Here is a 72,089-nt window from a genome sequence, read left to right as displayed (position 1 = left end):
ACTTTTTACTTCGAATAAATGACTGCAATAATACAGAACAAAATATTATTTAAAACCGTTGCTTTCAAGATTAGATAAGTTGCACATTATATTCAACAATAGCATAAAGCAATATCATGTAACGATCTAGGTTCATGATGATACTATTATTTAAAAACAAATTTGTTATACTTTTCAAGTTAATGAACAAATTGAATGTTAATAATAAAACTACCTGGTATCATTAACACAGAAACTTTTCCTTTTCGCCTGCACACAGAGCATGGTACCTCTTTATCGTACAAACTTGTAGGTAAACCAGATGTTTTCGTTTTTGAATCTATCTCGTACTCGGCACCATATAATTCATCATTAGCATATGAGTATGCTTCGCCATTTTCAGGATCACTTGGTAAACAGAGGTAGTTAGAACCTCCTCCTTTATTGCCATAATAGTTACCTCCAACCTGTCCTGAATAAGTTTAAGGTATTATTACAATACAAATGGTGTTTTCAGATTATCTTTATGTATTTAACAATGATAAATATAAACATGTATATGAATTGAGAAGATAAACTCGACTTTTTAATATGTGTGGTAGATTGCTACGCAAGCATTATCATTTTTTTGTTTTTTTGAAAGGATCTTTTTAAATAACGTCGACCTTTATTCGTAGCCTAGTCATATCGTTTAGATTTAACTTAAATATTATACATACAAAAAAGTGATTTTCATCGAATACCAGGCTTACTCTAATTGAAGTAGATTATTTGTGTAATGGAATTTGAGGTAGTTGTTGATAAGAAAGCGACTGATAAGATAACTTACAAGATTTTTAATATATCTAACTAATGAATACAAATAGGTAAAACAGGTTTTTTACCAGCACTGACCTAAATATTTATTTTGTATTTATCAAAGAAGAAAAAACAATAGAAAGCGGGGTAAACTGTCTTTTACTGTCTAGCGCGTTCGTCTATCTGTAGGAACTTATCAAACTATTTTTTGATTGGCATGATAATAATAATGTAAAAAATTATACCTGTATACACAATGTCCGATTTTTCGGGACATGTTTTCTTGCCCCATCTGACATATGTCACACCAATATCTAAAATTTAGAAAGATAATCGTTAATTAACAGTATGATACCTTATTAAAGATAATTTACAACATGCCTATTCCGACGTTAAAATATGTCGGTGAAAATACTTGACACATTACTTTAAACGTGTACGTCATTTGATTCCGTTTACAATTATGTGTTATGTGCCAATACAATTTGTACAAAACGTTTTAGTGTGGGTAAAAAACAAAATTATAATACTCATTTGCATTGATAAAATACATTTGTTTTAAGAAAAATATACATAAGTTAAGAAAAAAAGTTATATGATAATACCGAGTAGGTTCATTTGACACAAAGACATGCTTTCGCTGTTTTTGCATTCTACTACAGTTTTCTGATCTGTGATATTAATGATAGTGACTTTTCCCATTTATGACATTTTGACTGAGCATGAATTTGTATAATGAGTGATGCATACATAACAGGAGAGTCTTAACTTGTCGACACATAATGAATATCCGAATATCTGTTTTTCCATTGTTCCGTAATTGAATTTTGGTTGGACTCTGAAGTCGATTTTTCGTTATAATTTTTTGTTTTGTTACCTTGATTCGTATATTTTCTACTTTTTTCTTACCCTGGTGTGAATGTGTTTCAGGGCAGTCAGCCTTCCTTGAGGTGTGCAAGTAATGCTTCATCATATCAATAAGAGATTGGTCTGATGGTGTCAGGTTGTATTTTGTACAATCATTTCCATAAGTACTGACTACCAAGGCAACAATGACAGTGGTAAAGCTGAATGGAGACATTCTGAAAATGAAGTACTCGTCATCATATGATAGAATAAAATATAACAAATCAAATTAACAACAGTTTGAACAAAAGAACATAAACACATTTTACTTTTTACCTTACTGACTTTCAGGAATTCGTCTTATCGTTTATGCAGTACCTTCATTTCATCTTATATCATGGATTGATCAATATTTGTTTAATGTGAATATAGCGTGTAGAATAAATACGATAGCGTAACAAGATATTTTGATATTTCAAATCAAATTGCATTTCTCTTAATTCTATAAATTTCAAAGAATAAGTATATTATTTCAACCGTGACTTTTATATATTTTATTCAAAGCACCATTGATTTTCTATGTTAAGTTCTGCAAAGTAATGGCTATTTTGTCTTAAGTTGAAATACAGTGGCAGTAATTTTATGTCAAAACTATACCTTAGCATGACGTCTATTTTCCCTGAACTAGTATACATTTTTGTGTAGGGACTAGTTGAAGAACGCCTCCGGGTGCGGGAGTTTCTCGCTGCATTGTTGGCCTTCGGGTAATGTCTGCTCTTTGGTCGGGTTGTTGTCAATTTAAATTTTTATTTATCCTGACTTGTTCTGAAAATTCAACATACATGAAATGGTCTTTACTTTTTGGGTCAGTCGTAAAAAAATCGTATGGTGCAATTTTTGTAAAAATTGAATTAAAATCGAGAAATAATTCCAAATTGAAAAATGGTCAACAGTGTTGAAGAGAGAAAAATTAACATGTAGCTTCATTTTCTTTTGTCAAAATGCAAAACTTATGTACGTTTAATACTTTTCAAAAATAAAAGAAGTAATTTTGCGAGAAAAAAAAAGATTTTTTTAACAATTTTGGAATTTTTTATAAAAATGGTGCCAATTTTCATATTTTTTCTTCATTTTTTAGATATTTTTGGCTTGAAACCCAAGTTAATGATGTTCGTTTTATTAAAAAAATAACTTGTTGAATACATATCTTTATCACTTTATTATTCTGGATTTTATACATTTTTACACACTCCCCCTTTTCAATCAAATTTCCGAAATCGCTTTCTCTGTTAATTATCATTAAGTTAACGGACCTAAACGCTTCGAAAAAGAGTTTGAATAACCACGAAGGCATTGTTTTTGGTACAAAAATTACGATAGTTTAAAAAAAATTAAAAAGACCATAGAAGCTGAGATGTCAACGTTTTTTCTTGGTAGAAAACCAATATCTTATTGTTCTTCGTCAATTTGCACTCTCAAAAAGCATAGATCAGGAATAACTATTAAAAAATAACTTTAATACTCATTTGCATTGATTAAATACTTTTTTTTTTTAATAAAAATATACAACAATTAAGAAAAACAGTTATATGATAATACCGAGCAGTTTCATTTGACACAAATACATGTTTTCGCGGTTTTTGCATACTTCTATAGTTTTCCAATCTGTGATATTAATGATTGTGACTTTTTCCAATTATGACATTTTGACTGAGTATGAATTTGTACTATGGGTGATGAATACATAACAGGAAAGTCTTAACTTGTTGACACATAATGAATCTCCGAATCTCTGTTTAATCGATATATCAGTTGCTTTTCAATTGTTCCGTAATTTGATTTTGATTTGACTCCGAGTTCGATTTTTCGTTATAAGTTTTGCTGTGTTACCTTGATTTGTATATTTTTCTAATTTTTTATTACCTTGTTGTGAAGGTGTTACCGGACAGTCCGCCTTCCGTGAGGTATGCAAGTAATGCTTCATCATATCAATAAGAGATTGGTCTGATGGTGTCAGTCTTTATTTTGTACAATCATGTCCATAAACACTGACTACAATGGCAACAATAACAGTGGCACAGCTGAATGTAGACATTCTGAAAATGGATTACTAGTAATCATACAATAGAATAGAAAATAAAAAAATAAAAATAACAAAAGTTGGAACAAAAGAGCATAAATTTTTTTTAATTTTTTTTACCATTACTGACTTCCAGGAATTCGTCTTAGCGTTTTTTTTTGTTTTTTTTTAATCCCTATATCTTTGATCTATTGTCTGAGTATAATTGATGTCTTTCTTTAGCTAGAGTCAATTTGTAGTTCTTTTACGTTGTCGTCCATTTTTATCCTTCCGTTTGGTGCATGTGTGATTTTTTTTGTGTTAAGATTAGTTTTTATTGTATTTCTTTTTAATTTCCACTTATTCACACTTTACAAATGTGTTCAATCGTAAAGGTTACTAATAAACGCTTATCGTATGAAAGACCCAGATCATGTGAGTATACAGTGTATTTACGCACATGGTCATGACTATACTAGCGGAGTTAGTTGTTATCATATGATAGAACAAAATATAACAAATCAAAAATTATCTGACATAACCTATTTCAATCAACAACGCATGCATATGACGTAAAGGTTAACTTTTATTATTCGATAATTGCAGTGTCTTTTGACTTGTATCACATTAAGTCATGATGAGGCCTTTTAAATGCTCCAAAATACTCGTGTCTGCGAATTCATACATTCCGCAGTGTGGTTAAAAATATGAGATACGAAATTTGTAGCTAAAATTATGCAAACAAGCCTGTAAAATGTCTCTATAAATTTATATATTTCCAAGGATTACCTATCAAAGCGTGTCTTTTTATTTTCAATTGTATCCTGTAAATGTATAACACTTGTTGGTAATAAAAAATAATGCAGCAGAGCCATGAGCATATGATACGCCTGTCACTTTTTTACAAAAATAATGTTCCGTATTAAACTCCACAATGCCATTACAGATATTAAATATAAAAAGGGAATAACGAAGTGATTTCTGGTCACTTTATTGCAAAAGTTTGATTTACAGTATGAGTAATTTGTTTAGCTTATGAAATCAAAAAATATGTTGTGATAAATTGTGTTTCTTTTAAAAATAAAATCGAGATACATATATCCAAAATCAATCCATCGGCTATTTTCTGAAAAAGTCATGTAAAAGATGGGCGAAAGATACCAGAGGGACAGTCAAACTCATAGATAGAAAATAAACTGACAAAATTATAAGGGATAGAAGTAGATTATTTTGATCAAATAATCACATTAGTTTTGAACTAGTGATTGATGTATTTACAACTTTGACATTTGATTAGAGACTTTCCGTTTTGAGTATTCCTCATAGTTCAGTGGTGTTTTTTTTTAATTTAAATTTTTACTAAGCCCGTAGTTTAAAAACGTTACAACCCTACAACGTCACACTCATTCAGAACTTTTTTTTGATTTATTCAAGGAATGACTGTAATTTAAATTATGTCTATTGTGCCATTACATTAATTACGGCGGTGCACATTGTATAATTCGCGTACTTAAATTATGTCTATGAGCCATAACAGTAATTACGGCGGTACAAATTATACCCAATGTGCACTGCCGTAATTACAATGTAATGTTATGGATCAATAGACATCATTTAAATTACAGTCATCACTTATAAATAAATTAAATACAACTTTTTAAACACAAAATTTTTATTCAAACGTAAACGTTTACTAAATTCAATACATTGACGTCACATGACGTCGCGGAGTAATTTACGTCAGTACAGTAATCGCAGCTATGTGGCTGCTTCAATTTTGTCCGGAGAATTGCAAAACACGATTATTCAATGACGAGTTGAAAATAAATCCTGATAACATGAAGTTGCTTGATGAGAGAGACATTAGCATTGTACGATTGTTAACTTGTGCATTCTCTGATGATGTTTGTAACGAAGAAGGGACTGATGTAACATTTGAAGTAACATTGGCATTTTCAGCTGTTGACACGGTTAGTACTGGTGCTGGAGTAGATTTTTGTGGAGACACGTCATAGTCTGAAGAGATAGACGATATAGTTTCACTCAAGCTTTCCTTTTGAATTACAGAACATCCACTGCTATAACTTCTGACAGAGCTCATGTTTTTGTGCCCGCTCATGTAAATTATATGCCTGAGCTCAAACCCGGCATAATTCAAAGCTTGAATGACAGTCTCGCAGAGACAATGTGCTGTGTATAGTCTAGAGAAGCCCGCATTCCTAGATATATCATCCATAAATCTTGAAAACTGGTACTGCTTAACCGACTTCATTGAAAACCATATATTTTGTTCATATGGTGAGAGATTTGCATCTTTATCACAGTGATTAAAGAGTTATTCTACTTTAGGATCTGTTTTATCAATCAGTAGCTGCAGATCATTCACAGGACATTTGTCAGATTTTGTTTCGTACATCTTTTTGTCAGCAGAAGCTTCTGAATTACCAAGTCCACCTTGCCAATTTTTTTGACGTGTTTCATGTGATAGTGTAACATACTTCCTGTCATTTTCATCTTTTTGGAATGTGAAAGATGCAAGATTCAATTGATGGTGGAATTCTAGACCCCGTGAGACAAAATGCATAGCTAACTTGTACCAAACATTATAGCGAAAAAGGACTGGTTTTCCAGCAGAATACAGGTATGTACTAATTTTATGGAGATCTGACAGCGAAATAACTTCTTTGTGCTTTGTAGGTCATGTAGACTTTGATTTCTCATCCAAAATGTCATTTGACATCCTGAATTCTTTGTCCCGGACAATTTCAATATCCCTATTTAGATCTCTAAGAAACCTATTGATGCTTGCCCTTATACTTTTAAACGAATTCTTGTGGTATTCGTATGCCTGAGCTGACGCCATTTTTTGTTCTCTTTTTTTCTGCAAAATAAAGGGTGGCCTCTGCATAAAATTTGCTCAATATAATGTTTAAATCTTCAGATGGTGCCATAATAACATGTGATAATTATCAAAATAATTATTTTATCTTAGAAAATACAATCTTTTTGTACAGAAATTAGGCTATATAATTAGTTTTCTAGTTTGAAGTGTAAAATATTTTCTTTTCGATGATTTTTATACGTGATTGTGGTATGGAGTTTGCTCATTGTTGAAGGCCGTACGATGACCCCTACTAGTTGTTAATGTCTGTCATTCTGTCTTCTTATATTTTATATTAATCTAACGAAAGTACATGTAAATACATTGTACATTTACATTGTACTGATATGTGGAATTATAGATTCAGATAGCTCAAAGTAGAGCATTCAATTTAAAATTAAAAGGTTCCAGGTTCAAATCCTGGTCTGACTATTTATCACACATAAAATACAATCACAATTTACATGTACAGTATGTCATTTATGATTATTTTGTTGAATTTGTGTTATATAACTATACCATTCGTACCTTGCAAGATGTTTACTGACCATTTTGTATTTCTTTTTGTTGATTCTGATTGCCTGCTCTTTTTTAAATTAAGCCATAATTTCTTCATCAGACACTCTTTAGAACCTTTTTTGTGGTTTTTGATCTGGAATATGTACTGTTGAAAATATTTATGTACTAGTGAATACTTCTACGGAAGGCATTGGTGCAGGCACTTCTTCCAGCTCAATCTCATTATCAAATAAGGCTTTAAAATATAAAAATGGATCGCCGAGATCAAAATCTGACATCTCTGTATCTCCCATGATTATATAATGGCAGAAGAAACATTAATCACGTGAAAATCGCCGAATTATGATTCACGCGAAAATTGCCGAATTATGATTCACGCGAAAATTGCCGTAATTTATTGTAATTTATTCCAAAACATGTAAGTAAAATTATGTACATACCAGGAAGAACTAACATATTTTTGTTTAATTCACAGCAGTAAAACTTGTTTGTTTACTTTTGTTTTTTAAATACCGATGTCCCTTTATAAAGTTTAACTGTTTTAAACCTGTTCATTGTTATTGTAGAAAAAAAGTTCAGGTAATGTGGGTGTAACTCCATATTAAAAGTTACATTAATGGGCTTATAGAAAAATAAAATCAACGTATCAAAATGCTCCAACTTTGTCAAATTTATTTATTAAAGCATATTTCTTCCCAAGACCTCGTCTATTTTATGAATAATGTATGCCACAACGATGAAGTTTGTGATGCTATATAGATTATTTTAATCCATTAGAGCAAGTAACAACATCTTAATTTGTAAACATAATCTTCTGACTTGCTTTGAATGAATGAAAATTGATGGATAATTTTGAAATGCTTTTTCTATTTTTTTTTAAATTTCTTGACATCAAATGTGCACTTTTTAAAGAATTTTCATTCAATTTGATTCTTCAATTATAAAAAAAACCAGTTGGTAAACATTGTCTGCAAAATATTATAATTCATATTGCTCATTTTTTGCCCCTTTACTTGATTTTTAAAGATACAAATTTACACCAAACAACGGGCATTTAGGTTTGAGAAAGATTAGAATTGATGCATTTATAATGTTAATGTTCAAGACAATAATCACGAGAACAATACATCCTACATTAAAAATTAATTCAATATTACTGAAATGTTTGCAACAGAAGAATACTTCTTTATAACGGATACTGTTTAACAACCCCTCAGAAACCAGCATTTTTGTGTTGACATAAATGATCATTAATATGGTCATTATGATTATTTACAAAAACTACTTTTTCAAAATACTAGTTCTTTAATAGGGTTTTTATTGTATCAATGGATTTATCTGTGGCTCTCAATACAACCACTTGGACCATGCCATTGTTGGTGGAGGTTTATCACCTGGGGTTATTACAAGACCAATAGTTTGCATTTGTTTTGACATGCAATATTTTTGATATGGCCATCATTCTAAGTAAACATTGTTGTCATATTAAAATTTTTATGTGACTTTCTTACAAGTGAAAAGACCAAGGATTAATTCATCATATTGTTACAAAAGTCATGTACCAAGTCATGAAAATGACAGTTGTTTTTCATTAGTTTGAAATGTTTGAGGTGTTGATTGGTTTGAGATTTTGATTTTGCCATTTGATAAGGGATTTGTATTGATATATTTTTATTATTTGACTTTCGAAAAGTTGCCAAAACTTTGGATTGTCTGAAATACTAAGAACTTTCTACCCAAGGAAAAGATAATTCAAGCTATTTTGGAAATGCCTTCCGGGATTTAGGGTCCTCAATGTTTTCGATTTCGTACGTTATTTGTCTTTTTGAAGATTTTTTATTCGAGCATCACTGATTGGTCTTCTGTAAACGAAACGATGTGTCTGCCGTGAAATCCCCATAATGTGCCTTCGAATAGAATATTGTCACGTTTGTCTTCTTCCGACAGGCAGTTAAATCCTCGCCAACGAGGGCCGTCAATTTAACAGTTCGGGATATATCGAGCTCGAAGCAAGAATAGGGACGTTAAATCCGATGCTCCGTGTAGAGTGTGTGTCATGTTCTTTACAAGTTAATAACAATTACAACATATATGTTAGGGGTCTGTATGTGACCTCTGGTAAGGTCAAGTGTCCAATATCAAATATTTCCCCGTTTTCAAGGGGCAGTCGAAATTTCCTCAACCTTATCCCGGATAGCCTCAATGAAGAAACGTACATATTGCATTTATTGATAACATCTTGTCCTTAATATTCTTAAAATATTTGCCACTGGACGTATAGCATAATCAATCAATCAATCAAAATATATCTTGCGTAAAGTCTGCACTTTATAATGAGTGTATTTCCAACCACTGGGATGGTGACATTCCTAAGTTTTCATTCACGAAGGTATAACCAGTTATGAATTTAGCATTTCTGTGTTGCCATCAACTACCAATAATGAGATCATAACTATAAATAAACTGCTTATGAACCTCAAGAATCGCCCATTAATTTTCGTTGCCTACAAATACAATTCCTACTGTGAGCAGTGTATTTTTTTCATACCCCTTAATAATATATTTTTTAATGTTTTATGCCTTAAAAACAAGTAGGTGGATGAAATCCACGGTAAAAGGGCCTCTTTAATCTTAAAGTAAAAAAGTTACTTTTGTCCAGCTTAAAAAAGAATACACATGAGTATGTCTTAAGATGTCGAATTAAATTGAACACAACCCTTACAATGGAATTCAACATAGTTTTAGCTAGAACTTATCAAGTTCTATAATTTGGATATAATTTGGACACTTGACCTTTCTTCATCTTTAATATAAGCTTTGGATTTCAAATATTTTGGCCACGAGCATCACTGAAAGGACATGTATTGTCGAAATGCGCATCTGGTGCAAGAAAATTGGTACCGTTAATTTTATTGTCCCTAAACTAGTACAGAATATTGTAAACATAATATTGAGAATGCGCAAGTACAATTTCGTTAATTTGACGTTTGTGTCTAAAAATGCAATACGAAATAGCTGTGTTCTCGGGCCACTTGTTTACAAAACTTAAAGTTTTTCAAAGTACTAATTGTGTAGAAATCTGGCAATTGGATATATTTCTCCACAACCTACACACATATTCAGAACAAAAACCCCATTGTATTCCAAGAAGGTTTTAAAATACATGTATGCTTTACGAAACAGTGCACTATTATTGCTTTTTTTTGCATCTGCATACATATTGATACAATTAATAGTTTGATTCAATTCAAAAATCAATTACAACGACCTTGACCCTTTGCATTTGTTGATTTTATAAGACCTTGATCCTTTGCATTTGTTAATTTTATAATATATGCTTCTTTCTTTTTCCTATAGATATTTTTTAAACCAAGTAACAATGAGTTTAACCTTTGACCGTTAGACCAACAAAATAAATAGGATTCGTTTCACGTGCTATATCTTTTATCTTTATACGTTTTATTCAAATCAAATAAGGGACACACAGGATTCCATCAGGAAACAGTTTGTAGAAACAAAGTGCTACCTTGACCAATTGACCCTTAATGCAAGAGTCTTGCTTTTGATTCATTTTTCTTGTATCTGTAAAAAAAAATCATTCAAATCAAGAAGGTGATACCTAAGTTATCAAACCCTTTTGTTTCGGAAACTTGGACATCGCGAAAAAGACTAACAAGTGATTATCGTACGTTTTCCGAATAATAATAGGGTTGAATGATAACTTTCTTCGCAATTGGAAAACAAAGCAGAAAATCATATATTTGTTTACTGTTTTAATATCAAGATTGTGAAATGATTCAATTACTAGTACTAGTGCATGATTGATGCCACATCTGGTTGAATGCAAGTCCCCAAAGTTCTCATCGGCTCAGAAGTTTTGTTTTTAGGACTGACATATTTTAAGCATGTTTTTACTTCGTCAATTCTCAATTGTTAGATAAAGATATTAAACTCTCTCAATCAAGATGGTCTTAAAAAAGGGACAAAAGATACCAAAGAGACAGTCAAACTCATAAATCTTAAACAAACTGACAACGCCATGGCTAAAAATGGAAAAGACAAACAGACAAACAATAGTACGCATGACACAACATAGAAAACTAAAGAATAAACAACACGAACCCCACCAATAAACTAGGGGTGATCTCAGGTGCTCCGATAAATAGTTTAATTCGGTAGGTCACATTCATGAAAGGGAAGGGGATTGTAGTTAATTGGAATATATATACCCTGTATGCAGGAGCTGCTGGAATGTTGTTAATTAGAAATGGAAAGTTCACAATTGGAAAACTGAAATCATCTCTTTTGTCGTAAAGTTTTGTTTTTAACCGACCCTCATTGTCAATTTCTAGATGTAAGTCAAGATATGATGCCGACTTAACTGTATCTGTTATATCCTTTATCGCTAGTTGGATGGGATAGATGCGTTGCACGTAGTCACCAAATTTTGAATTATTTAGTGAAAGAACATCATCTATATAGCGGAAAGTAGAGTTAATTGATATTGCTAACTTCATATCTTTCTTCCTAAGAAGTTCCTGCATGAAGTCAGCCTCATAATAATAAAGAATCAAGTCGGCAAGTAGAGGGGCACAATTAGTTCCCATTTGAATGCCGATTGTCTGTTGAAAAACAAGTTCTCCGAAAGTAACAAATATGTTGTCAATCAAGAAATCAAGCATCTTAATAATATCAGTTTCAGAGAATTTTTTGTTTGAATTAGAGTGATCCTTTACAAAGTAGGATTTATCTCTCCCTAAGACAATATACCAAAGTGTGAATAAAAAAAATAACATGAGCAACTTAATTAACCATTCTGTTTACCGCACATAAACAATCAGAAAAAAAGAAGAATCATTGCTAGATATCCTCAATATCAACAAACAATCTACAAACACAAGCGTAGTCACTATATCATATAATAAAGAAACCTGTTTTTAATGTTTGACAATAAACTGAAGTACAGTAGACTACCATGTAGAGTAAACTTTGACATATAAGGAAATAAGTAAACAAACGAGAACATTTTATTTTTTTTATTTTGTACAGACGGTACAAAGCACTTCTGTATTATCTTTGTATGGGGGACATCTCAGACTACCACATTTCGCTCTGACAGGGTATAACAAAGCACCTCCTTCGTTTGAAGATCGATTGTCCAATGGTTCTGAATCTCCGTCCATACAGATATAGTCTTTATTGTTATGTCCTATATTTTCACTCATCAAGAAACCACTATATTCAGATTTCCATCCTTTGTAACAGGACTTCCTTCCTGATTTAGAAAAAAATCAAAACATAAAAACTTGAAATATATAAAATATATGTAATTTCTATATCGAAACACATTTTTACATTGTTTATATTTTTTAATCAATGATTGCAATAACACAGCACAATTCATTACTTAAACCCGTTGCATTCGCCTGGGTCAGATTATTTATTTCCTGATCATACCCAAATTGACCACAAAACTGCCCCTCTTCGTCAGCCCTCAGAATCAACTTTTCATCCCATTATGATACAGATTACGTAAATCATTAAACAGTTGATCATCGAAAAGAGAAGTTTTATCATCCAAAAGCGAGTAATTTTTTTTAATTACAGCTATTACATTAATGCTAGCAAGACAAATCTTTGTTTGTCTTGCTTGCTTTGCTTGTATCAATGTTTGCTCAAGCATGGCAATTAAGATAGGCGGGGCTTCAGCTTGTATATATCATACTATTGGACGTTATGTTTGAAGTAAAGGACACTAAATTTTAAAACATCACAGGATGACAAATATAAAGCGCAATCGTAGAAACGGAAGCCAAATAAATTGTATTTGTGTTTTCTCGAAGATATGCTTTTTTATCATCCAACTGAAAAGACTGTCGTCAAGTACTTTAGAAAAACAAAATAGCTATTCGAACACACCTACTCTGATTATGTGATTCATTACATAGGTATTTCATTTGACCCATATATCTAATCTTTTAGTACTGTGATTTTTTTATGTTATAAAGTCAACCTGTAGCTTTGCTATATAAAAATGATAGAATCTGAAGCGAGATGATGTATCAAATGTTATTTCTTTGTACGTTTTTAAGACAAAATATTCATCTCAAACACACCCTAACATAAGAAGGTCCCACTCGATTTTCTCTTTTGGATAAAATTGTTATCAATTTTTTTTATTTTTTCTTGAGTCACATAATCAAAGGACAGACACGGAAATAACTAAACTATGTTCTCTGTCCGTATTAATTTTAAAAAAAATAGAGGTTATGCATTTACTTCAATCAACTTGATAGATAACCATGTCGTCGACTTGATATCTAATTGTTCTGCTTAACTTTGTAATAGATAAATTGAAAACTTATTCAAATGGTTGGTTTTTTTTTACAATAAAACACTTCGTATTTGAGAAGAAAATTGTTATTTTATTTGTTTCTATTCACTCTTAAACAAATTCTTACTATAGTAAACATTACAGAAAGCATTCATCGCCTTCTCTATAAACAAAGAATAATCAGTTTGAAGGTTTACAAGCAAAAATTAATCCAAAGTGCGCAATATTCAATAACAATAGACATAATAAATAAAAGGGATGAATTAAGTCATCCCCCCCTTACTTAATTTATCACTTTTATTGGAAAATCAAGTGCACCTTCTAATGTTAGGGTGTGTTTGAGATGAATATTTTGTCTTCAAAACGTAAAAAGCAAGAATATTTGATATATCATCTCGCTTCAGATTCTATCATTTTTATATAGCAAAACTACAGGTTGACTTCATAACATAAAAAATCACAGAACTAAAAGATGAAATACCTATGTAATGAATCACAAAATCAGATTAGGTGTGTTCGAATAGCTTTTTTGTTTTACTAAAAGTACTTGACGACAGTCTTTTCAGTTGGATGATAAAAAATGCATATCTTCGAGAAAACACAAATACAATTTTTTTGGCTTCCATTTCTACGATTGCGCTTTATATTTTTCATCATGTGATGTTTTAAATTTAGTGTCCTTAACTTCAAACATAACGTCCAATACAATTTAAATATGATGTATACAAGCTGAAGCCCCTCCTATCTTAATTGCCATGCATGAGCAAACATTGATACAAGCAAAGCAAGCAAGTCAAACAAAGATTTGTCTTGCTAGCATTAATGTAATAGCTGTAATGAACGAATTTATATTTGTTTAGACATATACGACATCTAATAATACTTCTTTCCGATTTTTTTGTAAATTGATACCTTTGTAAATGATTACAAAAAATGTATAGGCCTATTTGGACGGAATGTTTATATTTCATGTATGATAAGACAAGATCATTCATTGTAATCTTAATAGGGCTAGAATATTTATTTGGCAAAATTATACATATTTATGTAAAACAGTAATTTCTCCATCATCGAATGTAAGATAACAACAGATCAATACAAAGAAGTGGTAATATTAACCCAGAACATAAGTTCAGAATATTTATAAATTTATGTGTAACTAGAACACACCCGTGATATCGCGGGTTTGTGACTGAATTAAAGAATATAACTATGTGTTAGCCTTATTTTAGTATTTTTTTGTCATCCCGATTAAAAGATGCACAGTTTTCCCTGCTTTCAACATCTTTCTGTTTGAACCCGTCGACCTGGAACTTATGAATTATTGGTATTATTAATTTTATTTGGAAAACAAAAGGGCCTGGAAAGGAGTATTTTTTAATCAACAGCATTGTCCTTTATGAGTTATAAATAAAGTTGAATTCTTTGATTCGCTGTTTTAAGTCATTCCGGCTAACAAATTGAAAACTGTACATGCTGTACCTATTAGCCTTATTTTAAGTCCAGATTTTCATTATTCGTATTGTCATCTTAGAAAGTCACACTGATTAAAACTGTACATGCTGTACCTATACGCCTTATTTCAAGTCCTGATTTTTATTATTCGTATTGCCATCTAGAAAGTCATACTGATTAAAATACTACAATCGGGAACAATGTGACAATGATTGAATTTAGTAGTGTCAACCCTGTGGTTACGACCCGTGTATATAGCAAAATCCTAAATACAGAGTTTGTTGGTGCGCCTGTCAGATGCGGAACGTAAGATAAGGTAATAGGTAACAGGTGAATATACAATTGGTATCGGTTCCGGATTCGACCCGGAACTTCTTAATTATTGGCAATATTAACTATGTGGAAAACAAAAGGGTCTGGAGTGGTGTAATTTTTAATCAACTGCATTGTACTATATTAGTTATACATAAATTTGAATTCTTTGATTCATCATTTTTACGTGATGACGGCTGATAAATTGAACCTCGTTATTTAAGTATTATAAATGAGACAAAATTATTAATTAATGCAATTTGTAAGGCTACTACCTCAGAATCAAACGGTTTTCCGCTAAAATATTACGAATGTGATTTGTTGAAATATATGATAAGCAGATCAATACATGGTAAAATACGTATCGCGTGCTGTATGAACCTCGGGACTGATATCAGTTTCTCGTGGTGATACAGCATGCGATACAGATTTTGTCATGTACTATTCTATATACAATGATAAAAATATGCTGACTAAACAAACCTGAAATCATTAAAACAGAAGTTTTTTGCTTTCGTCTGCATACAGCACACGGGACCTCTTTATTGAGAAAAGTAGCAGGTAAAACAGATGGTTTAGATTTAGAACTTAACTCATACTCGGCACCATATAGTTCATCATTTGCATAGGAGTAAGCTTTGCCATTTTCTGGATCACTGGGTAAACAGAGGTAGTTCGAACCTCCTCCTTTGTTACTATAATAGTTACCTCCTGCCTGTCCTGAATCAGTTTATAGTTATCATCTTATAGCAAATGTCATTGTTTAGATTATCTACATATACGTATACATGACAATGAAAAAAACATCATAAAGCAATGTTTAATAATTTAGGTATTGATATGCCAGTTATATAGACTTTACGTTGAACTTTGGTTCTGTGTTATAGATTTTTACGCAAGCATTAGCACATGTTTTATTTCTAAATTGTCTCGTTCTATAATGCATACGTTTTCTAGACACTAGCCATGTCATGTATTTAGATTCAACTACAATCTAGAACAAAATTGTAACAAAAAAGTTCTTTTTCAACGAATACCAGGTCTACTCTAGGGGAATAAGATTATGTTGTAATTGTTTATGAGATGGCAACCTGATAAAATTTAAAAACGTAGAAGAAGAAGAATGAAAATAATAATATGATTTTAATAGTATAAAATTAGTAATCATAATAATTTGAATAATAAATAGAACTATAAATACCTGCATACACAATAAAAAAATTTCCAGGGCATGTGTTCTTACCCCATCTGACATATGTCACACCAATATCTTAAATATACATAAACTTTTAATTTGTTGTATGAATAAACTCATCATAGATAAACCCATAATAAAATGAATTACAAAACAACTTAGTCCTGCGTATCTTATATGCTAAGAAAAAAACCGAACGCCTTTCAATTAGCATGTTTATAATGCTAGAAGGCTATCGTTAACATATATGCTTTTATGCAAATAGAATCGTTCAATAGACTTTTTATTTAGATACACACCCGAATGTTCTTTTCCATGATAGAATACATTTGTTTTACTTCGTTATATAATCAAACGAACAATTTCATTCATTTGAAAAGTGTTGAATGTTGTCACAATCTTAAGTCTTCACCTATCAGTACAGTCATCTGATCAAAATGAATTGGATTTTTCCTATTCCAAGTTTTGATAGAATGTGAATTTGCATGGGGGTTGATTTATGCATAGTCAGACACACTCACCCTTAGACTCATCCATGCAGTCTCGTTCCTTTAGGAGTTCAATCATATTTTATTAAAAATCCAAATAGAATCATATTCAAAACAGTTTGGTCCTGTCCATTGATTGACGACCTTAATTATCCAATTGACTGGGACAGATTAGGTGAACGTTTGTCTGTAACGACCATTGCTCACTTCTTACTTATTATAGAATTTAAACTGTGGGGTCACCAAAGGTTCTTAACACCTTTAATAATAAAATTATTCGAAAAATTATTCGGGAATAACCGTTATGTTTTGATTTATATTATTAATATAAATCAACACATCGTATTATTCCGGATTCGTTTTTCGAATTGCTTTATTTAGGTGTTGAGAACCTTTAGTGACCCCACAGATTCAGTGTCTTTAACAAGTACAAAGTGAGCAGTGGTTGTTACCGACAAACGTTCACCTAATCTGTCCCAGTCAATGGGATAATTTAGGTCGTCAATCAATGGCCAGGACCACACTGTTTTGAATATGATTATATATGTTATCTTAATTTGTCTCTTTAATTATTTACGCAATTTTAAAAATTATTTTGTTAACTACTGGTACCTCGTTAACATATATGCTTTTATGCAATTAGAATCGTTCAATCGACTTTTTATTTAGATACACACCCAAATGTTCTTTTTCCATGATAGAATACATTTGTTTTACTTCGTTATATAATCAAACGAACAATTTCATTCATTTGAAAAGTGTTGAATGTTGTCACAATCTTAAGTCTTCACCTATCAGTACAGTCATCTGATCAAAATGAATTGGATTTTTCCTATTCCAAGTTTTGATAGAATGTGAATTTGCATGGGGGTTGATTTATGCATAGTCAGACACACTCACCCTTAGACTCATCCATGCAGTCTCGTTCCTTTAGGAGTTCAATCATATTTTATTAAAAATCCAAATAGAATCATATTCAAAACAGTTTGGTCCTGTCCATTGATTGACGACCTTAATTATCCCATTGACTGGGACAGATTAGGTGAACGTTTGTCTGTAACGACCATTGCTCACTTCTTACTTATTATAGAATTTAAACTGTGGGGTCACCAAAGGTTCTTAACACCTTTAATAATAAAATAATTCGAAAAATTATTCGGGAATAACCTTTATGTTTTGATTTATATTATTAATATAAATCAACACATCGTATTATTCCGGATTCGTTTTTCGAATTGCTTTATTAAGGTGTTGAGAAACTTTAGTGACCCCACAGATTCAGTGTCTTTAACAAGTACAAAGTGAGCAGTGGTTGTTACCGACAAACGTTCACCTAATCTGTCCCAGTCAATGGGATAATGACGTCAATCAATGGCCAGGACCACACTGTTTTGAATATGATTATATATGTTATCTAATTTGTCTCTTTAATTATTTACGCAATTTTAAAAATTATTTTGTTAACTACTGGTACCTTAATTAACAAAAAGATGACCGTTCGTTTAGTTTTTGTACTTACCCTGGTGTGGTGGTGTCAAAGGACAATCCGCTTTCCTTGAGGTGTGCAAGTAATGCTTCATCATATCAATAAGAGACTGGTCTGATGGCGTCAGACTGTATTTTGTACAATCATGTCCATAAGCACAGACTACAAATGCGACAATGACGATGGCAAAGCTGTATGTGAACATTCTGAAAATTGAGTACTAGTTATCATTTAATATAATAAAACAACCATACAAATTACAACACAATAAAAAAAATAATATAAGTATGTATTTTATTTACCTTTATGTCTTCCAAAAATTTGACTATGCCTTGGTGCAGTACCTTCATTTTATATTATTTCATGGATTGATCAATATTCTTTTAATTTGACTATAGCGTGTAGAAAAAATACGATAGCGTAACAATATATTTTGATATTTCAAATCAAATCATATTTCACTTAATCCTAAAAATTTCAAAGAATAAGTATATATTTTGAACCTTGCATTTTATATATTTTAATCAAAGCACCGTTGCTTTTCTATGTTAAGCTCTGCAAAGTAATAGTTATGTTGTCTTAAGTTTGAATACAGTGGCAGTAATTTCATGTCAAAATTATACCTTAGTATGACGTCCACTAGTATACATTTTTGTGTAGGGGCCAGCTGAAGAACGCCTCGGGTGTGCGAGTTTATCGCTGCATTGAAGATCTATTGTTGGCCTTCTGCTATTGCCTGCTCTTTGGTAGGGTTGTTGTCTCGTAGACACATTCCCAATTTCCATGTTTAATTTTCATTTATCCTGACTTGTGCTGAAAATTCAACATACATTAAATAGTATCCAGAAGATTGATAGAACAAAAACAGGTATATCCAATCTGAACAACATGGCAAAAAAGCTCTTCTGTTATAATTTATTTGATACCAAAAACTACCTGAATATTTCACATATTGACAAAGATACAGATATGCGTATTTAAAATATTTACATCTTTCTTATATGTGTTTTCCGACCGGGATGAATTAGTTGCTCTGTTACTGTACATGTAATGGCATAGCAGTTTTGAAGAAAATACAGTACTAGGAATTATCATATTACTTATTGTTCAAACATGTAAGGCTTGAAAAAAAAACCAACTCAATTCCAATTCAAACGTTGTATATTGTTTGACAATAAAGATGTTCGCGATGTCTTGGTGTACTATTTGCAATTATCAATGTTTATGCAAACAATATTCACGTTAACGATCACACCGCGGGCAGATGATCACCTTGTAATTGGTTTAACGTCGTCACATGGTTACCCCTATGGATCTGTAAAAATTCAGAAGGAATGTATCAAGTAAATAGTTAGTTTTTCTTTCAGGATATCGGTTAAACAAAGCCAATTAGGTTCGAACTTTATTTTCACTTTTAAATTTTCGAGCGTCAATAGGGCTTTTGTTGACTAAACGCTTTTCTAGCAAATAAAATGCAAAGCCTGATATTCATGACGACTGTATTGAAATCCCTTCATCAGAACAATCTGTCAAATATTATCTCTTAAAATAATCAATAAACATGCATCTCAATTGCGATGTGTATATAACTTTTATCTTTTATTTTAATATAGTAGAATATTTGTATATTTGAGGGTACCACTCTTATATGTTGTTTTTTTTATAGATAAAATCTGCATCGATTCAAGAAATCGCGTGCCTTTTCTGTGGTGAAACGATTCTAGATTTAAATAAAAGTTAAAAATCAATGCATAACTTTTGAAAGGAAATTCTTGATCCAACATTTGCAATGGCAATCATGATCTTTTAATTTTATCTTAATTGTGAGTGTAGTCGGGAAAATTTAAATTCCTGTACGCTATATTTATAATTTACCAGATGTTACTTTCAAATCAATATTGATACAAATTCTGCAACAGTTTTATTTTAATTTCATGTTTTTCTTTTAAAGGTAAATATTTCCAAGAAGCATTTATTGGTAACCGAATTCTCTATACATGTGTTAGTCTTGTATTATTTTAATTTTGGTTTCCTGTGTACAATTTGGAAATTAGTATGGCGTTCATTATCACTGAACGATTATATATTTGTTAAGGGGCCAGCTGAAGGACGCCTCCGGGTGCGGGAATTTCTCGCTTCATTGAAGACCTGTTGGTGACCTTCTGCTGTTGTTTTTTTCTTTGGTCGGGTTGTTGTCTCTTTGACACATTCCCCATTTCCATTCTCAATTTTATATTGAGACAATCATCTTTTAAAAACGCTTTAGCTGTCACGTCCTTGTTATTTAACCTGAAAGTATATCTTTAAATTTCAAAAAGGACTTTTATGATATATACATAAACATAACCTTTATACACTAATGTTATGATATAAATATTTTTCACCCATAAATCGCCTTCACACACTGATTTGATAATGCACATCTCAGAAAGAACTTACAACTTCTTGTTACATATTTTATTTTGGCCACCATGCGCCTAGCATGTACTGACAGATGATAACTGTTTCATGAGGATTTTAAAAGAGGAAATTAGACATTCAAATATATATGATCATAATATAAGTTGATTGAATATATATTTTTAACGAGCTTTCATATAGTAGAAATTCCAAATTGATGAGAACTTTGAAAAAGGAAATGGGAAATGTGTCAAAGAGACAACAGCCCGGCCCAAGAGCAGACAACAGCCGAAGGTCAAAATGGGTCTTCAATGCAGATAGAAAATCCCGTATCTGGACACATGCTTCAGCTGGCCCTTCCACAAAAATGTATATTAGTTTAGTGATAATTGACGTCATACTAAACTCCAAAATATACACATGAAACTAAAATTAATATTCACACAAAAATAGCAAAGGCCAGAGGCTCCTGTCTTGGGGAAATTGCAAAAATGCGACGGGATAAAATATTTTTTTTAATATCCCAAACCTCCCCCTATTCCCCTAGCCATTGTAGAAAAAACAAATACACAACAATACGAACAGTAAAACTCAGTCCATGTGATTATGGACTTCCCGAATTGATTTTCCACTACTTCAGTATTTTTGTGATTTACTTTTTTCAAAAGAAGTCCGATTCTAAACATATTTAAATATCTTATCTTATTTGAAAAAAGCAGACCCCCCTTTTTTTAATTGTAAACGTAATGGATGAGGTATATGAATTTTATAATTTATAATTTTGGTGCGTCCCAAGCATTTTTTTTAATTTACCTTCATTAAGAATACAAGTTGTGAAGGGCATGTATGTAAATATACTGAGGTATTTGAGGAGCTATATTGACAAATGTAAGTGAAATTTTGCATTGATGACATTCTACAATATTTGATATATTTGTGTCCGTAAACAATGAAACAATTCATGGTTTGATTGTTGGTCGATATTGGTTTTGTTTTGTTTCCTCTTTTTCTATTTGTTTTCAAAATACCAAAAGAAACAACTCTACCTGACAGAAACTTCCAATCTAAACTTTAAACCAATTAGAAGTTATGACAAAATATAAAGGACACCGTAATTTCCATATTTTGTTAAATGTCCAGTTGCCGTTGTTTAATTAAAAAAAATATGTACAAGATATCAACTAAATATCTACAAGGAAAACTCCTTCATCAAAATTAAATATTCGAAGCAATTGCATACTATCTTTTTTTAGACAATTTTTCATCATTTCAAAAAATACTACGTCTCACCTTTCGAAAGATTCTTTACCATATCAATATATATATATTGGAATTTTTAGCAATGCTATCAAAATAATGATGAAGAAGAATTCAAAGTCTCATACGAGAGACAGTATTTCATTTTTAACGCTTTTGATTTTTTTCTTTAAAATCCAATGTTTTTAGGACTTTGCAGTACATTTTGGCTAATTATAAATGTTGCACCAAAATGCTGGGATCGTTCTGGAATCATATTTGTGATAACACTTTGAACATTGTTGGAGCAGGAATCACACAAGTGATCTGAGGCATTTATTTTCAATGAGCCAACTATAATAACAATGCAATATGTATAACGCATTTTTTTTTAATCTTTTTTCTTCTAATTGGCCATATATGAAATGTAGCCAAAAACTCACCGTTAATTATTACAAGCGTAAAGTATGGAACTACTATGTAGGCATAAACCTTCACAACGATTTTAAAATTATTTAGAAGTTATTTGGAAACACAATTATAAAATTATAACAAAGAAGCATATTCCACTTTTTAAGGTCAAAAGTCCAATTTACTAAGTAAAACAATGTTTTGGTCATAACAAAATTAAAAATAATTGTTTAAAAAGTAGTTCTAATAGATAATATCATAGTTTCTATCATCATTATACATCTTTACATCAAATGGTCAACAATATGTGAAATTTGAGATATTCTCTGTAACTTATTAATAATTATTATCCGCAACCTGTACATGTTTTCTTTGATCTTACTAACTAATACTTGTTACACACGACCATGCGCAGTACTTGATTCTCAAAAACATATGGAAACGACGTCATGTTCTAGTATAAGTTCACCAACGTCGCATGTTTATGTCCATCGGCGTTATGGAATGGGCGTGTACACGTAGTTATACTAGCTAATTTATTATATTTTCATTTCGCAAACAAAGAAAACATGATGCAAAGACAAATTGTGGATAAAAAAATTACATTTTATTGTTTGATACTTAGCTCGAATATCAGTTCGCTTGATATTCTTGCTGATACAGTCTGTGTTGACACGAAGTAAATTTTATGTAGTCACAATTATCAATAACTTTATTGATTACAAAACTGATTTTTGTACCCCTTTATTACATGTAGTTACTTTTTGATATATTTGGCCACATATTTCAGGTTTTAGGGTTACAAATGCTCTTCAACTTCTTTTTAACTTTTAGTATTAGAGCGTTTTTTTAGACAAATTACGCGTTTGGTTTGCATAATAAGAAGCCCGGTATCAATAAAACGTTTATTAACAACTACTTGGTCGATGCAGCTTCTGATGGAGGTTTCAGTAGACATCACTTGTGTTTTGACACGAACTATCATTGAAATGATCATAATTATGAATTAACTGTTTACAAAATTTGAATTTAAATTATAACTTTGCCCATCGTAGAAGCAATTTTCTTGTAATACAGTGGTTTTCGTTTGTTGTTATTTGACATATTTTTTTGTCATTATTTCGTATATACATTAGCCGTCAGTTTTCTTGTTTTAAGTAATTTACTTTTGTCATTTCGGAGCTTTTAAACCTGGCAATGCGGTATGGGCTTTGCTCATTGTTGAAGTCCTCACGGTGACCTATAGCTGTTAATTTTTGTGTGTTATTTTATCTCTAATGGACAGTTGTTTCATTGGCAATCATACCACATCTTCTTTACATATGTAACTGCAAGTGGGATATACATTTCCGATCCCATTCTATTGCAGCTTGCAGCGACTGCTCCGACTTTATAAAAGTGTCTAAGCCGCAAGTTGATGAACCTGGGTTATGCAAAAGAACGTCTCGTCCTTTTTCAATAAGAGTTCATCGGAAGATGTCAAGACCTTGATGATTAATATTCAGTATCACCTTCACAAATAATACATGATGGTCTTGAACTATATATTCTAGGTTCTGACGTTCTATGTGATATTAACTACGTGTTAGAGTGATATTTTAATATGTCTTTGCATATTTATAACAATTACTGTTAACTCATTTCGGTATTATCCTTTTGGTCTGGCCCAGTATTTGTACTTGAAACATTGTTGTGACGTTTTTCTTTTTTTCCGCCTGAAAAAAAAATCCAACGAAAGAACAAATGCAGGCAATTAGACAACTTGAAATCATTTTTATTTAGGTTACCTTGCAAACAAATCGATTGTCAATCATCTAGACGGTTTCATGCCAAATCTTGGAATTTCAAATTCATTATTCTAGCACCGATAGATATAAGAAGATGTTATATGAGTGCCAATGAGGCAACTCTTCATCCAAGTCACAATTTGTAAAAAGTTTTAAAAAAATATAGGGACAAGTACGTCCTCAACTCGGAGATTTTGTTCACGCCGAACAGCAAGCTATAAAGTGATCCAACATGACTAGTGCAAACATACTTCAAACAGAAAAACTAACAGTATAATCTATATAAAAAAACGAGAATCGAAACACTTATAAACCCCCTCAACAAAGGACAACCTCTGAACAACCATGCATGCTTATATCACGGTCATTTTCAAGTTTTGGGACGTCTCCCATAGCGTAAATTTTGTTGACAACGCTCGTTTTCAGTGAGATGTCTTGATCTGAAACGCTATCTACCACTTTAAGCTGCCCATCGCATATCCTCTTGTACCCACATACACCAGATACACAATGACTAGGTGTTTTTTATCCTGCAATTAGCTGTTGATCTACACCTACCACGTATAACCTTTTCACTGCCGCCGAACGTAGATATTAATTGTATAGTTTCGACAACTTTTCACAATTCTTACACTCCTTTTTTGTAGCTGAACTTCTACCGTCGTACTATTCATCTCTCGTTGGATATTTTCTTGATTTGATCATCTTAAATAAAATATAATTCTAATAGTCCATTCTGTATAATATGTGGTATTGTGTTAGGTTGTTTTTTTTTGTATTCTTGTCTTTCATTCTTTATTTTGTTCTTTTTCGTTAGAGTATCTTTAGCTAAATGTGTTTTTGTTTTTCTTTGCACCCTTTTTTTGACATTTGTACGTATTATGTCTTGTGTGTTTGGTAACATATCGTTGTCATTATAATGCGAGATTTAGTAGATTTTACCAGAGGAAATGCTCGTACCAAGTCAGGCACATCGAATAATGCTTCAAATACTGCAAATCCATTGGGAAACATTTGTATTTAAAGGTTTCAAAATATAAGTTTGCCTTTGAAGACAATAAAAAATGTATTATTAATGCTCATTTGCATCTGTATGAATATTGTTACAACTCAGGGTTAAATACCATCCAGAAATCAACATTTTTTTTTAGTGACCTTGATCTTTGACATGTACTGATTCAAAAACATCAATAGGCTTCTATCAATTCATTTTAGCTTTATTTTTAGGGGATCACATTGCCCTCAATTTCTCAAAGGATGCAAACAAAGAAGAACACCATATATTTGTTCACTGTTCAGATGTAAAAACTGTGCAGAAGTTGGATTACCAGTTCTGGGTCGATACCACTGGTGGTTGAATGTAATAACGTGATGGTTCCACCAGCTCAGTAGTCAGTGCTTCGATACTGACATGATTATTAATATGTTTGTTTTCTCCTTCTAGTGTTCTTGAAGAAGATTAAATAATTGCGCGCTTCGGATACACAAAATGTATGCAGTGTTATGTTCATGATTAAGTCATTAATATGAATTCCAATAAAAAGAAAAAGTAAAGCAAAACTAATATTAATATTACATCCATTATTGTGTATTAGGGATATTTACTTTTACAGCATTACATATCACACAATAAAAAGCTACAATGTGATAAAAACAACTTGATAAGCCTGTCCGACAACATCTCATAAAAACGAGAATAACAAAAGAATCACCACTCGTTTTCTTCAAAATCAACAAACCGGCAAACATAAACTTTTATACAAATGTATATATCAAACGATATAGAACCGTTTTCTTACGTGTGACGTTAATTTAAGGAGTATTGAATACCTTTTATTCAAAACTTTTACATATTACATAAGTAAAAAGACGACAATATTATGTTGTTGTTTCCTTATTTTGTACAAACGGTACAAAGCACTTCTGTATTATCTTTGTATGGAGGACACCTCAGACTTCCACATTTAGCTCTGACGGGATAAAACAAAGCACCTTCTTCGTTGGAGGACCGATTGTCTAATGGTTCTGCGTCTCCGTCCATACAGATAAAGTCTTTAGAGTTAGAACTCTTGTGTTCACTCAACAAGAAACCACTGTACTCAGATTTCCATCCTTTGTAACATGACTTTCTTCCTGATTAAGATAAAAAGCAACACATATAGATACATGTATAACATAAACAATGTATGCAGTTTCATTATAACAACATTTATACTATATAACCCGGATCTGGTGTACAAAAAAGATATTGACACCATATGTTTGTGGCATAACATCTTGGCCACAAGTTTATATTTTTGTGTTAAGTTTCAAATTTAAATTAAGATCCATTTCTTTACATCTTGTGATCAATTTTATTTGACAATCAGCAGGGTTAAAGAACATCAGTTAGTCAAATGCGTTTTGTTTAAATATACTTTTTCACTTGTTTGGTCTTTTGGAAAATGTTGTTTGTGCTGTATTTACAAGCACACGTATAAAAATTGCGGTTTTTATCCAACGCAATCATAGGTTTGAACGTAGTTTTCAATTTAGACTTTTGTTTATGTATATATATATATATATACAGCCCGTAACAGAGAAGTGATCGAATTGATGTTTCTTTACCGTCAAAATTAGTTACGTTATCGACAAACGCAATTGAGTAGTGACCGAACTATTGGTACTTTAACGTGAAAAAGATTGACAATGCTGACAAACGTTCATGTGTCGATAATATTGAAAATAATTCTAATACTAGTTATATGAAACAAAATATGTCCATGCATCATTTCGATTGGGAGAAAAGTAGTCATTTCTTTAAAGTCAGAACAGAAAAAAAGGCCAAATATAATGTAAATTTTTTTTACTTTTGAAATCAAGAATGTACACGTATGTTTTTCTTAAAACCTGAGTTAATTCAGACTTCGTATCATTATTACTAGAGACCCTTTATCAAGAAATAAAGCTGGGATTATCTTTTTGTTGGTAAAGTGGAATTTTAATGTCCCGGATTGTCAGGTCTGGAAATTTAGGACGTGAAAAAGCCTGCCGGAACTTTGGTTTTTAATGTAGAACGGTGTGAATTATTCAGCTTGAAGCAAGAAAACTCTTCGATCAAACGAAGGAATCTCTGGTGTTAATTAACCAATTTTTGTCGAAATACTCATACATTTCTGCTTAACCGCGTTAATTGAACAACTTAGTACTAACACACATCTGCTAAGACACGAAACATTTGATTTTCAGGAGGAGTAATAGGGGGGGGTATATAGTTATATATCTCAGAATATTTTAATAACCGCTTCGCTGCCCGCTGGCCAGATTTTTATGTCCCCACCTTAAGGCGACGGAACATTAAGATTTACCCTTAACTGTACGTCTGTACGTCCGGTCTATGAATTTTTTGTCAAATATATATTGGCTTGTGTATGTCGGACTGGTTTGGTATTTGGTCTGAAGCTTTATCAAGGTAAATTGTACCATGTCTCCCCTTTTCAGGTCTGTCATTCGTCTACTTCCTGTTTGGCAGGCATCTGTGTCTTATAGACACATTTTTTTTTCTGTTTTCTATTAGTTTAACAGGGAAATTTTGTTGACAATTTTCTTTTATATGACAAAATATTGAGGCAGCAGATTTTTAAGTCGAAATCAGGGTCAGAAAATTGTATTCTAAAAACTACCAGGCCCCTTCCTCCATAAAAATTAAATGATCCGTGGCAAAAATCAATATTCCCAATGTTCAACTTCAAAATTTGACTAAATTCTATTCTTAACTGTCGGATAATATACTAGGATAACATAGAAAATGTCCTGTATGGGACGATTCTGTACTCATACTTCACGCGTAGTTGGGTACAAGTGTCCTCGCAGTGAACGCACCCGACTACGCGTGCAGTAAAAAGTGTACTCTTACGTCGGATACCGGGCAGTTCGTTCGTTATGTAGACGAAACGCGCGTCTGGCGTATACAATTATAATCCTGGTACTTTTGATAACTATTTACACCACTGGGTCGATGCCACTGCTGGTGGACGTTTCGTCCCCGAGGGTATCACCAGCCCAGTAGTCAGCACTTCGGTGTTGACATGAATATCAATTATATGGTCATTTTTATAAATTTTCCGTTTACAAAACTTTGAATTTTTCAAAAAACTAAGGATTTTCTTACCCCAGGAGAAGATTACCTTAGCCGTATTTGGCACAACTTTTTGGAATTTTGGATCCTCAATGCTCTTCAACTTTGTATTTATTTGGCTTTTTAACTATTTCGATCTGAGCGTCACTGATGAGTCTTATGTAGACGAAACGCGCGTCTGGCGTATAAAATTATAATCCTGGTACTTTTGATAACTTATTATACCTGTACTTTATCAAATACTTGTACATGTTAATATTTACTTATTATTAAATAGTTAAAAAATATTACTGAAAGCCTGTTTAGGGTTTGAAAAAGAAATTTCGCCTTTTCTTGAGCCTGTTTTGTACATTTAGTTTAACTGATATGATCCAATGGAAGTTTTCACATGGAACCTTCGGTAAATAGGAAAATGAAAAGATATGGTGTAATTTACAGAGAGACCACACTCCATCGATGAGAAAAACGGAGGGAATTTGAAAATATAAAGGTCTCCACAAGGCTTTCAACAAGGGTGGAATCTCACTCCTTCTGAAAAGCTCTAAATCGCGCCAACGTGTACATACGTTTGGTCATGAAGAGATTCTGGTTTCTCTTGTTGTGTGTCATAAACATTCAATTCGGATTTGAAATTAATTTACCGAAACATTTCCGTACATTAAATCTTAGGACGGTCAGAACATTTTAAGGACGCCACAGATCGAAGTACATAGATGTGCAATAATTCAGCTTCCTGTACATGTTCATGAAGTTCTAAATTTTGAATGTTGATTTCTTTAAAAAAAACATTTTTTTTTACAATAAAACATCTCAAAATGTCCGATAACAATGAAAAAGTTTGACCATGAAAAATCACATATCAAAGAAAAGCAGTCGTTTAATTGATTATAAGAAAGTTTCAGTATATCATGTCAAATTTCTCAAATTTGAGACTTTTCCTTTTGTTACAAATGTAGCTCCATGTCTGATGGTGAAATAAAAATGAATGTCTCAGAATGTGGTGAATTAGTTTCCATAAATGAAAGATGAATCGGGCCAAGCTTAGTAACTTACAGTAAACAGACTACTGTAACATTGACGCACTCGTCGAACTGTTTAAAAGATGTGTGTTTATGGCTAAAAATTTATATACAACTTCATTTATAAATTAATCTGAATTTTATAGCGCGTCGTCACAATAATGAAAGTTATAAAAAAAAATCTATAACCAGCAGATCTATACTTCTATAAAGAAAGTATTCTTGTACAAAATGGTATTTGTTATAAAATGGTCCTTACTATAGAATATATAGTTTACAACAGAAATCTTAAACGGAAGTTTCGACAATTTTAAACAGAAGAGATATGAAAATAAATTTAACTTTAAATAAACACTGAAATAATTTTAATACCTCGAAGGTGTGAAGAATAAACCAACAATCTCAATTTTTTAAAGTGTCTTCATTGCACTAACCGACTAGTTAATGTTTACAGTAGAAACAGTGGATGTGACTCCAATAAATTCATTATCATTGTAGTCATGAATATTTATCGCTTATATTAACACTGGGGTAAAGCTGATGACCGTAACTGCATTCACGGTCATCCCAAGATGTCAGACGAAAAATTAGGTCAGTATTTGTATTATCTGTTAAGGTGTTTCTACATCATTTTCTTTACAAAGCATACATTGGTACGATGTAAATTTATAAAAGATTCACACGGAAGTCACAAATCTCTACCGAGGAACGTGTATAGAACGGGAAATTAGATTTGAAAAATTCGTTAAGATGACCGTTAATCATCTTTAAAATATTTTCAAGATGACCGTAACATATAATAAGGATGACCGTGATTGGTAAAATGATGACCGTAATTTCGAAAGGATGACCGTAATTTATAAAGGATGACTGTAACTTTTATAGTATAACCGTCATTTCTAAGAAATATCCGTATTTGTATTACCTTTTTTGTATCAAATAATTAATCGTGTTGGTGTAAGACGTATTTATAAGACAACATTATCATAAAGGTGGACAAAAATCAAATACATGGTTCTTCATATGTAGCATCCAACTACAGGCCAAAATATTTTTTTTATTTCTGAGATTCCTATTAATTTTATATAATAAATACAGCTTTTTAAAAATGTCAAAAAGGCAATGGATGTACAGCCATTTATATTATATCGTTTCAAGGGCCTTGTGTTGCTTCAATGCTAAACATATGGAAATTTTATAGAAAATCCACAGCATTACTCCTTGTTCTATCTTTGGCAATTTGATGACCGATAGATATAGGATTATTGCATGCAGTGCTAGCATTGATTTCCTTAAAACAAGTTTATTAATGTAGTTATTGGTTAGAACAAATAAAAACATGGACCAAATCAAGTACACTTTTTAGGGTGCTTTCGACTTTAGTGACTCAGCAAGAGGTATTTTGAAATTTACAGGTTGGTTTGAACTTTCTGTAAAAAAAAATCCAACTAGCACATCATAGAAAAGCAAGTGAGTAATCTATGTTTCAAATTTTATAACAAAAATCTCTTTATTAAAGGCTGTGGATTTTCTATAAAAATCTTGGTTTATTTGCCACAAAGTACTCTTTTTCTATTAAATGCTAGGCAACAGTAAATAATAATGCTTTGCATCAAGTTTTCCCCTAGTATATGTTTAAAATGGACTGTATCTATTATTTATTAAATCTGTAGTTTTGATACAATTGATGTTTAAAAAATTCGTACAAAAATGACAACAGAAGGGTACATAAACCTTAAAGCATAGCAGGACCTTTAGATATGTAAAAGTTATATTAAGTCTATATTTGAGAGAGAAAAAACTAACTAACCTGGTTTTTGAGTTGCATTTTTTTTAAATATGCAGAAGACAGCAAAATAAACAGACATACGAGTTTCATTTGATACGGTCCACTCAGTTACACAGTTAAAATCACCTATTATTTGCAGGTGTCTATTGTCTATAGTGTCCATTAAAATCAAAACTACTCACAACATCGATTATACTCTTTACTATCATTTTCATATCAACTCAAAATACGCCAAATAGTTTAAAAAAACTAACCGAGCCCCTATTGCGACAAACTCAACAAAAAACATTGCATACAAATATGGATATTTCTTTCAACTGACGGTAATCCTTTTAAATTTAGTCATTCTTTATAAATTACGGTCATCCTTAACAATTTACGGTCATCTTTTAACCAATTACGGTCAGCCTTGTTATGAATCGGTAATCCTGTTACGGTCATCTCGATTACGATTTACGGTCATCCTAGCGAATTTTTCAAATCCAAATTCCCGTTTTATACATGTCCTCGGTAGAGATTTGTGACTTCCGTGTGAATCTTTTATAAATTTACATCGTATCAAAGTATGCTTTGTAAAGAAAATGATGTAGAAACACCTTAACAGACAATAAAAATACTGACCTAATTTTTCATCCTACATCTTTGGATGACCGTGAATGCCGTTACGGTCATCAGCTTTACCCCAGTGATTTAATTGATAAAGATTTTATCGAGGTCGCACCAACTGTTTCTACAGGTAAGATCAGTTACATGTAACATAATCTCGTCGATTCGCACGACGAAGCCATAATGATTGTTTATGACAGAACACACATTCTAGATTCTGAATTTTTGGTTCAGTCAGTTCGAAAGTATTTGATCATTTCAACTGCTTTGTTTTTCATTATATGTGTCATTAACAAAGACTTATTCTCGATTGAATAATGATTTCCTCGTAACAAATAGAAATTTCGGAGATCCCTTATTTGATCCTTTACCGTTAAAATGAAAATGCCAATGACAGAGGTTGATTATAAATAATGTGTTACTCTGTTAAAAAAACTTCGACTTAAACAATGAAAACTTAAACGTTGGACATGAAATATTTTGTCGATGAAGAAAATTAAATTATGTCACTTCTGAAATAAGTTTGTCGATTACGTAACTTATTCTGACGATAAAGAAACGCGAATTCGATCACAAATCTGTTACTAAAAAGGACTAACCAGCAAGTTTACTATGTACCGGATCGTCTAAAATAGACGATACTATGTAGGTAAGGAAAAAATTATATCACTTTAAAAATTTGCAAAACGGTACTGATATAAGATGTTATTCTACGAAAATTCAACAAATGGCCTTCCTCAGTGTCACAAGTTTTAACACAAATATTTCGGCTCAACAAATGGCCTTCCTCAGTGTCACAAGTTTTAACAATATATTGAGCCAAAATATTTGTCAACACGATTTTATAACAACATTTTCGTAGAATAACATCTTATATCAGTACCGTTTTTCAAATTTTTAGACTGATATATATATATATATATATGTGTACCTCGACTTTGTCATTGCAGTAACTCAGAACAATTCAATATTTGAAGAATTTGCATTCAAAGTCATGTTCATTTTGAGCCTCAGAGTCAACAATACAATGTTACATTTTATGTGATTAAGTACCATATCTAGAACACATTTCTTATGTTATTTGGATAATGATCAAAATACATAACAAAACTACCTGCTATCATTAAAACAGAAACTTTCCCCTTCCGCCTGCAAACAGAACATGGAACCTCTTTGTCATACAAATTTGCAGAAACCCCGGATGGATTATTGCTGGAGTTTATCTGGTACTCGGCACCATATAGTCCATCATTAGCATAGGAGTGCGCTTTACCATTTTCAGGATCACTGGGTAAACAGAGCCAGTTGGAACCTCCTCCTTTGTTAGAATAAGAGTTGCCTCCGACCTGCCCTGAAGACATTTAAGATGATTGTCTTATTTCAAATACCAAATTTTATTATTCCAATTTCAATGTATAAACATGCATATAGTAGAGGGTTTTAAGTTCGACTTTAAAACTGTGTTTAATTTGCAATCATACCACATCTTCTTTTTTATATTAAGATTGTTTCACAAGCATTAGCTATTCTTTTCTTTTTTTACAATTTCTCTGCCAACAACTTCAACCTTTTCCAGACCCTAGGCATGTTAGATATTAAAATTTAGCTGAGACAACAAAAGACAATTTCCGATGAATACGATATTACATTTGTTGAAATTGTTAATTGTTAATACAGAAAACTTATAATACATTATGGGTTAAACATTAATTCAAAAGTACAGAACTATATGTTTATGAAAAGAAAGGAAACTGTAGTAAGCAATGCAAGTAAAACCGTCCTGCGATATATTCAATGTGTAAGAATTCTCTGATGTACGTAAAAAATAATGATGAAAATGAAAACACATACCAGTATACACAATGTCCGACTTTTCAGGACAAGTTTTCTTTCCCCATCTTACATATGTCACACCAATATCTTAAATATACAAATTTAAGCGTTAATTAACAGTATGAAAGCGTATTGAAGATGCATGACTAGAGAAGATTAGTCCATCTAAATAATACATTACATTTAACGTGTTTGTCTCTGGCTAACGTTTACATTTATGATTTAATGCAAGCTCAATTTGTAAAGAACCTTTTGGTGTGGATATGATCACGTGAATACTCTTTTTCACAAATAAATTAAAAGTTTCTATTCTTAAAACATTTCTATAATTTAACAAAAACAAAATTCTTTATATAATCACATCCAATAGAAAGAATGTTTTATTTTTGAGCGGTCTTTTCGTCTGATCTGTAACTTTATCAATTGTGTCTTTTTCCCATTTATGACATTTTTACTGAGTATGAATTTGTACTATGGGTGATACATAACAGGAAAGTCTTATCTTGTCGACACATGCTTGTTTTCTCCTTTTGGAGTTCTCCAAATCTCTGTTTAATCGATATAGCAGTTGTTTTTCACTTGTTCCGTAATTTTATTTTTATTGGACTCCTCCTGTAGAGAGTAAAATCACAAAAGTACTGAACGTAGAGGAAAATCAATTCGGAAAGTCCAAATCACATGGAAAAATCAAATAACAAAACGCATCAAAAACGAAAAATGTTCCTTGGAGTTCGGCTTTTCGTTATACTTTTTTGTTAGCTACCTTGATTTGTATATTTCTCTACTTTTTGTCTTACCTTGTTGTAGAGGTGTTAAAGGACAGTCAGCTTTCCGTGAGGTATGCAGGTAATGCTTCATCATATCAATAAGAGATTGGTCTGATGGTGTCAGGTTGTATTTTTTACAATCATGGCCATAAGTACTGACTATTAAGGCTACAATTGCAGTTGCACAGCTGAATGGAGACATTCTGAAAATAGAGAAATCATATAATAGAATCAAATAAAACAAATCAAAATAACAACATATGAACAAAAGAACATAGGAATAATTATATAACTGTTTACTTCTAAGGCTTCCAGGAATAGTCTTTGCGTTAATGCATGTTCTTCGTTATATCTTATATCAGGGATTGATAAATAATTTCTAATTTGGAAATAGCGTGTAGAATTAATACGATAGCGTAACATTATATTTTGACATTTTAAGTGAAATGAAATTTTACAATTTTTCTATGGAATTCAAAGAAACCACGTGCACTGTGATTCGCATTTTTGGAATATTGAACAGCAACTTTGTAACGTATGTTGTTGCTTCGTGATCTGCGTTTTCGTCTATTGTCTGGTATCTTATCGTACACCCTACACAATCTAGTATTGCACTGCATATTAGTCAGTTATATAGAAATTATGCATCACAACCATAATGTATACAGTTATTAATGAAGCCAGTGGGTTACCTAAAGCTGCATATTTGTAGTTTGGTCTCTGATTTTGATAGTTGTCTCATTGATTATCATACAACATCTAATCATTGCGATAAAGGAGTAGGTCCAGTTTTGGCCCCAAAATATAACAGTTTTACAAAATTGTTAAAACTTAAACTTTTAGTTATTTATGAATGCTTCTGCTTCATAAATATGGGCTGTTTTTTGACAATACAATGCACATAAATCGGGTACTAACACCATTAAGTCATGCTAAATTACTGAAATCTTCACAATTATAACATTTCAATTAAATTTTAGACGGTTTTCGTGTAAAAAGAAAGTGGCCGCATTCGTGTTCATCCTAAATATTGAAAAAGTAAGTTGTATTTTATGATAATACGTAACATATATAAAGGTTGTGGATGAACACGGATGCGGCCACCTTTATTTTTGACAAAAACCATCTGAAAAGTGACATTTTCCGGCATATTTTGTAGATTTTTCATATTTGAGCTTGAATCGGATCGTTTTTAATGACTTAATCAGTTAAAATCTTTCACATAAACTAATTGATTCAGATGAAATAGACACTTAAGTGTTAAAAAAATTGTCAAAATCTTTCGTCAGATGAACTTAAAATTTGAGGCCAAAATCGGTTCTTACTGGACCTACTCCTATAGCAAATTAAAGAAGTGAATCCCGAATTATAAAACCCGCCCTACCTTTTTGAATTCCGGTCAATATAAAACTTAAAATTGAATATTAATATGTTATGTATAAGTCTTTCTTTATTTTTTCTAATTTTTAACATTGTTTGACAACTTCATGCAGTTTTAAATTACAAGAATTGGGTTTTTTTTGTGTAATACTTAAATAATTGCCATTTTTCACAAATATGACATTGGATATCTCGAGTTGTAATCAGATTTTTATTTCAGTATTAGTCGACAGTAGTACTAGACCAGAACTACAACCCAGTGTTACCATTTGTAATATTTTATTGCCTCGGTGGATTTTTTCCACCAACAATATCCTTATTTATCTTTTCTCAGGCTTGACATTAAAACTGCTATTTCGATTATCAATGCATACGTATGCCGTCAGTTTTAATCTTTGTAGTAAAAATTATCTATAAATTGCAGACTTTAGACGTGCATCACATTCACTCGAGCTCATGCCGGGGCCTTATATACACGGTATAGGTGTGGCTCCTTGTTGAATACCATATAGCTAGCTGTTTACATTATTGTTCTTTGATCATTAGTAGTAGATAGTTGTCTCATCGGCAATTATACCACTTTTTCTGATTCTTATTCTGAATCAAATGATTTTTTATTTTAAATGAAAAAAAAAGTGGCAAGTTGGATCGTTATTTTTTTACAATTTTACTATCGTGTTATTATCATGATCTGGCTCGTTTTGTTTTTAATTGTTTTAGCTATGTTCTTAAACATATATTGTTTTATTGTATTTAAATGTCTTATTATGTAAATGAGCGCGTTTGTGTTTTTTTTTCAGTTTTTCACAAAAAAAAATTAATGTAATGTCTGATATATATTGATGCATATGCAAAAAAGGGGTTGGCGAATTTGAAAGTGATATCGCTATATCAGTCAACCTTTGATTGCCTATGTTATATTATACTTCGTTTCAGTGTGTGTTGCATTTTAGTGTTGTGTTTCTGTTGTGTCGTGGTTCTCCTCTTATATTTGATGTGTTTTCCTCGGACGGTTTTAGTTTGTAACCCAGATTGTATTTTTCTCAATCGATTTCTGAATTTTGAACAGCGGATTACTACTGTTGCCTTTATTTGATTTGATTTGATTTGATTTAGTGTTACATTTTCTTAAACGCCTTTCATCACGATTTGCTTTTGCTATTCCCCGAGAGATCGAACCACGGAATTCTGGTCCGAAAACTGATAATCCTGTCGAGTTAAGAGCATCTAGCGCGTTTGGAATTTGAACTTACAACATTAGTGTTGACAGGCTAATGATACAGTAGTTAAACAACCCATGTTCCCCTTCCTTTCCTAATTCACTGTGTATCATCGCCACCGGAAATTGGGTACTAACGAAGCGGAGAGAAGTAGAAAAAAAGTAAACAAGTTAAGAATTCATTCAATTTAAAGCATTTCCACTCATTTGATGAGGGTGCCGCTTAAGATATGATTTTCTGATATATAATTCTTTAAATTATTAGGCCGATAAGTACAAAATTAATACAAGATTTTGTGTAATACTCCAAAACTTTCCACTTAGTACCGGAAAATTTCGAGGTCGATCGTCCTCTGTCGCCCCATTCTCAAGATATTGAACTGTTTTTCATTATTTTTCCAGACACGTTTTTCGATTATTATAGTGTGGCATGATATCTACTGAAATTTGTTGTCAAAAACATGTTTTTTTAAAGAATATGGACAAAAACATTGTTTGTTTGTTGTACGGCGAATTGCAGAACGTTGTACGGCGAATTGCAAAATAACAATTTTTGCCTGTACGGCGTCTTGCAATATGTTATAATTTTAAGAGGAAATTAATCACTGTTTAGATAATATCAAGTGACGATATTTTGTTGATATCAAAGCTTTACAGGCTTACGAATTACAAAATGTCTTACTTATCAAATATTATTAAATATATGCCGTTAATTTAGTGCAGAAGGCCTCGTTGCGTACCGCTTTTCGATTTTGTACAAAAGTTTTTTTTCAACCATATTATCCTGAATACATTTATATATCGTTATACTACTAACGACTGTCGTCTTATTTGTTGTTAGGTTGAAATTGTGTAAATTCAATAAAATAAACCGTCCATTCATCTGTTTTTGGTGCTAGCTTTTTTTTTTTTTTTTTAGATAAAAACAGTGGAGATGTGGTATGATAGCAAATAAGATAACTATCCATCATGATAAAATAAAGTGTATGCAAGCGATTATATGCTATCGTACGGCCTTCAACAACGAAAACTCGTACCTTATACATGTTATAGTCGGCTATAAAAAGCACCGACAGAAAATGTGGAAGGACTCAACAAGAAAACTAACGGCTTAACTCATATACAGTGTAATAAAACAATTTATGAAAACAACAAATAAGATGGAGATGAAGACACGACATGGGCTTACATAGGCTATGCCTATTGCCCAATCCAATTCAATTTATTTGAATAAAATATTGTTTAAAATAAACAACCATCGAACCAGAGGATCGAGAATTCGGATAGACAAAATTAAGAAAATACTTTGTTTTCATCGAATGTAAGGAGAAACAAATCGTGAATTGCATTTCAAATTAATTTTCTTGTCAGTTTCTTTTTGAAAAATATATAATGTGCATACATCTATTCTTAAATGCTGTCGAGCAAATGGTTTTTCTATCTAAAGCATTTTATCCAATGCATAATTAGATGGGGGCAGGGGGTCCGTTAACATGTTAATAACACCTCGATTTTGGCAAAAACAGTTAACAACAAATTTTAAATGCTGATAAGAGTTAACAGCAACTTTAATTTACCCGTTTTTCCAAACGAACCCAAAAGCAATGAAAAGGGGAAGTGCATATCTTCACTGATGTATTCAAAAGTTTGACAACCACTGTACAAATTCGCAGAAATGCCAACTTGAGCTCCATAAGGAGTCATTTATAAAGCTGACTAATTTTCAGAAGACACAAGCAAGTACCATATTTTTTTTATTGACACATGGACAGACAATTGAACGGATGGAAAAGCAGACGGAGTGATTGACTCCAAGAAAAAGGACTATGTCATGAATAATCGAAATTGCTTCAAACAGCAAAAGGGAGGCTTCTTCTGGTTATGTATATTGTTGAGTAAATGTTTTATGTCAATCAGTCGTAGCAAACTTGGGTTATCGTCATGACGTAGGAAAGTGTAACAAACAGATAGAATGAGTGAATACTATGGGGCGCGAACATTTTTTTTTGTGGTGAGGGCTCTTATAAATTATGGTTACATCTGATCTCAGTCAGGGTATTCATACGACTCATTGCTTACAAGATTTTATTAAAAGGAATTACGAAGGTTTACTGATATTTATTTTAAATCATCAAAACCAGTGTATATATCAGAAAGTAACATGTAAGGTGTCACAAATTGAAGCGCTCTTTCATCTCCAAGTCCCAATTAAGAACTCTGAGCTGATATAAAAAAAACTTGGTCAATCTTTACATTTCTGAAGTCGTAGACTAGCAAATTTGACATCAATTTGAGAACCAAGTCCTCATTTTCGGCCTCTTCTACCAGGCCACACTGTTCAGTTATTTTACGAATTGCAAATTGAAAAGGTACTTTATTTTTCACAATTCCGTCCAGGTACTCTGGGTCAATATAACTTATCAAACATTTCATATACATCTGAATTATTTTCATCATAGGACTGACCATGCAGGGTTTTAGCTGGATAAGAAGTGGCCTTTCCTTTTAACGTTTTGGATACATTACAAATGATGGCATATATAACTACATTGGTTAAACGTATAAAGAGGGGCATGAGATATCCCTAAATATGTTTAACACTGCCGCATTTGTTGCACCTGCATGACCCAACTTGAGTCCCTAACCTTTGCTACATTTGTATATAGTCTTGTATTTGTTTCATTTTTTAAATTTTGGTTCATTTATATGTTTCAAGAAACAAACATTAAACTTCTACCCCCTTTTTGTAGTTAAATGATTGCTCCTCACTTAGGAGACAGCTTCAGGTATACCAATTATGAGTGGCCGTTCATGTCATTTGCGCGATTATATACGCGTATATAATTTTCAACGCGTATATATACGCGTATATTGTGGTTTTCAACGCGTATATTGTGGTTTTCAACGCGTATATTATCGTTTTATACGCGTATATTGTTAAAATAAACACGTTTATACTTTATTCCAATTTATTTATCATATACGCGTTAATATACGCGTTATTTGCATAAATATACGCGTTAATATACGCGTTATTTGTGTTAATATACGCGTATGAAATCATTATATACGCGTTAATAAACATTCGTTTGTCTTATTGTTTTAACCAATGAAAGCTGCGTTCGTAAACTGGTTTGCATGTGACAATTGTATAACGGTCCGTGTAACACTTATCAAATCAAAGTTTTAAAAAGTTTTGAAATTTTAGATTTTTGGAATTTTGATCCAAGTTTTAAAATATCAAAATTTCAAATTGTGTTAAAGTTTTGAAATTTTGAAATTTTAACCAAATTATTAAAATATCAAAATTCTAAATATCGTTTATAAATTTGATAGTTAAGAAACTTGATCAAACTTTTAAAATACTAAACATAACGTGCAATTTTGATAATTTCACTTTTTGAAAGTTTGATTTTTTAAATGTTTGCTTAAAATATCAAAAATATAAAGGGGCGACAAGAGGGGTACCTGTAAACACTGATGTAAACACGGCTCTGATAAGAACTATTCTTAGTTATAAATAAATAGCATGAAATATATCAAAACATTCTTAATAACAAAATAAATAATGAAAAGAAGAAGTCGTTTTTTTTTTATGAAACATATTAGACATCACATGGGATAACAGTATCCTGAAATTTTAAGGTTGTGCATCTATCAAAAAAAATATATAATTAAACCTATTTAATCCGGAATCAACTACGTTGATTTAAATCTCTTATACATGTATAAGGTTAGTGTTTGAGATAAATAATTCAAAGCTATCTTGTGTTCCCAGTGCCCAACATTTAGAAGTACCAGTGAAAAATGACCAACTCGCATGCAGTTAACCAAATAGCATTATTCGCCTTTTTGACGTTCCTGATGAAGGTAGATCCAGAAAAAGCGCTTCGGTCGCATATACAACTTAAAACGTTTTCCTTCATGTTTATCGATTGCCTGATGAACATATATTGCCTTTTAAGATTTATTTCAGTTCCCAGAAATGATACGGAAGGAATACTTAATATATAGCGTCGCAATGAAAGTTGTGCTATGCGTGTTTCAGCTGGCCCCTAGACAAAAAGTGTACTGGTTCAGTGATTATAGACGTAATACTAAACTCCGAAATATAACAATGAACTAAAATCAAAATCATACAAGACTTAGAAGGACAGAGGCTCCTGGATTGGGACAGGCGCACAAATGCAGCGGGGTTTAATATGTTTCGTGAGATCACAACCCTCCCCCTATACCTCTAGCCAATAAAGAATGAAAAACACACAGTAATACGAACAGTAAAACGCACTTTAATGTGTCAGAATAGGAAACAAAAGAAACTAATCAATATGACAATGATAATAAACTAACAAAGGACTTCTATATATAAGTCTAGCAGTTACTGTCATACGCCAGCTCGATACCTCAATTAAACTACTAGTAGATATGTTTTAACTTCACTTTGGTCAAAAACCTCTTTAATTGTTTCGTTCTTATTTTTCTTGAATTTCAAATTTCAGTTTCAGCTTCCGTAGGTGAATTCTTTACTTAAAATTCAGCGTTTTACATTGGACTGGTTTTTCGAGAGCAACATTGGTGTACGGCCAAAAATGGAAAAAAAAATCATCATGCAGCTGACAGTGCGGCTTCTCTTTGCACACTCCATTATGACTGGGTGTACATGTGCACTTTTAGTTTGCTCAAAGTCGATTGTCGTACGATAACTTAAAAATACCCAAATAACAAAATTCAAATACGGGACAACAATATCCTTTAATACAAAAAAATCTATTGCTTTTGTTTACTATAATTATAAAACAGTGGTTGATTTCGAACCTATAATGGAGCTACGTGTGTGATAACCAGTCCCAACGTTGTCTTTAAGGGAGCAACCATTTAAATTTAAAAGTGGGGTGAGGTTGTTTTGTCGAAGCGCTAACTTTTTTTAAAGTTTTTCATCGCTATTAATCAACTTATCTGGTTCATATCTAACATTAAAGGCATGGAGAATTTTTCTTTTGTCCTCTGCTGGCACAGAATATTATATCATCAAATTGAGGATCATAATAATTTTAATGTACCATTATCAAAGCCCCTAGTGGTAGTATCAAGTAAAAAAAATAGTGACTATCTAAATATTGGTTTCCCAGAAGATTACTATTTATCGCTGATATAAACTTTTGAAAACAATTTTCAACTTTCAAAATGCCAACACCTACAACTGGATAGATGGGTGCTTAATGTAGTACAGCGGCAAATATTACATAAACATGAATGAAAGTTGGGTGCTAAATGTAGTACAGCGGTAACTATTACATAAATATAAATGCTCGTGAAAATAATGTTTATGGTATACATTTATATATGATATGAAAGGTTTCAACTTTTACAAAACCAGAGCTATACGTTGGATTTAAAAGTTTACTTTATTTGGCCTTTTCAATTTCATTTGACTTTATTTGCCTTTTTAACTTAATTTGGTTCGAGTGTCAATGATAAGTCTTTTGTAGACGAAACGCGCGTCTGGCGCAAAAAGCGGCAAAATTTATAACCTGGTATCAATCTATGATGAGTTGTTGTAGATACCTTGTAACAATATCTTGGCTCCAATTTTGTGATATTGGATCTTAGTACCGTCTTAATTTCAGCGTAAATAAGATTATATTAAAAACCTCCCACGTTGTGGACTAGCACAACCTTAATTAGGACACCGTGCATTCAGTATCATGAAGCGCTTTTCTTGACCAACCTTCTTACGGAACGCTTAAAGCTGAATATTTAGGGCAAACAACTTACAAAGAATAGATAAAAACGTTTAAGATGATCGTTCATTCTGTACATGAAATGACATATTCTTTAGCCAACATGATTGCAGAAAGTAAGAAGTCGTAAAGCAAAACAGAAAAAAAAAATGAAATCAAAAGAAGTAATACATCGTGTATTGGGCTTTTTTATTGCTTAAGAGTTTAGTAGAAAATGTATATATACATGCTCAACATAACCATACTATATGAACTACTGCGAGTTGTTCAGTTTTTACTGTTACTCCTGTTTCTCCAAAAATATGGGTGCTAGAAAAACCAGCAGGTAAAATGGTCAATATCAGAGCCGTACGTCTGGTATCTTCTTTGAAGAAATATTAATTTTGTCATTATTTTTTCACCGCTTACAACTGTCCGTTTTATTTCATACATAAACTTTTAAGTATCAGTATGTTTTTAATTCATATTGTTTCTTATCGTTCCGCTTTTATTTCCTTTCGCTTTTTACAGGTATCCCTCTTATTGCCCCTTTTCTATTTTGATATTTTAAGCAAACATTTGAAAAATCAAACTTTCAAAAAGTGAAATAATTAAAATTGCGCGTTAGATTTAGTATTTTAGAAGTTTGATCAAATTTATAAACTATCAAATTTATAAACGATATTAAGAATTTTGATATTTTAATAATTTGGTTAAAATTTCAAAATTTCAAAACTTTAACACAATTTGAAATTTTGATATTTTAAAACTTGGATCAAAATTCCAAAAATCTAAAATTTCAAAACTTTTTAAAGCTTTGATTTGATAAGTGTTACACGGACCGTTATACAATTGTCACATGCAAACCAGTTTAAGAACGCAGCTTTCATTGGTTAAAACAATAAGACAAACGAATGTTTATTAACGCGTATATAATGATTTCATACGCGTATATTAACACAAATAACGCGTATATTAACGCGTATATTAACGCGTATATTTATGCAAATAACGCGTATATTAACGCGTATATGATAAATAAATTGGAATAAAGTATAAACGTGTTTATTTTAACAATATACGCGTATAAAACGATAATATACGCGTTGAAAACCACAATATACGCGTTGAAAACCACAATATACGCGTTGAAAACCACAATATACGCGTATATATACGCGTTGAAAATTATATACGCGTATATAATCGCGCAAATGACATGAACGGCCACTCATAATATAATTTTTAACGCGTATATATACGCGTATATTGTGGTTTTCAACGCGTATATTAACGCGTATATGATAAATAAATTGGAATAAAGTATAAACGTGTTTATTTTAACAATATACGCGTATAAAACGATAATATACGCGTTGAAAACCACAATATACGCGTTGAAAACCACAATATACGCGTTGAAAACCACAATATACGCGTATATATACGCGTTGAAAATTATATACGCGTATATAATCGCGCAAATGACATGAACGGCCACTCATAATGATAAATAAATTGGAATAAAGTATAAACGTGTTTATTTTAACAATATACGCGTATAAAACGATAATATACGCGTTGAAAACCACAATATACGCGTTGAAAACCACAATATACGCGTTGAAAACCACAATATACGCGTATATATACGCGTTGAAAATTATATACGCGTATATAATCGCGCAAATGACATGAACGGCCACTCATAATATACGCGTTATTTGCATAAATATACGCGTTAATATACGCGTTATTTGTGTTAATATACGCGTATGAAATCATTATATACGCGGTAATAAACATTCGTTTGTCTTATTGTTTTAACCAATGAAAGCTGCGTTCTTAAACTGGTTTGCATGTGACAATTGTTTAACGGTCCGTGTAACACTTATCAAATCAAAGTTTTAAAAAGTTTTGAAATTTTAGATTTTTGGAATTTTGATCCCAGTTTTAAAATATCAAAATTTCAAATTGTGTTAAAGTTTTGAAATTTTGAAATTTTAACCAAATTATTAAAATATCAAAATTCTTAATATCGTTTATAAATTTGATAGTTTAGAAATTTGATCAAACTTCTAAAATACTAAATCTAACGCGCAATTTTAATTATTTCACTTTTTGAAAGTTTGATTTTTCAAATGTTTGCTTAAAATATCAAAATAGAAAAGGGGCAATAAGAGGGATACCTGTAAAAAGCGAAAGGAAATAAAAGCGGAACGATAAGAAACAATATGAATTAAAAACATACTGATACTTAAAAGTTTATGTATGAAATAAAACGGACAGTTGTAAGCGGTGAAAAAATAATGACAAAATTAATATTTCTTCAAAGAAGATACCAGACGTACGGCTCTGATATTGACCATTTTACCTGCTGGTTTTTCTAGCACCCATATTTTTGGAGAAACAGGAGTAACAGTAAAAACTGAACAACTCGCAGTAGTTCATATAGTATGGTTATGTTGAGCATGTATATATACATTTTCTACAAAACTCTTAAGCAATAAAAAAGCCCAATACACGATGTATTACTTCTTTTGATTTCATTTTTTTTTCTGTTTTGCTTTACGACTTCTTACTTTCTGCAATCATGTTGGCTAAAGAATATGTCATTTCATGTACAGAATGAACGATCATCTTAAACGTTTTTATCTATTCTTTGTAAGTTGTTTGCCCTAAATATTCAGCTTTAAGCGATCCGTAAGAAGGTTGGTCAAGAAAAGCGCTTCATGATACTGAATGCACGGTGTCCTAATTAAGGTTGTGCTAGTCCACAACGTGGGAGGTTTTTAATATAATCTTATTTACGCTGAAATTAAGACGGTACTAAGATCCAATATCACAAAATTGGAGCCAAGATATTGTTACAAGGTATCTACAACAACTCATCATAGATTGATACCAGGTTATAAATTTTGCCGCTTTTTGCGCCAGACGCGCGTTTCGTCTACAAAAGACTTATCATTGACACTCGAACCAAATTAAGTTAAAAAGGCAAATAAAGTCAAATGAAATTGAAAAGGCCAAATAAAGTAAACTTTTAAATCCAACGTATAGCTCTGGTTTTGTAAAAGTTGAAACCTTTCATATCATATATAAATGTATACCATAAACATTATTTTCACGAGCATTTATATTTATGTAATAGTTACCGCTGTACTACATTTAGCACCCAACTTTCATTCATGTTTATGTAATATTTGCCGCTGTACTAAATTAAGCACCCATCTATCCAGTTGTAGGTGTTGGCATTTTGAAAGTTGAAAATTGTTTTCAAAAGTTTATATCAGCGATAAATAGTAATCTTCTGGGAAACCAATATTTAGATAGTCACTATTTTTTTACTTGATACTACCACTAGGGGCTTCGATAATGGTACATTAAAATTATTATGATCCTCAATTTGATGATATAATATTCTGTGCCAGCAGAGGACAAAAGAAAAATTCTCCATGCCTTTAATGTTAGATATGAACCAGATAAGTTGATTAATAGCGATGAAAAACTTTTAAAAAAGTTAGCGCTTCGACAAAACAACCTCACCCCACTTTTAAATTTAAATGGTTGCTCCCTTAAAGACAACGTTTGGACTGGTTATCACACACGTAGCTCCATTATAGGTTCTAAATCAACCACTGTTTTATAATAGTAAACAAAAGCAATAGATTTTTTTGTATTAAAGGATATTGTTGTCCCGTATTTGAATTTTGTTATTTGGGTATTTTTAAGTTATCGTACGACAATCGACTTTGAGCAAACTAAAAGTTCACATGTACACCCAGTCATAATGGAGTGTGCAAAGAGAAGCCGCACTGTCAGCTGCATGATGATTTTTTTTCCATTTTTGGCCGTACACCAATGTTGCTCTCGAAAAACCAGTCCAATGTAAAACGCTGAATTTTAAGTAAAGAATTCACCTACGGAACGCTGAAACTGAAATTTGAAATTCAAGAAAAATAAGAACGAAACAATTAAAGAGGTTTTTGACCAAAGTGAAGTTAAAACATATCTACTAGTAGTTTAATTGAGGTATCGAGCTGGCGTATGACAGTAACTGCTAGACTTATATATAGAAGTCCTTTGTTAGTTTATTATCATTGTCATATTGATTAGTTTCTTTTGTTTCATATTCTGACACATTAAAGTGCGTTTTACTGTTCGTATTACTGTGTGTTTTTCATTCTTTATTGGCTAGAGGTATAGGGGGAGGGTTGTGATCTCACGAAACATATTAAACCCCGCTGCATTTGTGCGCCTGTACCAATCCAGGAGCCTCTGTCCTTCTAAGTCTTGTATGATTTTGATTTTAGTTCATTGTTATATTTCGGAGTTTAGTATTACGTCTATAATCACTGAACCAGTACACTTTTTGTCTAGGGGCCAGCTGAAACACGCATAGCACAACTTTCATTGCGACGCTATATATTAAGTATTCCTTCCGTATCATTTCTGGGAACTGAAATAAATCTTAAAAGGCAATATATGTTCATCAGGCAATCGATAAACATGAAGGAAAACGTTTTAAGTTGTATATGCGACCGAAGCGCTTTTTCTGGATCTACCTTCATCAGGAACGTCAAAAAGGCGAAAAATGCTATTTGGTTAACTGCATGCGAGTTGGTCATTTTTCACTGGTACTTCTAAATGTTGGGCACTGGGAACACAAGATAGCTTTGAATTATTTATCTCAAACACTAACCTTATACATGTATAAGAGATTTAAATCAACGTAGTTGATTCCGGATTAAATAGGTTTAATTATATTTTTTTTTGATAGATGCACAACCTTAAAATTTCAGGATACTGTTATCCCATGTGATGTCTAATATGTTTCATAAAAAAAAAACGACTTCTTCTTTTCATTATTTATTTTGTTATTAAGAATGTTTTTATATATTTCATGCTATTTATTTATAACTAAGAATAGTTCTTATCAGAGCCGTGTTTACATCAGTGTTTACAGGTACCCCTCTTGTCGCCCCTTTATATTTTTGATATTTTAAGCAAACATTTAAAAAATCAAACTTTCAAAAAGTGAAATTATCAAAATTGCACGTTATGTTTAGTATTTTAAAAGTTTGATCAAGTTTCTTAACTATCAAATTTATAAACGATATTTAGAATTTTGATATTTTAATAATTTGGTTAAAATTTCAAAATTTCAAAACTTTAACACAATTTGAAATTTTGATATTTTAAAACTGGGATCAAAATTCCAAAAATCTAAAATTTCAAAACTTTTTAAAACTTTGATTTGATAAGTGTTACACGGACCGTTATACAATTGTCACATGCAAACCAGTTTAAGAACGCAGCTTTCATTGGTTAAAACAATAAGACAAACGAATGTTTATTAACGCGTATATAATGATTTCATACGCGTATATTAACACAAATAACGCGTATATTAACGCGTATATTTATGCAAATAACGCGTATATTAACGCGTATATGATAAATAAATTGGAATAAAGTATAAACGTGTTTATTTTAACAATAAACGCGTATAAAACGATAATATACGCGTTGAAAACCACAATATACGCGTTGAAAACCACAATATACGCGTATATATACGCGTTGAAAATTATATACGCGTATATAATCGCGCAAATGACATGAACGGCCACTCATAGTTTATTAACGCGTATATAATGATTTCATACGCGTATATTAACACAAATAACGCGTATATTAACGCGTATATTAACGCGTATATTTATGCAAATAACGCGTATATTAACGCGTATATGATAAATAAATTGGAATAAAGTATAAACGTGTTTATTTTAACAATATACGCGTATAAAACGATAATATACGCGTTGAAAACCACAATATACGCGTTGAAAACCACAATATACGCGTTGAAAACCACAATATACGCGTATATATACGCGTTGAAAATTATATACGCGTATATAATCGCGCAAATGACATGAACGGCCACTCATAACCAATACACAGTTACAAGTTTAGTTTCGCATTATAGCCATGGTAAATTTTCTAAATATGAAAGTTTTTGAACAATTGCATTGATTTTTAGTTGAATATTAATAAAGCCTTCCTAGTGGGTTTACAAGAACATTTAGATTGTTTTTAACATGTTTTATAAGCCATTTTTCAGTTTGAAAGTCCATACGTTCCTATCCGTACCGCCATAGATTTAGAAATTTTGTATTGTTTTAAACAAAGATTTGACGCTCGATCTTTTCAATTTAATTTTATGGAAAAAACAGCAGAAATGCATTTAATTTGTTTTACCTTTTGATAGATATATGTCTATGGTTTCAGGAAAGGTATCACTCTTATTGATTGAAAATTGAAATTTTCCTTTGGACCAATTTTTTTTTAGATCTTTGTGACGTGTTCAACCCCCTATTTTGCAATATTTGGTATCAAATAAATGCTGATTGTTGCCATTGTTACACACAAAAAAATATTATATTTCACCATTATAACTATTGGAAATCAAATCTATGGACGATTCTCTTTCCATAAATATACACATGCATAACTAAAATAGTAAGCCTTATTTATTAGGAAGGAAGGGAAAGAGGGTGTTTAAATTTTTTTCCCTATCTGTGAATTGACACCCTTCCTAGTGCATAATTTTATCGTTGTGTTGGGTTGTTTCTTCTATTTGGTCGGGCTTCTGTTTCTTTGACATTTTCCTCATTTCCATTCTCAATTATATTAAGGACTTACTATACTCAGAGATTTTTAAAGACATGTACAGTTACATACATGTATAAGCTGAATATGTCACTCCTTTGCGGAAGCAACGTAAAAAAAAGAGATGGACAGACAATTTTGATGGGATTCTTGTAAATAACAGTTAATATCAGTTAACAGAGAAAATAGTGTCAAAAACAGTGAACACTTTAAGTATTAAATAACAGATAACAGGAATCTCAATTTCAAATAAACAGTTAACAACATTGCAAATTTTAACAAAACAGATTACAGACAGTGGGTCGAAAACAGTTAACAGTTTTTAAAATTTATCAGTCAAATAAAAATTTTAAACAAATTAAAACCTTGAAAAGGACAAAAACAGTTATACATAAAAGGGTACCCCCTCTCCCCCACCTTAGATATTTGAACTTAATACTTTATTTCTTTGAAAAGACGGTAAATAACTATTCTATAATTAGCAAGTTGCCATACAGTTGAAAACAAGTTGCCATACAGTAAATTTGTCAACACGAGCAAGTTGCCGTACCCTAGACTTTATTTTTTATGGTCTATATTCTTTAAAATACATGTTTTTGACTACAAATTTCAGTAAATATCATGCCACACTATAATAATCTAAAAACGTGTCTGGAAAATAATGAAAGACAGTTCAATATCTTGAGAATGGGGCTACAGAGGACGATCGACCTCGAAATTTTCCGGTACTAAGGGGCAAGTTTTGGAGTATTACGCAAAATCTTGTATTAATTTTGTACTTATCGGCCTAATAATTCATAGAATTATATATCAGAAAATCATTTCTTAAGCGGCACCCTCATCAAATGAGTGGAAATGCTTTAAATTGAACGAATTCTTAACTTGTTTACTCTTTTTTCTATTTCTCTCCGCTTCGTTAGTACCCAATTTCCGGTGGCGATGATACACAGTGTAATTGGGCTACTATAAGACCACTTGGCAAACTAGACATTTAGCTAAGAATCGATAGCTACCATTAAGGTTCAATAGAATATGTACTATTGAGTATTTTCTTTCAAAAAATGCAATTGATATTACGATCGCAATTTATTTATTTAATAAAACTGAAATTTATGATTTTTGTGATAAAAAGGGTGGCAGACAACTTTAATGTATAAGGGGAAAACACCTTATTGATAAATGTCTATTTTTAGTATCGTTAATTATTATAACAGTAACGGTGACTGTAAAAGAACTGTCAACTTGTCAGTCACTCTTATTGACTATTGCAACATATTGTTTTTCAAAAAGAAAGTATACCAAGTCATACAGACAATGATAAAATCATACATTCTTGTTCAGGTTTTATAGAAAATCACTACATATCAAAAGATAAGGATTGAATTGTAATTAATAAACTGATTTTTTTTAGATAAATATAATTTGACAAAACTCGGGAAATATCACGGAAACCACAAAATGAAAACCGACATCAAAATGGAAATGACCTAAGTTACATGTACAAGATTAATATTTAAATTGTCCTTCGTCGTAAGACAAGATCAAATTTGTACTGGAAGGTCATTATTTTGTATATTTGATGTTTAAGATCCTTGATGACTGACAGCCAAATAGGAGGCTCATAATTTTTTTTAAATGTCGGACATTTAAAAGTTTAGATGAGATGGCGGACATAGGAGTTTGGTTCTCGCTCAACCGAGCATATTTATATATAGATGACATAATATAGAATGATTATTACTTCATAATATATATTTTGGCGAAACAACAATCCCTTCGTCCTTTCTCCTTTTATGGTTTGCTTCTGAGTGTTATCAATACGACCTGTCGATAATTTACGGAGCACCTGACTTAAGTGAGATTTCGAATAGGTTCGTACTGCTTCACTTTTGATTTTCGGTGTAGTATATTGTGATCCTTTCTTCGGTCCCACGTCACTTTTTCAGGATATGACATCTGTTTATATCTTCTACGTATCCTTTTATGTTTTTTTCTAGATACACATGATTTTTTTTGTTTATTGTAAACTGTCAAAGAACTTGAAACCTTTAGTTTTTAATTTTTTTTGGCAAATCTAAGGCTGACACGTTGTAGATATGATCCGCCACAAAACGCCAAAACATATTGATTATGTGAAGCATGCCAGTTAGTTATTTGTTTCCTTTGAATTATTTTGTCTTTTTTATTCTAAGATCTTGAAAAGCTTACACTACCCCACGTTTTTTAAGTATGCGGTATGTGTTTTGTTTATGTTAACGGTCGTGATGAGACTCGTATTTGCTTATATGCTAGTATTTCCTTTGGCCCATCTCGTACAAATGTAGATAGTTAATACCATGTCTCCTTTTCTTATTTGCTTTTTCTAGTGCAATTATAGGAGTAGGAACAAAAAGTGGTGGGACCAGAATCATAAAAGTCCTCAGGTAGGGTGACATACATATATGTGTACTCGTTAATGGTTACCTTTTGAACAAGCACGTTATTCCAGCTAGCTCAGAGTGACGGTCTAAGATTTATATATGCAAATGAAATGCCAATTGGGCGCACCGAAAAAAACATATCACATTAAAATGTTCTCGTACTGAATAAGTTTCCCTATGTCAGACCAGAAAGACACTTTTCCTGGTTTATGTACGATTAAAATCAGTCTTATTCAAGATATTGATATGACATTGGATGATAAAAAAGAGACTATCTTTTTTTTTTTTTAAATTTGAAACGTTTTTAGAGAAATATACATATATATTCGCAACTGTATGTATAAAATTGAGAATGGAAATGGGGAATGTGTCAAAGAGACAACAACCCGACCATAGAAAAAAACAACAACAGAAGGTCACCAACAGGTCTTCAATGTAGCGAGAAATTCCCGCACCCGGAGGCGTCCTTCAGCTGGCCCCTAAACAAATATATATATATATACTAGTTCAGTGATAATGAACGCCATACTAATTTCCAAATTGTACACAAGAAACTAAAATTAAAATAATACAAGACTAACAAAGGCCTGAGGCTCCTGACTTGGGACAGGCGCAAAAATGCGGCGGGGTTAAACATGTTTGTGAGATCTCAACCCTCCCCCTATACCTCTAGCCAATGTAGAAAAGTAAACGAACAACAATACATACATTAAAATTCAGTTCAAGAGAAGTCCGAGTCTGATGCCAGAAGATGTAACCAAAGAAAATAAACAAAATGACAATAAAACATAAATAACAACAGACTACTAGCAGTTGACATGCCAGCTCCATGTTTATGAAAATCCCTCCTTTACTCGGAGCACTCGTTGATCTCTTATCGAAGTTTAAATGTACAAAACACATGTTAATATATTTTACATGTATAGGACAATATTAAAATTGAAGTCACGTCGCTCCGCCTTTTATAGTTTAAATTATGCACACATTTAATAAATTAATGAATTATCAATTTCATAGTGACGTGTTTTATATTTTTGTATAATTTGTGTTTTGTTAGTTTACTTTCATAGTTTAATTATAATTACATTGGATATATAATAAAATGAGTTGTGGTACAGCATGTATAGAAGAGACTGGTAGGTAGTTTTATTTATGTATGTTGCTGTAAAGGGAGGAAAAACAGTAAAAAGGGGTTTATGAAAAAGTGTCTTACCTATCGATAATTTATAGAGTTATCTTCGGAATCGGTATGATACTGAAGTCTGTGATAAACCATTATCAAAAAAAGGGCAATGGCATCTGATCAGCATTATGTTTCGCTGCTATTTAACTGGAAGCCTCCTACCTCAAGCCTCCTACATCAACCCCACCTCAAGTTTGAAATGTATTACATGAACTATTTTTTCATTGATTAATTGGTGTTTGCTAAACGTCCAGTGACAAACGTGTTGAATATTTTAGGGTGAATATTGGAACCAGAAGAAAAGGGGGAAGGGGGTCGAGAAAAAAAGGCGACACAAAAGGTTTAAATTTTGTTTTATTAAAAAAAGATCATTTACCAAACAAACTTATGTTGATCATATAACTTTTTTTTATGTTTTTTAATTGATACTTTTCTCGTAATAGAATTACGTAGAACCACAAGTCTTATAACCTTGTCTTGTCATTGTATTAATTCGTTTATACTAACTATTTCTCTTCATTCTTTCAAAATCAATTTGGCCTTTTGATTATCATGAAACTTATCAATTAAAACTAAATTCAAAAAAAGAAAAACAAAATTACAATTTGATAACTGTTGAATCTAAATATTATTAAATAACAATATGCCTGACTTGACACTCCTAACGCGTAGTTTAAATTATACATTTCCAATTTTAATAACGCAGGTTCTTATATATTATATTCAATTTTGAAACGGTTTATTATCCTTTTTTACGAGATTGACCGTACTAAAATTATTAAAAGATTATGATTAAAATTTAAATAGCTCTGACCCGTTATAAAATAAGTACTTTTTTAAAAGATTAATTTTTCTATAATTTTGAAAATAATTTTGCATTGGTATTTAAATTTCACTCTGTTAATAATAAATGTCTTCCCTAAATATGTACAACAATTAATAAAACCGTCACTTTTACCGTTACTTAAAATTCATTTCAACTTTAATATGCTATTTTTTTTATATTAATTAATTTTATACAGTCTGGCCACCATTTCAGTCCTTGGAAGCACTTTTGAGTGATTGTTATCTTCTATAGCCGTATAATTGTGTTAAATGCTGTTCTGTACAGATTTTTATTTACATGCTTTCGTCGTTTTTGTACTTCTTTGATTAATATTTAAAGAAGGAAGTTTGATATATGTTTATCCCCTCCCCTTGTCCATGTGCTTGAACCAAGTCGAGAAGCTCGATCGCCAGTAGTTTTTATCTCAATCTCAAAATGTATGTTTGTATAAAGGAACAAGGTGTTGATGGCAGGTCTATGATTTTTCAATTTATTTTTTCTTAACCATGGATGACTTATAACTTGACACTTTCAATCTATTAATCCTCAACCATGGACGACTTAGAACTTGACACATTCAATATATATTAATCCTCAACCATGGTTAACTTAAAACTTGAAACATTCAATCTCTTGCCACATTCGATCTACTTACCCTCAACCATGAGCGACTTAGAACTTGACAAATTCAATCTAGTAATCCTCAACCATGGAAGACTTAGAACTTGAAATTTATAACCAGGCTATTTAGCTTCAACCATGGACGACTTAAAGCTTGACACATTCAATATATCAACCTTCAACCATGAACGACTTAGAACTTGACACATTCAATCTGTTAATTCTCAACCATGGAAGACTTAGAAGTTGACATAGCAAGGCTATTTAGCTTCAACCATGGACGACTTGGAACTTGACACTTTCAATATATCAACATTCAACCATGGACGACTTAGAACTTGACACATTCAACCTAGTATCATCACTCAACTATGGACGACTTAGTACTTGACACATTCAATAAATAAACCTCAACCATGGACGACTTAAAACTTGACACATTTAATGTTGGAAAACATATAAATATAAAAATCTCTAGATGGCTATGATTGATTTGTGTGGTTTGGTTGATGTCTTATTGGTGTAAATCTCTTTTGTTCATATACTATATATAGTAGACCCCTTAATTAAGCAAACAAATCAAGTCTCTTGTGACGGGATTGCGTCCCTTAGTAAATGTGGTAGATACTTAGTCAGCAGTAAGCGATTGAGCCAAAGAAGTACTAACTTTCTTAGCTCGGATGTTTAACGCGTTGCCTTGTAAAAAAGAGGTCACGGATTTGAGTCAATTTTGTAAAGAAACTTACTCTACATCTGCATCTACATCGTACGACGATCCATCAGTACATTATACGTCGGCGCATCGCAATCAGACACTTAATAAAAAGTAACAATCTAATGAGTGCATTAATCAAAAATTAAATTTGTGCAAAAATGAAAAAATACATAAAAATAACTCATTTACATATATGTACAAAAAGGGTGGATGACTAAATATACTGACTTTGGATCAATGTTTTGTGGTAGTGAATTCCAGAGTACAACTGTGTATGGAAAAAAGCTGTACTTAAAGTAATCTGTTCTGGTGCTGAAAGTTTGATATTGTAGTGAATTGTGAATCTGGTGTTTTTGACTAGCTGTGTGGAGAGGTTAAGGTTAAGGTCGACTGCTATAAGTTGGTGTGTGATCTTATACATCATGCGAGTTTCCAGTGACTTCCATTTAAGATGGTCAATCATGGGAGTGACACTACTGGTGTTATGATACCTGTTGGTGACGTACAGTGCTGTCATTTTTTGTACCTTTTCAATATTATTTTTCTGTTTTGGGGTGTTAGGGGACCAAACGGAAGAGCAGTATTCAAGGTTAGATCGTTCCATAGATTTATAAGCCAAACTTTTTGTTTCTTCTTGATTAATTTTTAAGTTTCTTCGTAAAAAGCCTAACATCTTGTTTGCTTTAGCCGTGATGTTGTTTATATACCGTATCCCATGACATGTTGTTGGATAAGGTGATACCAAGATAAAGAAGGAACCCCAAGACCGAGCTTTGAGGCACCCCACTTACCACAGGCATTTGACCATATAACTCCCCATCAAGGACAACCTGTTGCATTCTATTATTAAGGAAGGCTGATACCCAATTCCAGGTATTTACCTTATGCCATAATTGTCCATCTTCCTTATTAATTTTTTGAGAGGTACCTTGTCAAATGCCTGGGAAAAGTCTAATATTATTAGATCAGTTTGTATGCCATTATGGAGATTACACAGTAATTCAGGACTTAATGTCAGAAGTTGTGTTTCGCAGCTGCGTTTTGCTTTGAAGCCATGCTGATTGTCCACTTGTATGTTTTATATGTCCAGATGTTTAAGTATGTTACTGTCTTACTACAATGTGTTATACAATTTGCAGTATATGCATGTTAGGGAGACGGGTCTGTAGTTACTGGCTATGTATTTTTCGCCTTTCTTAAAAATAGGAATTACCTTTGCCTGTCTCCAGTCTGATGGTATGTCTCCTTTCAAAAAAGATGTATTAAAAATGAAGGTGAGGTGTGGTGCAAGTTCAGGTGCAAATTGTTTAAGTATTCGTGCTGGTATTTCGTCTTGACCTGGGGCTTTAGATGGATCAAGATTAAAAAAAAAAAAAGAAAGTTTTTTTTATACCATTTGATGTTACGTGTATTTCTGACATGGATGGATAGTTGTCAGAAAGAGTTGGTATTTGTTCTTCTTCCTTTTCAGGTGTAAAAACAGAGTGATAGTGTTTGTTGTGTATTTCGGCCTTTTGTTTTGTGTCATCTATTAACATGCCATCAGATCTTAACGGTGCAACTCCTGAACTGTCTTTTTTGGTGGATCTGATGTCATTTCATTTTTTTTTTCTGTTTTTGAGATGTTTCTAGGCTTTCGTCATAGCAAATAATGATTTCTAAATATGTCAACGGTTACACACTTTAGTATATCACGTTTCATGTGTTCTTACAATGATACGGGTGTAATATTTTCAACTGGATATTAAATGCAAATTCCCCCATTATCACTCAATAAAGGTATGTACTGTACTTTTAAGTATTACTAGAGCACACCCGTGATATCGCGGGTCCGTGACTGAATTTAAGTATATAACTATGCGCAAGCCTAATTTTAGTATTAGTATTGTCATCTGATAAAGTCATGCCGATTTTAAGATACACAGTTTTCTCTGCTTTCAAATCTTTCTGTTTGAACCCGTCGAACTGGAACTTATCAATTATTGGTAATATTAATTATTTGGAAACGTGACAAAAGGTCCTGGAATGGGGTATCAACTTATCAATTATTGGTAATATTAATTATTTGGAAACGTGACAAAAGGTCCTGGAATGGGGTATCAACTTATCAATTATTGGTAATATTAATTATTTGGAAACGGGACAAAGAGTCCTGGAATGGGGTATTTTTTAATCAACAGATTTGTCCTATATTAGTTATAAATAAAGTTGAATTCTTTGATTCGCTGTTTAACGCCATACCCGCTGACAAATTGAAAACTGTACCTATACGCCTTATTTTTTAGTCCAGATTTTTAGTATTCGTATTGTTAACCTCTTAGAAAGTCTTACTGATTAAAATACTACAATAGGTAACAATTTGACAATTTAGTAGTGTCAACCCTGTGATTAAGACCCGTGTATATAGCATATTAATCCTGAATACACCGTTTGGTGGTGCGCCTGTCAGATGCGGAACGTACAGATAAGGTAATAGGTAACAGGTGACTATACTATTGGTATCGGTATCGGACTCGACCCGGAACTTCTTAATTATTGGCAATATTAATTACGTGGAAAACAAAAGGACCTGGAGTGATGTAATTTTTAATCTACACCTTTGTACTATATTAGTTGTATATAAAGTTGAATTCTTTGATTCGTCGATTTTACGTGATGACGGCTGACAAATTGGACCTCGTCTTTTTAGTATTATAGATTATTTTACAATATAAGGAATGAATGATCGGGACCGAGGTGTCTTCTATTATCTAACCCCAAATATAATACAGTGAGTCCAACTCACGAGTATATTAAATATCAGTATATAACTACTCACCTTCACAAAGTCAATACTATCTGTGACGGGTCAGTAACAAAATGGAGTTTGCGGTGTGCCATGAAAATACAGGCAAGAAAACTTAGTATTTTATAATGATTATTAGATGAATTTGCATCATTCTAAAACATTTTTCTAAATTTCTTAACGTTCTAATTTTAACTGTACATGTTAATATGTTTGTAATTAGCACCATTATTGATAGCCTATAACATATGACTTCGCATTCTTATTCAACTTTTAACGTTTTTATACTGATATTTTCATTTTTTAATATTTTTTTGGAACGCGGGTGGCACATTGATAGAAGAAAATATTATCAGAACAGTAAATAGAAATAGTAAATAATGCCCCCGAGGTCATATGCTATAGGACTATATTATCAAATGAATGACTTCTTACATATCATATGTAATGGGTCCGGAAGACCTTTTGCAGTAAATTGAGTTGTTAACATTATTGTACTAAAAGATGTGGTGTGTTGTTATTCTGTTATATTTAGTATTGTTTCTATTGTATTCTGCATAACACATCTAAACTTCATTATTTTAAAGATATCAAGAAGCCATATGTTACGGAAAAATAAAAGTTTAAACATATTTACACTAAATATAATAACAAGGACGAATTTCCTTTAAAGATTTAAAAGTGACGAAAATGCCATTATACCTCAATTGGCATATCTCTCTATATGTCAAACGGTAGATTATACGTGAATCGGGGTGTAATCCATCAATTTATGGTTATCCTGACCCGTAAAAGTCTCTCTTATACTGATACTATATTCTATTTGAAAATTGTGTGTAGAGTATGCTTTTGAAAAAACTTCATTTTCTATAAAAGGATATGTCTGTACCAAGTCATGAATAATTATGACAGTTGTTTTTCATTGAGCTTTTTGAATTTTCTTTGTGTTCGTTTTTTTTTTCTTTTTTTTCGGTATTTCACATTTAAAAAAAAAATCTGCTTTATTTTGATATCTAGGGTGGGTTTGTTTTATACCCCAAAACGGGAATAATTTTCAGTGATATGACATAACTTTTGATTTCACTACATTTGCTTTCATGTTGCAAACATTAAGGTAAATGACACCATTTCTCGCCAAATAAACATGACAAATATGAAGGATTTATAATTTTTAATGTTGGATGTTACCTGTCTTCTAATTGGCTGAAATTGTTTGTGTCTATCAGCTCATAAACATAATTTTGTCGTGTAATCGTGACGTCATCGACGTCGTTTTTACTCATTTACTGCTACAGAATTTAATAGACTTGAAGGAAGGCTACTGTCTTTTAGCTAATTTTTATTTACCTATGGGTTTAAACTGTTTAAAAAGGGATCTTTTTTCATACCCCATTATGGGTACATAAAATGTATGTCAAGAAAGTAGAATGAAGCTATAGGTCAGTATAAAACCTTCATGGGTCTACGATCCGTAAATGGGGATATTGTCTTTTGATTCCGTTTAAGCTTTGCAAACATTTTAATATACAGATTTCATTTTGATGACAAGATTTTGATGTTAAGGATAATTATTATTTTCTTGACAAATGCGCGAGGTTAGTTGGTGCATCTGTCATTTTAAACGTGCTGAAGTGCATATTAAATTTAAAGGATACGATTTACTAAAACTAACCCACAATTATCAATCAATTAATATTGAATTATATGTCATAATCACTCAAATGTTTTAATATAATCACACAATTAGGACTTACAAGCAGTTATAACATGTTGTTTTATTTAATAATTCTAAGACATATACATGAAGAGAGTGTTTTATTAGTTAATATTAAATTCCCAGTGTCAAAGTTGACAAAAATGATATGCGGTTTTGGTTTCATAGAAATGTCCGCTTGGTTGTATATTTCCACGTTTTTATGAGATTTCGCGATTGTATTGGTGTTAAGCATTTATGTTTCTCTAATTCTATGGAAATTTATCGCTTTCCTAACCCATTGTATAAAAAAATTTAATCAACGTGTGGTTGCCGGTGATCTCAGAACATCATTGGATGATTTTAAGGGTCATGACCTTTTGAGCTAACTGAATGAATCAAAATATGCTAACAGGTGTTAATGAAATTGACAACTTCGTGCAATGTGAAAGGCACTCGAAGGGGATTTTCGGTTAACTAAAAAAGAAAATGTATTTTTTAATCATTAGAGAAACAGATTCTTACATAGTTACTCGTGAATTATCGGATTTATCCAATCTCGATAGTTAAATTATAAATTTTAAAGTCCTCGCCGAGGCGGCTTGGACTTTAAAATTGATAATTTAACTATCTCGATTGGATAAATCCGATAATCCACTGGTACCAATGTAAGAATCTATATTTATCTAACTGTGAAAGTATCCACAAAAGCTTTTAAATAAATTCAAATTTTTAATATCTAATTTTAAACTGACATAAATACTTTATAACACTAGTTCTTTTAAATATAATTTAACATTTACGTCATCGGAACCTAAATTTCAAGAATGATAGACGCGTAGTATTGTCTTGTGTTAATTATCCTGATTTTTTTACGTAAACTCATCCTGCCTTTTTTTTTGGGGGGGGGGGGGGGCATATTTGCTCAATCTGCATTTTTTCATACTTGTCATACCTTCGTTATAATACTCTTGTCCATGCCTTTTTTTTTAAATGTCACCCTAGTACCAAACTTGAACAGAAGCTTGTTTAGGATCAAAAGCGAGAATGTAGGAAGTTTTGAAACAAATATAAATGAACTTTTTTTTCTTCTAGTTAACATTACGTACAGTCTGTAGTTAAAGTTTTTAAAACATTTATTATATTCATAAACTATCCTGGATTTTCACCAAACTTGGACAGAAGCGTCTTACAATCAACAGATTGTATCTAGAGGAACATTTTTACAGCGACTTACAGCAAAAATTGGTGAGACACCAGTTTCCACGGAACCCTTACGAATTTTGATTTTATTTATAATCTTGATAATAATAATAATAATAATAATAATAATCATGCTCAATCGGAAGAGAGTGTTGATGTTCCGCTTCCAACAAAAAAGAAGCTTTATCTGTCGAAGAACAGCATTTAATCACTGTCTTTGCTTTTTTGTATATGCATTTTCTGTTTTCATGGATGAATATAATATTATTTCTTTTTCTATAATTATGTGTTGAAATTTAGAAAGCATTACAAAAACGCAGCACATAAGACCATGTACGTCAGGTCAGAAAACAAGTAATTTAATACAGCTCACGATCACTTGTCCAAGTGTCTAAAGACAAAAGAAAAATATTTTGAAACGTATGTAAACCGAACGACAGAAAGACAGCTATAAATGTTAGTACATGTATCTAATGTGAAAAGAAGGTACATTTCTGTTTCCTATATGCATATATGAGTTCCCTATCGAGTAATGGATATGTTCTTCCGTCGTACCCACAATCCACTCTTCCTCGTTTGTGACATTTAATCCAACCATTACTGAACACCTGGTATTACATTTATGTGAGCAACACGAGAGTTGTCTCTATGGAAAGGCGACAACTGGACTTCCGGAGGACAAGAATTCATTTATGCTGCTCAATTGTTGATATTACTAGAAGGTGCCCGCAAAATCACGGTACAATTCGGCAAATGTTGAAACAAAGAGTTTTCAAATTTCGCGGGCAATGCGTCTTTTCAGCATGCGCGAAAGAGTTTGAGACACGTATCCATAACGGTCTCCGAATTTTGATATTATGTTAAAATTGGCGTTTTCTGTGAAAAAGATCTTTCAAAGAGTACAAAACACTACATACATGTATATATGTAATATCCCAAATAAACGACTTACACAAGAGTTGCGGCTCTTAATAAATCAGCAGTTTAGTTTTGTAGCGTTAGTGGTATTTTATTTAGCTGCCTTTTTTTTCACCCTTTAACCATGGTGTCGTCTAATCTTCTGCTACGTACGGTTCTATTTATTTCTGTGACTTTCTATTTTGACGAAACTTATATAAAAAAGTGTTTTATTATTTCAGGTCCTGATACATGGTATAACAACTACCCTATATTCTCGAGCGGAAAGAGACAATCACCTATAGATATAGGAACAGAATATGTTGAATACGACTCGTCATTGTCACCAATCAAGATCAATTACAAACCAGAAAAGCATTTACATATAGTCAATACAGGTTTATCTGTCAGGGCAGACATCAAAGAAACTTCAGGTAAGAAATTAGAAGATGGTATACGCCGCCGCTTTTTTGGCGCCTGAACCAAGTCTTGAACATCTAGACTTTGTTAGTGTTGTGTGTTTTTTATAACACTTAAGTTCATTTATATTTCAGAGTTCAGCTAGTGTGGCGTCAGTTTCGCTAAACTAGTAATTAAAACATTATTGTTTGAATGCTAGCTGAATCCTGTCTCTGGGTTCGGTTTTTTGTTGTTGCTTTGAAGACTTATGGGTGGCATTTGACTGTTCTGTTTTTTATCCGGATTGTCGCCTTAACTTGACACATTCCGTGTACAATTAGACGTGCGAATGCGTTTCATTCCAAGCTTTCCCTTATCTTAAATTGTCACAGTAACTTTATTGTTCGTTTACCAAAACTGCATCAGTGAGGAGTTAAAATTAGTCACTAATGGAGAAACAATTACATAATTCTTTTCTTTCGAGAAAAACATGTACTAGTACTTACCTTTTTTTCTTTTTTCAGAAATCAGTGGAGGACCACTCGATGGAAAATTTCGACTCGAACAATTCCATTTCCACTGGGGATCAAATAGTAATAAAGGTTCAGAACACACACTTAATGGTTACACCTATGCTTCTGAGGTATAATACAACTGTGCAATTAGAAAATAACACATACAGTTAAATTTACCCTTTTTATGTTATTAATTTTTTTTATCCTCAGATTACATGTTCACATGTAAATATATATATATAGATGCATATATCTTTGACTTTTAAAATTTGTCTAAGTGTTTGTGATGAAATAACATTGTGAAATGCATAAGACAAATATCAGGTGTATAAATTTATATCTTTATTGTATAATAGATATAGGAAGATGTGGTATCAGTGCCAATGAGACAACTCTCCATCCAAATAACAATTTATAAAAGTAAACCATTATAGGACAAGGTACGGCCTTCAACACGGAGCATTGGCTCACACCGAACAACAACCTATAAAGGGCCCCAAAATTACTAGTGTAAAACCATTCAAACGGGAAAAAACAACGGTCTAATCTATTTTAAAAAAAAAGGAGAAACGGGAAATATGTTTAAATTACATATACAAAAGACAACTACTGTACATCAGATTCCTGACTTAGGACAGGTGCAAACATTTAAAAGACACTATTCGTACAGAAACAAGAAGACGGGGAACATTTTCCAATGAGACGACAACTATCAATCAGATATCATATAACAAACTTTCGTGTGAAACTTTTTACGAAATAACAATGAAGAATCCTAGTCAAGTGTCTTGTTTAAATCAATATTTTATTGTGGTAATTCAGACGACCACTCGTGAAGCTTGTCAAATAAGAACAGCTTTTCTTTTTTATTTAAGCTTCATCTAGTGCATTGGAATAAAAGTAGATATAATAGCTTTGGTGAAGCAGCAGACAAGTCTGATGGTTTGGCGGTATTGGGATTCTTCATTAAGGTAGGCATAGTTCTATTTGCATGAGCATGCGTACATTTATATGTATATCTAAGCTCATCATAAATACAAGCATGAAAAGTTGTACATGTACGCCAGACGCGCGCTTTGTCTACAAAAGACCTTCAAGTGACGCTCGAATGTGTTGGTGTGTGTGTGTTATATAGCAGGCACCCGTTCTTGCTCCTTTAGGAGTTCGTGTGATCCCCACAGATAGTGTTTGCTACGGTTGTCTTAACTTATGGTCTTCTCCTCTCTCTCGACTTAGTTTATCCTGGTAACTTTTAAATCAGTAATGCAATGGTTTGGTATACAGTAGCCATGTTTTGTTGGGTTTCTTACAGTATTTGAACAAATGTGCTCATCTTGACGAACACTCTTCCATTGTAACTATCGTTATGTTGCAAACTTTTTGGACGACAACAGGTCATGTACAGACCCTACAATGATATGTTGCAAAGTCTATTCAAGGTAAAGAAAATATGACTTTTTCCCTTCACGAGAAGTTGAATTAAACATATCCAATGCTACAGGACGTGGCTGTGTATCTATGCATTCAAAGAGCCAAGCAGGCGTCCATCTTCATTATAGGTTTGCATGTTTGCTATCGAATGGCTGTATTCGGTTCCATACCTGCCAGCTTTTCAAAATGCCTATGGGGGTTTTACTTGCAAGATGGCTCATATAATCCTACAAAACCTTCAAGGGGCCTTCAAATATATTTCAATGATGTTTTGTTGGCTTCTTCATACTTTTACAAGCCCATAGCCATTGTAAAATTAATTGCTTTGTCTAAAATTGTGGACCAAATAGCTCTTGCAAAATTTCTATTTGAGAGCCTCCATGGGGGAAATCCCCCGCAAATAGTGACAGTTGGCAGGTATGCGGTTTGTAATAATGATGAACTATTTGTCTAAATACTATAAGTTATAAATAAACTATTACATAACTTGTCTTGCACGACTTTGTGGTGTACAAGCATGGACATCTAACCTTGACCTCTTTTTCCTGGTTCAATTGTCAAATTTGTGTCATTATAATTTGATCTCTCTCAGATACGTTATATAATTGGTAAAATATATCAGGTGTATAGAATGGTTGCAATATAATATATATGTCTTTCTGACATAATTTATATCACATTGCCATTATGTGTGGATGTTTTATTGACATACACCTACATACCTTTCAATCATATTTCAATTTGAATAAAAATTACTGCCGGGCGGATTCAGTTATTTTAAAAGGGGGTCCCAATCCAGGACAGAAGGGGGGGGGTCAACTATATGTCCCCATTCAAATGCATTGATCGTCAAAAAAAGGGGGGGGGGGTTTAAACCCCCGGAACCCTCCACTTGGATCCGCTACTTATAACAACAGCTCTATATATAAATATTTGAAGTCAGTACTGAATTTAGGGATAACAACAAAATTATGCGCGATTTAAACTTTCTATTTTATCTTTTAAAGTACTGTATCAGAAATTAATGTGTGCATTGATTATTGCTATTCTTTATGAAATTCAAAAATGCGAAATACGTTATTCCCACTTAAAAAAAAACCTGCATACAGATATATTCATCATTTATTAGAATGCGAATTCGACTTGTCATTGCGATAATCAGCCCAGTCGCATTATTCGCAAAAATAAAAACCTCTCAATAATTTCTAAATTTATAGTACATGCTGCATTTTACCTGATCCTAATAATTCTTTATTTTTCTTTGCTAGGAAGGAAAAGAACACAAAGAATTAAGAAAACTGACAGATGGAATTCAGAGGATCTTTGATAAGGATGCTCTAACAAAAATCCCGGATAAGTTTGACCCAAAGCACATACTACCATGTAATTATATATTCTACTTTCAAATTTTGATTTTGATATATCTAACGATGCGCATAAAAATGTAATTGTGTTTTGTCGACTGTTTTTAGTTTAAACATATTTTATTTGCTCAAAGCGAAAAAGGATCAGACACAAGTAAAACATACTTATAAAGTCTTCTCCACAATACAATATATATAACAATACAAATTGAACATGAGCATGCATCATATAATATAAACAACATAAATATTACGTATCTATACTGAAAAAAGTAGAGGGAATGAGGAAAGAACGACAGAGATTAAGTTGATGATGATAATGATGATGATGTGCGTTTTACCTATGTTGATACTATACATGCTTTGACCCAACTAACATGGTTATTTAGACGGTGTCGAAAATTGTTGAACGGTGAGGGCGAAAATCTGAGGCCGGGCATATGGAAGTTTATCCTAGATCAGGTGCGATAGGACGATATGTCTCTATGTATTAAGCTAAATTTATCAGAGGATTATGTATACCGTTTGTACACATGCCATATGTTATGATGTATTTTACCTCAACTTCATGATTATGCGACTGCTTAAATAACTGATTTTTCCACACGAACTACATGTACATTCGGTATATTGTATCTTTGCAAGATATGCATGGATCGATAAAGATTATGTTTTATGAAAAGGTCCGTCTGTTTAATATACTACAATAAGACCAGAAGGTCAGCAATACTTGCAATGGAAGGCTTTTAAAGTTTTTACATGTCAGACATCAAGCTTTTAAAAAAAACTATGATAAAAAGTATGACATAAAGCATATGTAAAAGCTACATAGAAACAATTCACATTGAATTATGATTTTACAGGAAAAACTTAAAATAAATATGTAGAGTAGATATGCATAATGCAATTTGAAAACAATTGTTACCTGTTATATATTTTTTATGATTTAAATTGGGATCACAGCAAGCAGCCCTCTACGAACAAAAGTTTATTTAATATACATAATTATGTCTCTGCTACGATGCATCAAACTTAAGTATAAATATTCACTGCACGTTCTATTATAAAATAAAATTATTTGACTTATCTCCCTTCTCAAATCAAATTCACAATTTGAGAAAATATCATGCCTATGTATATTGTTATTCTGCATAATTTTCTAATGTTCGAATCCTAGGAATATTTCACTTTGCTGTCTGTTTGTACATATATTAAAGGTGTGCATGTGATCAGGGTTTTGATTTTTAATAATTTTTGCTCTTTTTGGAGAAAGTTGAACTTCATAGGTTTTTTTTTGAGGATTAAATTTTACTTTTATAAGAGGTCCTTCTACAGTGAACCATAAAGTGTGCTTCCATGCTCAGCGTTGTGTATTTTAAAATAAAATTAGCATTTGCGGGGGCATCATTTTTGCCTCCCAGATACAATAATATCTTAAAGAAAGTCTCGCATGGACTTTGTTATAATATAGTTACATAACTTCAGAGTGGAGTGCCATCACTTTGTCTAGTTCGTTAATTATTTTGTACATGAATTAAGACGTTAATTTTCTCTTTTGAATTGTTTTACATTTGTCATTTTTTGCCCTTATATAGCTAACTATGCCGTATGTGCTATGCTCACTCATTATTGAAGTCCGGTGACCAATAGCTGTTCATATGTGTCTTTTTGTCTCTTATCATTAAGAGTTGATTCATTAGGAATGTTGCCACATCTTCTTTTTTATACCTAAATCAAATGTTTTATGCAATTATTTTCCTCTAGCTGATTTGAGTAATTACTGGACATATGATGGGTCGTTGACAACACCTCCATTCTATGAAAGCGTACAGTGGATTGTGTTTGCTGACATGATAGAAATGTCTGCCGAACAGGTAATGTGTTCACAATCATATCTAACCACGTGATCAATCTCTGTAAACAACTCGGACAACTACGGAGATCCTCGGCAAACATCGGAAGCACCAGACAAGACGTCAGTGTCTGACTTGTATGGCAATAACAATCTCTCAAACTAGCTGAAATTTGAATTTAATTTATTATTACGTAAAAGTTCAGTTGGAAACTGTTAATGTATAATCTTCATTCACCAAACAAACAAAAAAACACAATGTGAAAAATCATCAATTTAAATAGTAATTATTTCCATGACATTTAATTGCAAGGACATTGATATTAATTTAGTATACGATCCTTTGTATTTGAAAATTGATTTGCACAACAAATGAAAATACCAAGGTGAACTTTGCTTGCAAAATATCAAAACAACACGTTAATGATTAAAAATAATAATTAGTTTTTTTCACGCGTGGGATAAAAGAACAAAGACAGTCGCTGGTGTATTAAAATGATTACAAATTCTCATAACCATTCAACATGCAACTTGTGGTATGACTGAAAATTGCTTTTTTTTTCCTTTGTAGCTTAATCAGCTTCGATGTATGAGGAGTTGTTCGTGTGATGGAAGATATATCATAGACAATTATCGCTGCCCAACTCCTCTTGGAGAGAGGAGGCTAAGGTCATCATTCAGAATGCTGTCTACATATTTATAAAGAAGTGCTATTAACAATTACATCACAACGTTTAACGTTTCATATCTGTATATAATGTTTCCCCTGTATAGGTTTATTTATTTTTCTGAATGGTTGTTCATTATTTTTAATTGTTTTATTGGACAAATGTGATTTTCAGTCAAATTCTAGCAATAAATGAATTTATATATAAATGTTGAAAATTAATGAGTACGACGATCTTTCACAGATGAAAGCGGATATGTATCTTACGTCGTAACTACAATCTCGTTGCTTTTCACGAATGTGGCCTACCGAATAAGTCTTACTACCAGGTTTATACTAAAGTGAGCAACACGGCGGGTGCCACGTGTTTGTCAGTTTCTGCTACACTTCATGGGCACCTGAGATCACCCAAAGGTTTTGGTGGTGTTCGTCATATTTTTCCATGTTGTGTTTTGTGTATATTGTTTGTCCGTTTATCTTTTTTCCGACGTAGTCGGTATAGTTTCGGTTTGTGCTCTTTGAACTTAAGGACAGGACGCTTAACTATTGCAACAGAATACGCATGCTCGAAAATCCTTTCTGTGATTGGACAAAATGCTGTCATGGTGGGTGATTTGGTTGTGTTTGAAAAAACGTATCGTTAATTATATTGTGATGGACAGCAAGTGAAAAACTATAAATACTTCAACTAGATCTTACAAAGATTTATGTTTTTATTAAAATAATTGTTTCTCCAATAGCTTTTTGCATCCATGACAGCTGTTTATTCGGGACAATTATATAATTTTCAATGTAAACTTTGTTGTACGAACGTACATGACTTTTAGAACGCACCTACGCATGTGAGGTTTCCGTGGGGTTTTGGTGAATGTAAACAGAAAGATACTAGGACCAAGAATACTGAACACAAACATAGAAAACGTTATTTAAATGGTAAATCGAAATGATAGTTTTTAAGTCATGGCGTTGTCAGTTTGTTTTCGATTAATGAGTTTGAATGTTCCTCTAGTATCGCCCCTTTTTAAATGACTGCTAAAATGCATTTTTAATGTTAAAGGTACAATATAGTGTCATGAGTGAAAAAAAAACAATGTACATTACCGGCCGCGGAGCACATGAAAATCACATAATTTTGTGTTGTTCAAAGTTGAAAACTGCATGCTATGGATTTTTTTTCCGCCTTCGGTGAAGAACAATCTATTTTTTTCACGACACATCGAAAACAATTTTTTTTTTCAATTTAAGCATTACATATAGTGGCAGCTGAGGGTGAAACAAACAAATTTTTTTTCTCAGGGTCATAAGCAAATTATTTTTTTCCCCTAAAACTGGAAACAAACTTTTTTTCCCCCAAAAAAATCAAATGGTTGCTGCCTAATTATACGCATCATTTTTCCGTAGGTTAAATGATCTGCCTAATTCATAAACGCAACATTGCGCACTGAGTGAAATTCTATTAGAATTTTCCTTGGAGTTCGTTATTTTTGTTATTTTTTATTTTACGCAATTCAGATAATATTTTATTAATACGTTTTTTCATTTGACAATTATAAATGATTTCACTGATAAACCGGCTACTTGGCACTAAAAGGATTTTATTTGTGAACGTTAATTTATGAGAAATTATGGAAAATCCTTGCCAATACGGACGTCAAAATGAAAAAAAAATCCTGAATGGTCGTTTTAAAACAGTAAGGACAGGTTGATAAATGGAGCTAGACTAATGATGAAATGTATAAATCTTAAGAGCGTTGACACTTAGCCTAAGTAGTTAGGTAGGTCGATGAAAAAAGCCCCTATATCATTTAAGGTCGTGGTTTCTGAAATCTACGCGGTATACAACTAAGTATATATTAAACAGGGGATCCTTAAATTATGTGGTGTTTACTTTTAAAAACACATGAATCATAAGTACAATTTATGAGATGATAAATTAAAAAAACTATATAAATATTCTCCTGTCAGTTGTAAAGAAATGAAACCTATACGAGCTAATTAATCCTGAAGATATATATTTTTCGCATATACATGTAAGTAGGTATTTTTCTCGCTAATCATATAATAAATTTATTTGTCAATCTTGAACACCAGTTCAATAGAAATAGGAAGATGTGGTATGAGACAACTCTCCATCCAAGTCACAATTTATAAAAGTAAATCATGTTTTGTATACCCCTGTCCCTTTTCTATGTTCGTGTAAAAACATGGTGATTGAAATGGCAATCGAGTGCACCCTAGTGCCAACAGGTATGGTAAATGACTCTTGGTAAAAAATCCCGATAAAATGTAAAAAACACAACTTCAAACACATTTTACCACAGCAGTGTATTAGTTAAACTCTAGGAAAACACTTTAGTGCACGAACTATGAATTTTGTGTCTAAATGAACCTACTTATGGATAATTTTTCTACGAGACCACACCAAAACAACGACAGCCATTAATACGTGGATGAACTTTTATCTAACATTTTGAATTTGGCTTTGAAGACTTTGGTGATGCAAATACGTCTAACAACTGGTCTCTAACTTACTAACTACAAACTGAAAACCAAAATATTTATATTGTACATTTATATATATTTATATATATAGTGATTGTTTCATAACTAAGTAGATGAAGGGAGGCGACTCCGACGAAACATACTCTACAACCCCATTAAACATTAAAAAACGTCGACGCCGAAAATCTTCAAGGCCATCACCGTCGTCGCAAGTTGAGGACAAGAGACAACGTACAAATAGTGAAATAAGTTCCGAGTCGGACACAGTCAGCGAGTCAGAACAATCAGATTGTAATTCTAGAGGAAAAGTCGAAATGAGTAATCCATCAGACTTGCTTCCTAAAGTATCTTTGACTGAAATTGATATAGTTAGGATAGCCGAAACTGTTAAACAGCTACTGAAAGACGATATTGACAAGACCGTCGAGAGGGTTGTAAACGAAAAACAAAAACACCTAATTGACAAGATAAACGACATAGAAGAAAAACAATGCAAAATGGAATCAACCCTTAAAATAAAAACAAACCAACTAAATGAGCTGCATGTAAAAAACACTAAACTACAAGAAAAAGTTGACGATCTCGAACAGCACAGTAGAAAAGGTCTACTCCGTCTAAGTGGTGTGCCTTTTTCAAGAGGTGAAAATACTACTGAAAAGGTGATTGACATAGTAAAAAGGATAGGAGTGAACATTAAAGTTGATGACATTAGCGTAAGCCATCGTACAGGAAAATTCAAGGAAAATAAAACTCGCCAAATCATTGCAAGGTTCCCAAAGCATGATTTAAAAGTCGAAATTTAAAAATCGGCCAAGAAACTTAGAGAAATACCAGGTCTTCATGATATTTGTATAAACCAAGACTTAACAAAGACGCGAGATGAAATAGCATTCAAAGCTAGAGCGTATGTGCGCAACCATAGACTTAAGGCAACATGGGTGGTTGATGGAAAGATCATGATTATTGGGAACGACAACAAAAAACACGCCGTCACACGTATGTATGATCTGAATGACTATGTTTACCAATCCGATAACTATACTGAAATAAACGAGATTGAAGACAACCAAGAAACAGAAATGCAGTACGCGTCAAATGGTCATGACAGGGTCAGCGAACAACCAGCTAGTGACGTTCCTGTTCAACTTTATACGAGTGCTCTTGGTACTAATAAATGATCAACCAATTAAAAACGATGTAAAAATATCACATTTACAATTTTCCTATACAGCGAAAATTTTAGATCAATCAAGCGTACACCTGTACTCATTTGACTATTAGTACTTATGAAAATGTATACATATTGTTACTTTGATACATGTAAAAAAAAAATTGCCAAAAATAGTTATGTCCAACTACATGTAATTCAAAGTGTCATTGTATTCTACCCCTTATATCGAAATAAGTTGTATTCCCGTTTCCCTTTGGCTTTTTACTTAATTCCCCCCCCCCCTTTTTTTTCCCTCTGGTTATGTTGATGGGTTTTCAGTTGTTGGTGGGTTTTTTTGTGTTTTTTTTTTTTTGTGTTTGTTTTATTTTCTTGTATTGTTTGAGTTTTTTTTGTTTTGTTGAATTAGTTAAAAAGATCAAATTCACTCAAAAAGCCTTTATTCATTGCTTATTAGTAGTCAATTAAAGCACCAAAAACAAACAAAAATGTTATTCTAATATATCTTCTTGATATACGAATCTTGATGTCCAA

At 32.1% G+C, this 72,089-nt stretch overlaps 5 protein-coding genes across 6 annotated transcripts in view; 2 read left to right on the top strand and 3 right to left on the bottom strand.

The window, feature by feature from the left end:
* LOC134723330 (short-chain collagen C4-like) overlaps nt 1-2,012 on the bottom strand; it is a 2,326-nt gene extending 314 nt beyond the window's left edge. Inside the window, exons 1-4 of the mRNA XM_063586951.1 lie at nt 1,960-2,012; nt 1,687-1,859; nt 1,023-1,091; nt 215-451 (exon numbers count right to left, since the gene is read on the bottom strand). Coding sequence (XP_063443021.1) covers nt 215-451; nt 1,023-1,091; nt 1,687-1,858 — 478 coding nt within the window. The 5' untranslated portion in view covers nt 1,859; nt 1,960-2,012. The remainder of the gene's footprint in view (nt 1-214; nt 452-1,022; nt 1,092-1,686; nt 1,860-1,959) is intronic.
* Nucleotides 2,013-12,118: 10,106 nt separating this feature from the next.
* On the bottom strand, nt 12,119-18,557 carry LOC134722498 (uncharacterized). Its single transcript, XM_063586119.1, has 3 exons — nt 18,386-18,557; nt 15,667-15,903; nt 12,119-12,357 (listed from the first exon to the last, which is right to left on the bottom strand). The coding sequence occupies exons 1-3, from the start codon at nt 18,555-18,557 to the stop codon at nt 12,119-12,121; spliced, it is 648 nt and encodes a 215-aa protein (XP_063442189.1).
* Nucleotides 18,558-26,080: 7,523 nt separating this feature from the next.
* Nucleotides 26,081-37,030, bottom strand: LOC134722497 (short-chain collagen C4-like). Its single transcript, XM_063586118.1, has 5 exons — nt 36,951-37,030; nt 34,348-34,520; nt 33,569-33,637; nt 32,832-33,068; nt 26,081-26,319 (listed from the first exon to the last, which is right to left on the bottom strand). The coding sequence occupies exons 1-5, from the start codon at nt 37,028-37,030 to the stop codon at nt 26,081-26,083; spliced, it is 798 nt and encodes a 265-aa protein (XP_063442188.1).
* A 15,791-nt stretch (nt 37,031-52,821) lies between these two features.
* LOC134721133 (carbonic anhydrase 2-like) lies at nt 52,822-68,094 on the top strand. 2 transcript variants are annotated; one of them, XM_063583903.1, is made up of 7 exons: nt 52,822-52,870; nt 61,900-62,091; nt 62,581-62,699; nt 63,447-63,542; nt 65,271-65,385; nt 67,131-67,240; nt 67,790-68,094. In XM_063583903.1, the coding sequence occupies exons 1-7, from the start codon at nt 52,837-52,839 to the stop codon at nt 67,919-67,921; spliced, it is 798 nt and encodes a 265-aa protein (XP_063439973.1). In that variant the 5' UTR covers nt 52,822-52,836; the 3' UTR covers nt 67,922-68,094. The 2 variants fall into 2 exon arrangements, with proteins under 2 accessions (XP_063439973.1, XP_063439974.1); XM_063583904.1 differs by lacking the exon at nt 52,822-52,870 and adding an exon at nt 57,814-57,969.
* Nucleotides 68,095-70,125: 2,031 nt separating this feature from the next.
* LOC134721135 (uncharacterized) lies at nt 70,126-71,827 on the top strand. The gene has a single exon (XM_063583910.1). It carries the CDS (start codon nt 70,501-70,503, stop codon nt 71,188-71,190), a length of 690 nt encoding a protein of 229 aa, XP_063439980.1. The 5' UTR covers nt 70,126-70,500; the 3' UTR covers nt 71,191-71,827.
* The last annotated feature ends 262 nt before the right edge of the window (nt 71,828-72,089 follow it).

Source organism: Mytilus trossulus, chromosome 6, assembly GCF_036588685.1.
Source record: "Mytilus trossulus isolate FHL-02 chromosome 6, PNRI_Mtr1.1.1.hap1, whole genome shotgun sequence".
Lineage (NCBI taxonomy): Eukaryota > Metazoa > Mollusca > Bivalvia > Mytilida > Mytilidae > Mytilus > Mytilus trossulus.
The sequence above is the reverse complement of the archived record's forward strand: the minus strand, read 5'-3'. Positions and strand labels throughout refer to the sequence as shown.

Coding starts and splice junctions, on each gene's coding strand:
- LOC134722497 (XM_063586118.1), bottom strand. CDS start 37,030: ATGATACACAGTGAATTAGGAAAGGAAGGGGAACATGGGTTGTTTAAC. Junction 33,638..34,347: donor TTTAACACCTCTACAACAAG/GTAAGACAAAAA, acceptor TGTATATTTAAG/ATATTGGTGTGACATATGTA. Junction 33,069..33,568: donor GTCGGACATTGTGTATACTG/GTATGTGTTTTC, acceptor AAATGTCTTCAG/GGCAGGTCGGAGGCAACTCT.
- LOC134722498 (XM_063586119.1), bottom strand. CDS start 18,557: ATGTTCACATACAGCTTTGCCATCGTCATTGTCGCATTTGTAGTCTGT. Junction 15,904..18,385: donor TTTGACACCACCACACCAGG/GTAAGTACAAAA, acceptor AAACTGATTCAG/GACAGGCAGGAGGTAACTAT. Junction 12,358..15,666: donor TTCTGTTTTAATGATTTCAG/GTTTGTTTAGTC, acceptor TTTCTAAATCAG/GAAGGAAGTCCTGTTACAAA.
- LOC134721135 (XM_063583910.1), top strand. CDS start 70,501: ATGAAGGGAGGCGACTCCGACGAAACATACTCTACAACCCCATTAAAC.
- LOC134721133 (XM_063583903.1), top strand. CDS start 52,837: ATGAGTTGTGGTACAGCATGTATAGAAGAGACTG. Junction 62,092..62,580: donor AGACATCAAAGAAACTTCAG/GTAAGAAATTAG, acceptor TTCTTTTTTCAG/AAATCAGTGGAGGACCACTC. Junction 67,241..67,789: donor TAGAAATGTCTGCCGAACAG/GTAATGTGTTCA, acceptor TTTCCTTTGTAG/CTTAATCAGCTTCGATGTAT.